The 70786-nt window shown below is 46.4% G+C and overlaps 2 protein-coding genes across 5 annotated transcripts in view; both read left to right on the top strand.

Moving 5' to 3' along the window:
* The first annotated feature begins 8247 nt into the window (after positions 1–8247).
* On the top strand, positions 8248–55580 carry OTUD5 (OTU deubiquitinase 5). Of its 4 annotated transcripts, none has more exons than XM_044443550.1 (10): positions 9415–9521; positions 20296–20386; positions 49204–49268; positions 50023–50179; positions 50311–50459; positions 50761–50811; positions 52564–52749; positions 52951–53161; positions 53878–53991; positions 55165–55580. In XM_044443550.1, the coding sequence occupies exons 1-10, from the start codon at positions 9498–9500 to the stop codon at positions 55284–55286; spliced, it is 1170 nt and encodes a 389-aa protein (XP_044299485.1). In that variant the 5' UTR covers positions 9415–9497; the 3' UTR covers positions 55287–55580. The 4 variants fall into 4 exon arrangements, with proteins under 4 accessions (XP_044299483.1, XP_044299485.1, XP_044299484.1 ...); XM_044443549.1 differs by having other exon boundaries at positions 9425–9521; positions 20293–20386; XM_044443548.1 differs by lacking the exon at positions 50761–50811 and having other exon boundaries at positions 8248–9521; positions 20293–20386.
* Positions 55581–65738: 10158 nt separating this feature from the next.
* Positions 65739–70786, top strand: part of PIM2 (Pim-2 proto-oncogene, serine/threonine kinase) — a 7204-nt gene continuing 2156 nt past the window's right edge. The window contains exons 1-4 of the mRNA XM_044443682.1: positions 65739–65993; positions 68613–68719; positions 69363–69413; positions 70084–70456. Coding sequence (XP_044299617.1) covers positions 65951–65993; positions 68613–68719; positions 69363–69413; positions 70084–70456 — 574 coding nt within the window. The 5' untranslated portion in view covers positions 65739–65950. The remainder of the gene's footprint in view (positions 65994–68612; positions 68720–69362; positions 69414–70083; positions 70457–70786) is intronic.

Here is a 70786-nt window from a genome sequence, read left to right on the forward strand (position 1 = left end):
TGTCTTGGATTCTCTGTCCTGTTGATGAGTGGAGGGTAAGCAGGGTCTGTTTGTAGAGTTAGGGTAGCCAGTGAATTAAGTTAGCACATAGAGAGAAGGATGGCCTAGCAAAGTCTTCTGCAAGTTGCAATCCGAGTTGCCTGGAAGGCACCAGGTTGAGCAGGGCTTGTCTAATGGGTTAAGAGAGAGACCTGGGAGGGTTTTCAGCAGCAGTGGCAGCAGCAGCCTAGTGAGTAAGAATGGAATGTGATGCATGGAACCGTATCCCTAGGTTCAGTCCACCATTCGGGCAAAAAAATGGCGAGTCAGATCTAAGTGGATGCTGAACTCTCATATCCTTGGACAAGATTAAACACATGAAACACAGTATCTGGGACATTCTCACCAAGGATGCAGTTAGAGCTTTCCTTATAACAACTAAAGCAACAAATCCATCTGCTGGATGGTTAATGAAATGCCAGCAAATAACTTCAGTTCACTTTAGTGTAGATCAATTAATGTTATTGCACTTTGAACAAAGTCATGAAGGATGGATGAATGTGTGGTACCAAAGGTGGTGAAAATGCCTCCTAAGGGCTACCTTAAAGGCAGTGAGGTGCAGAGAGGAAATAGAACCTAAATCAAGTCCATCCATTAGAACATTCCATTAGAAACATAGAAACGGAGCGAGTCAGAAGGGGCCTCCCGGGCCATCTCGTCTGACCTCCGGCACCCGCCGGCTCCGCTCACGACTTGCCCACCATAAAAAGAAAAAAAAGAAAGCTTTCTATCCCAAGGCCTCCATGAAATCAGTGCTATATGAGTACCCAAGCAATGACTGAGAACAAGCCCTGCTGAACAGAGTGGAACATATTTCCAAGTAAATTTGCATAGGCTGCTAGTCTAGCTTGGTTCCAGTCCCAGAACAGGGAAAGAAATACCTTCTCTGGGTAGATTCTTTCTGTGAAGAGGCAAACTGAGGATGGATTCATTTGGGCTGTTTGGTGTTGTTTTTCTTCTGGAACTACCCTGAATGGGTCCCTAAATACTGTGGCATTTACTGTTGACCTTCACTAGGTTGATGTGAAAATTTTCCAGGAGGATCTGCCCATAGTTTATTGATACTTTTGCTGCCACACAAATGGGTTGCTGGAAAAAGACAATGCAGATCATTCTAGGGGGTAGAAAATAGAGTAACTATTTTCAGTCTCCTGAATGCCACTCTATTCTCCAAGTGTAGTATTAAAAGCAACAGCCCAAAATCTAACTTCCACAAAGCCCATCAAGAGCTAACAAGAGTGAGAACCTTATAAAACAAAGCAATATTATCAGGTTTCAGTATATGCAAAGGGCAAATTGTCTGATTCTGTTTATGACATAGGTGTAAAATCTCAGTCCTGGGCCCAAATCCAGCCCTCTGGTGGTCCTAATCACCTTCCAAGCTTTTCCAGAAAGTCATGTACTGTTTCCTCTCCTCTCCTCTCCCCTCCCCACACCCACCCCAATCACAGGGTGGATTCCTGGCTTTAGTGCAGCTTTCCCTCCCCTCAGAATGGTTGACATGCTTTGCATAAGGCTAAGTTACTGGGAGTAAGAGCATTAAGCTAAAATATACTGACATTTTTGTCCCCACACTGTTTGCCTTGAGTTCTGCTCTTGACTGGGATATGTCTGCCTCCTCCCTTGAGGTTTTCAGAAATGAATTTGGTTCTTGGGCTGAAAGAGGATCTGCCCCCCTGATTTAGGGTAACCAGGGCTTTTTTTGTCATAGAACGCACTGGAACAGCGTTCCCACACCTTTTTTTCCAATGGATTTTATGTAGCAGATCAGCAGCAAACATCATTAACATAGCGCCTGCAGGCTGCTTTTGTGTCTGCTATCTGCTAGTGAGATAGTGAGGATGCTGCTCCTTGCTTGGCTTGGGATTGGGGGATTGGTGTGTGTGTGTGGTCGCGCGCTTACTGCCTGCGAGGTGAGTTCCCGGCACTTTTTTTTTTTTTTTTACAAAAAAAGCTGAGGTAACCAAGATAAAAGTAGGTTTTGGGGGGGAAAGGGGGGGGGGGCTTCTTCTTTTCCCAGTCTCTCTCCCAAACTGCTCAATGGAATACATTGTGCACCAGGATTTTTTGGGCTCTGCCCTATATAGGACTGCTGCCTCTCTCTGACAAAGGTCTGCTAAGTTTAACTGCCAGAAATTCAACAGGTGAAGTTTTGTAACATCACTAGTAGCTACATCTTCATGTTGGAAAGCTCAACTCCTGGTGGATTCTGCCCAATTTGTCCAGGACATATAACATCTGACAAGGGAAAGGGTAGCATCCCTGGACTTGGTGTGTGTTATGGGTGTGTTTTCAGGATTCTCCTGAAGTAAGCTGCCTCAAGAAAGTGCAAGTTGTTGCCATGTGACATGCAAGGATTTCACTCCATGCACCCCATTGCTGTGTGCACCCAGATTAGCCAAGGAAGGAGGTGTGGTTGCCATTCCTGATTTTGCATTTTCCAGTGTAGGATGGCCCGCAATGTGGCTCCCCATACATCAAGGCTGACCACAACATTTTCTTGTCTGAAATCTCTGAGAAACTGAACAGGTGAAAAGTAATGGGTTGAATCTAGTGTTAGTCCTAATTAGAGTAGACCCATTTAAATGAATGGTTCATAAGTTAGCCATGAGTAACTTGCTTCATTCATTTCAGCGAGTCTACAGGGCTGGCCCAAGATGTTTGCTAACTGAGGCAAAGGGCAACACACACACACACACACACGGCCTGCTGAGCTGATAAGAAATGTACAGAATCATGACCATTGCTGAGAAAGTGACCAAAAGTGGAGGTGGATGGTTTGCCTTTGCTCTTTATATGAGTTTTCTCCCACCTGGTGCTTTCCCAATATGTTGGACTGCAACTCCCATCATTCAAACACAGCCTAGCCATTGGTTAGGGATGGTGGGAGTTGGGCTTTCATATATATAAAAGGTTGACGAGTGTTGAACTTTTTGTTTCAGTTAGGGAAAAAGGATAATTCAGAGTAAGATCCTGTAGTCTGTACTCAGGTAAGTTACACTGGATTTGGTTGGGGTGTAATCTCTGTGTTATGGGTATAGAACTGCTGCTGAGGGGAAGAAGCAGTGTAATAAGAAGGTTAAGCATTATGAAAGATATGGAGAATGAAGAACAGCATGATTCTACCTTTTCCTAAAAATATTTATTCATACAATGGCTGAAGTGCATTCCCATGCATGTTTAGACAGCATGGCTGGTTGTGGCATGCTGAAAGTCAAAGGTTTTTTAATTAACTCTAACTTCTGGAATTCTCTGCCACAAGACCCACTAGCCTAAGTGGCCATTTAAAAGGACTGGACAAATTCAAGGAGAAGCAAGGTATTGGCTATACTAACAAGTGGTGCTAGACAGATGCTGAGGATAAACACTAAGCAGATAGCTGTTTTTATGCTTGGCCAAAGGATCTTGGGAGTTGTGATTTAATGCATCTGCAGGGCACCAGGTTGGAGAGGGCTAATTTAGGCCTTCGGTGTAGTCCAGCAAGCCTCTTTCGATGTATTCAACACAGGAATTGCTTGGTGAATTGTGCCTCATACTGTGTTGATGCAGTTCTGTTTGGCTTTCAGCTTTAGAAGACGAATTGACTCTGACTCAAACCACTACTTGTCTTGGAAACTTTAAAGAGGCCACCCTCCTTTTAACTTTCTTAATTCCTGGCTTTGCACTTGCAAACCAGGTAATGGTCCAGGGAACTGCCTGTGGGAGGCTGAAAAGATCCAGTGTACACAAACAAGTCAGTATGGTTGGAAGATACACCAGGTCGGTGGATTCACTGAGAGTTCAGTATGTGGTAAACAGTTTCTGCAACTGGCTCAAACACCTGCACACTACTTACATTTTCTCACATTTATGCTTCTAAGTAGTTGCTCACATAGGAAAGTTGAAATCGCCAGGTGATTAGTCCAGAAATCTCTAACAAGTTTCCTCCTCTCTTCTTAGAACACATCCAGCCAACGGATATGTATGGCTAATCTTTGTGGGCCTGTGAAAGGCTGATTTATCCTGTACTGGCTCTTTTGGCAGCTCTGTGCTGGCTAAGAAACAGGCAGTTTCCAAGCTGGGTACATGGCAAAAAAAAATTATCATGCCCGCATCACCAAAGGCTTCACCTATCCACACTATGAATTACCTCAACATACCAACTTTTTCACTATAACACAAGCCCAGTCTCAGGCTGTTGCATAATTTGTAATTTTGAGCCTTTCTTGCAGAGTCTCACCATTCTCACTGCAAATCCTTATCATACAGAAAAAGGTGCTGGTGGAGAAACTTCACCTTCTCCTGCATTGTTGTCCAGGCAGCTATATCAGCTGTTTCAGGCATAAGATCTGGCCATCATATCTTCTCATCAGCTTGCTGGCAAAATAAAATCTCAGCCTTTTCTAATGAAAATGATGCTGCCTGGAATTGCATACAGCACAATCCTGTAGATGCCTACTCTGAAGTAAGTCCTATTGTATTTAGTGGGACTTAGTTGTGGGTAAGTGTGTATATGATTGCAGCCTCAGATAAACTGAAAAGTAAGAGAAAGAAGCTACATCTGCTGCTAGAAAAGCTGTTCTTAGAGGAAAGGCAGAATTGGGGCTATATCAGGAAAAGGCGACTCACAGCCCTACAAAAGTGTTTGCCTATAAATCTCATGATCCTTGCAATGTGATGGAATGAATAAAAAGAGAGACACTGAAAATCTGAAGCCCCAGCAACCCAGACCTAGAAGTGCAGCCATACTCTTCTACAGCAAAGCACCCAGGCATTTTGGTTCTGGTCCTCCACTCTCCTAGCCTCTGCAAGTGTGTTTATATTACCCTCTTAAATTACAGTTTTTGGTTTACTCCATTGTTAAAGTACTTATACTCTATTTGTCTGCATTGCCAAATGAAGAGGAGAATCAACTATTTGTCTTCACTTTGCTATGTCAGTAACAAATACAGAGGTGGGCAGCTTGTAATCCTCCAAAAGATTTAGGCAACAAACCCCATGATTTCTCACTATTGGCTAGGGCTGTTGGAAGTTGTAGGCCAAAACATGGAGGGCCACAAATTGCCCACCTGTCTCCATTACCCTTGAATGGGCCACTATTAAAAGGGAGTGGAAGGCAGGAAGACATTCACTCACATATTGTATTGCATGAAATCTAATGTCCACAATAGGAACTTAACTCAATTACTGCTGCACTGCCCATTTCTAAATTCTGTTACAGTTGCTTGCAAGCCAACCAACAATAGATAGTCTACCTCGGATAAAGGCCCATTGTGCATGTAGGAGGATTTTTGTTCATCTGGAGATACTGCTCTAGAATGCGTGGTAAAACTTCTCCTGGACTGTATCACTTCAGGCTGCAAGTGTGATGTTCATGTCTGTCTGAATACTCCTCCAGGAGTTGTGGGGAACCTCCCTGCATGTCATAAGGTTGTATGCCAGGGAGGAGAGGTAACTGAATTCTCCCTGTCTTTTTTTTTTTTTTTTTTGCATGCAAGAAGTGCATTCCTGCTTCTTGTAAGAGTATTTAAATTTGCGAACCGAACAATCTGCAATCTGGGATGGTACAGTCCAGAAAAGCTCTAGCTCTTTCCTGTGTTTCCGTTAGACTGGACTTAGGCCCTCACCATGACAAAACTGGGAGCTATGTCCTACAGTAATAGAGACAAGTGGCAGGGCCAGAAAGGAAGGCTTGTGGGCCCCAAGCTGTCTGCAAATTAGTGTGACCTTGGTCAAGTCACTTCAACTCAGGTTCCTGTTTGTGTACAAATAGGGAGAATAAAACTGACCTGGAAAAGGTTGTGTGAAGAATGTATGCATAAAGTGGAAGAAGAATGAATGTCAAATGTATTTGGAGGGATGAGGAGTGGGCTAAGGAGGCATCATCACTGAGGTGCCCTGGGAAAGAAGGTGTTGGAGACAAGAGCTGCTTAAAGAAGGTGGACGCTGCTGTAGTTTTGTGCCAATAAACAAAATTGGATGAGAACTCAAATAAAAGGCATGTATCCTATTTTTATTGTTGATAGTGGGACAATTGGGGATAAATGTAAGAATTACAGAAGACCTTGCTTTATCATTTCCATGCATGTTAAAAATCACTTGAACATTATACTAGTAATTACTTTAACAGTTGGGTGAGATACCCAAACACTCCACATCCCCATTAAATAAAACAGTATTCAAAGCATGGTTTGCGTGAGGCCCAAGATTGGGTGATTCATAACAAACCATAGCACTCATACTCAGAAATATATTTGCATAAAATTAATGGATTGCTATTAATCAGCCCATGACTAGAGAACATTATATTACCATTTGCCCGATTACAAAAAAGAAACACCAAAGTAGCTTTTATAGTGAAAAAAATGAGTTTTTTTATGCATCAGTATAACAAATGCTTTAACCATTCTGGAAATGTAAAGATCTAGAAACCTTGCCTATATATTTTAAATGTTCTGACTCTCTGCAGCTCAGTAATAGCAGTGCACAGGACCTGGTCTTGGGACCAGAGCTGAAGCAATGGCAACTCCCAAATAGCTGACTCAAATATATATCACAGTTCCCTCGGCAAGGGATTTTGGCTGGGCTGCTCAAGATATCCTATTTCCCCAGTGTATAAATGGCACAATTTTGAGCCCAGAGAGCCCAGTTCAGATTTTATCATGCAGTGGGCTTGGAGGTGTTTGGCTTCCATTGCCCACCTATGAAATAAAAGGTAGGGTTCTTTCAACATACTACAGAGTCAACAGCTAAAATAACGGTCATGCTGACTGTATTAACATGTAAGGGTATTGCATCTCTTCTTCTTGTAGGCTACATCCTATGCTGTAGATCCACTGCTATGTGTCCCTGTTGTGGGAGAGGCTCAGTGGTGGAGGAAGGACCCTTTTAGGGCCAGCTTTGTTATTAGGCAATGAACACACTACCTCAGGCAGCCAGTGCTGGGGAGCAGCCGTGACAGCCCCCTGCTATTCCCTATCTCTGTGCTGGGGGGGCAGCACAAAGTGGCCATTTAGCCATCCTGCACCCCTTAACTAGTCTCCTGACCTCAGTGCAAGATGCTCTTCTATTGCCATTACTGAAGAAGGCTCAACTGCCAGTCTGATCAGCTTCTGTTATGTGTAAAGGTACCGTCTTATTCTTTGCTTCAGGTTCTGCCTTCCCCATGTACTGTGAATGGCTGGGCTGATACCTCCAAGAAGCAGATCAGCAAGCATGAAGAAATTGGCTCTCCTTTGAAAGCTGCTCATCTGTGATTTGCTATCTTGAACCATGCAGGCTCTATTTAGTGAAGTCCATTAAGAATCCACTTTTCCAAAGATTCCCCTTTAAAACAAGTAACACAAATAATACTACATCAAGTTATGTAATAGGGGGATATTTATTTACCGTTTCCAGCCCGCTGTACTTTATAAGCTCACATAAAGGTACAGAAGATATTTTTCCCATCCCGGGCACATTTATACCTGTTTCTAAAGGCCTGTCCCCCCGAGAGAAATAAAAGTAGCCAAAGAAACTAAGAATTTCTCTAGATCAGCATTCTTCAAACTGGCGATTTCGAGACGGGGCAAACTACAAATCCCATAATCCTTAGCCTGGAATTACAAGAGGTGTAATCCAACACATTTGGTGGGCATCAGGCTGAAGAAGGGAAATAACCTGCCAGAGATTTGTAGAGCTTCCTGAGATAAGCACATAAAACTGTTTGAACAGTTGAAGTGAGCCATAAAATGCTAGCAATTAGCAAAACTACCTGCTTCACACGCACATTAGGAAGAGTGCATCAGCCAATCAGAAAGCAAGAATTCTAGAAGCCAGTCAGCCAACCGTAAGAACTTATATCCCAACCTATGCAGTTCCACGCTTGGAAATGCTCATAGCCAATCAGAGATAACCAGTCCATCTCAGCCAATCATAAATCAAAGATGTATCTGTCTGCGAATTAAGAGACAGTAGCTACTTTCATCGCCCTATCGGAATGAGGAAAATTACACTCCCACCTCTCTCTCCTTCTATTAGTAGCAAGGAGAGGTGGTAAATGGGAAAGAGGCGGGATGCTATTTAACTGGCAGAGACATTGGCCACTCAGCAAAGGACTTCCGTCACTCTCAACCAATGAATGTGCAGTCACGTGCCCCTCGGCCATTGAAAGCGGCCCGGTTGCTATGGTTTACATAGGGACCGCCTAACTTGTTGCTAAGGGGCGTGGAAACGGAAGTTGAGCTCGCCGGGGTCAGAGGCCGGCTGTGTTGATGTTGACACTAGGCCGGGCCCGCAGACGGGCCGTGGTGGACGCTGCTGTCAGGAAACTTCGAAAGCGGTAGAGGAGAGAGGGAAGAAGCTGGTCTGGTGGATCCGGGCTGCTCTGAATAACTGCTTCCCTCTTGGGCGCCTCCTGGAGATTGATTGATGCGCTCTCTTCCGCCTTCCTGCTGAGCTGCACTGAGCTGCGGTGGGGAAAGCGATATATTGTGATTGATCCTGTCATCCGGGCACTTGTCTCCGCCTTTCCCCTTTTACCCTTTCTAAAAGAGTGTTTGCCGTCCCCTTCGGCTTTTCGTCCGCCTAGTTGCCCTTCCTCCCTTAGCCCTCTTCATCCGGGTAACCTGCCTGTTTCTTAGCCCTCTTCATCCGGGTACCCGCTTGCTCCCTGGCCCTCTTTATCCTGGTGTTTACGCTTCGTCTCCCTCTCGGATATCTTTCTGTTCCTTCCCTCTCCTTCTCCCCCCGATCCCTCACCTGACCCACATTAGCCCTCCCATACGGCTACTTTCCAAGGCCCCCCGTCCGTGTTCGTTTGGGTAGCTGCCATTACATACCCTCTCAATCCGGGTGTTTGCCCCCCTCTGCTTCCCCAGGAGTCTTTTTTTCGCCTCCTTTCCCTCCCTGCCGCCCCTCCCCTCCCCACCCGCGTTTTTGCCATGACTATTCTGCCCAAGAAGAAAGCTTGTCCAGCAGCAGGGGACGGAGACCGGGATCAGCCTGGCTCTCGAGGGGGAGGCCCAGGAGGGCCCGTGGGCCCCGGCGGCGTTGGGGGCCAAGACCCGCGAGGCTGCTCTGGCTCTGACTCCCACGCACGGGGCCCCGGCGGAGGCGTCGGAGGAGGGGGCGGCCCCGGAGACCCACATTCAGGACGTGGCGGGGCTCGTCCCCGGGCCTCGCCCCCTCCCCCACCGCCCCGTTGGGGACTGCCCCCCGCCGGCTCCCCTCCGCCGCCCAATCCTGGTGTCGGAGCCGGTGGCGACGGCCCCGGCCTTGGCCTGCTGGACCCCGGCGTGGCCGAGGCGCGGGGCGGGGTCGGCGGCGGCTGCTGCTCCGGGCCCGGCCACAGTAAGCGGCGGCGGCGGGGGGGCGCTGGCGGGGGGCTGGGGGCAGGAGGGCCCGGCGGAGGGGGCGGCAACAGTCCCGAGCAAGATGAGGCCGGCGCAGGCTACAACAGCGAGGACGAGTACGAGACGGCGGCGGCCCGCATCGAGAGCATGGACCCAGCGACCGTAGAGCAGGTACTTCGCACTTTGGGGGCGACAGGCGGCGAAGGCCGGGCTCGCGGGGGAGCGACTCGTGTGGCCTGTCAGAAGCTTGTTTGGGTGTGATCGCCCTGGGGGAGTCTTGGCTGCCTTTGGCCTGTAGGATGGCATAAAACAGGGTGGCTTATCACCCTGTCGCCAACGGTGCTGTTCAGTCAGAAAGGCGAGGCAGATTTCGGTTGGCTACCGAGTTGGGGCTTCCTACTGGGTTCACCTGCATCATACACGTATTTACCACTCAACATATTTCGGTGGACACCTAACACCTGCCTTTACTCTTAACACTCATGCTCATATCTAAGGATGTCATATGAACTGGCACTCAAGCATGCTGCTCCCAAGGTCTGGGAACACTTGATGCTTTCAGTAGACTAGGGCTCCTGGGGGAAATCACTTGTGCTGGATTTAGTAGGCTCATTTATTAGAAATTCCCACTGGGGGACCCATGAGAACAGAGTCTGAAGAGCCTATTAGTTGTAAAGAGTTAAACCATCTTCCTGATAATGTTTAATTTGGGATATTCTTGTGGAAAAAAAGATTCACTTGTTTTAGCAGAAGTGTGATTGGATTGCTTGTTAAATTGTGGGGCCTGTATTATAAGAAAACAATTCCAAATGCCTTGCCAGTTAATGAATTGTGGAATAGTTCTCCAGCTGATTGCAAAGGGAAGCAAATACTTCTTCCTGTGATTGCAGTTATTTTATTCTCTGTAGGAGAGTGGTATCATCCAGAAAGCTAGGACAGAAGTAGTAAAGGGTGGGTGTAAAGGAAAGGATTCTTTTCTGGTTTGTCTGACCAACAGAGGAAGGTTATTGTGACCTCATTTTAAGAAAATACATAATTCCTTATGGAAGATGAAATAATTATTCCCTGTCTGCTTAGCAGAGAATAAAGAGACCTCATTTAAAGTCAGCAGGTATGGTAGAAACCTTTGTCTTAGAGTAGGTGGGTGGAAATCCCTGTGGAATGAATGTCAGGTCTGGTTTTGGCATGTGATGCAGGAAAGAATGAAGGCCAGGATTTCTACTGGAGTGCATCAAGAACTTGTGTGTATACATTACCATCTTGCAGTGAAAGAGCAGTTTTTCAGGTTGAGATCGCCACCTGAGGTCCTCTTTGGGGATAAAAGATTAATGGTTCCTCTGTGCTAACTAAAATGGCATCTTCCTCTCTGTGACTCCAGTCATGGGTGTTCTTCGCCTGTGGAAAATGTGCTTTTATATGGAAAACAAAGATAATTGTTTAATGGGAAGGAGATGTTAAAGCAGAGTTTGTGTAGATCAGAACCATCTTAGAAGGTAATCAAAGGTTCACAAATACAGGCTTGTCCTGCATTTCTAGAGGGTCTCCATGTTGGAATATTAAGTTCCTTACTGAAAATGTGGAGATACCCATTGCACTGAGGGAAAGGATTTGTGTTTTGTTAATGGGCCGAGACTGAACAAATATGTGTTATAGAGGAAAGAGTGTCTCCCATAAGAGGCCCTAATCTTTATGTGATTATACAAAACTGGTTCATATTGTGTTACCAGTTAGCCAAGAATTGTTTCTTCTGAGTGGCTGCTGCTCTTCTGGGTCTCTAATTCTTTGATAGGGAAGATCCTGAGGTTCCAATTGCAAATATTGGGAATTGAATTCAGGATCTTGTGCAACTGGTGAATTGTGAGCCCTCCCCAGTGCAGGAGCAGTCTCATAACTATTCTGTGTAGGAGGTTTAACTGATCACCCCAATAGCATTTCTCATTGTGGCTCACTGCCAAGCATGATTTACATTTACCCTTTTACTCTTGTTTGTTGATGGATATGCTGTGTGTTTTCCTACTAGCTAGCTTCATCCTGCTAAACTGTGTGAAGCAAAGGTTCTGCTTAGTTCGGTCAGTGGAAACAGTATATTGTGGAATATGCTTAAAAGACTTAAGGAGATCTTCCTATATATTCTGCTGCTGTGGTCCCATGCTGTTACTACCCAAGGCTTGAAAGGAGTGAGAAAAGGAAGCATATTTCAGATGAATCAGAACAGCTAAGCACAAAGAAATCCCTTCTTAATTCCACCACACGAAAATATTTCTGGAAGATGGCTTGAGGTGATTGCTGTTAGGGTGGCTCTGAAGTAACTTTTCTGTCTGCAGGAAATACTGTCCACTTCTGCATGTCTGCCACAGTAACCCTCTGTGCTGAAAAGGACAATGGGACACATTCTAGAATGCCCATTCCGTAAGGCAGAATGGATTTCATCCTTTGCATTCTCTTAAATGTTTGTTTGACCAACCTAATAACTGAAATTCACAATTGTCTGATATTAATGTGGCAAATGACGGTTGCCAGACCTGGAAGAACTAGCATCACCATCCTAGGCTTTTTTTTTTTTTTTTTTTTTTTAGAGAAATGATGTGAAACCCAGATGTTGAATGGGTCAAACAGAATTCTTGACTTTTTGGAATCTGGCTTATGGTTCTGCCAGATACAGCAACAAGGAACTTGAAATACCAGTTTCCACTGCTAGAGAAGGGGAAAAGGACCAGGCAGCTGTTTTAAATTGCAGCACTGTGTAGATTTGTCCTGAACATTGGGAGGAAATACCTTAAATGTAAGGATTGGACAAGAATGCAAATTGCTTCGGAAAGCTGCTAAAGTTTGTGTTCATAAGAAGAAACCAACTACCCCAAAGCTTGGAGCAAGTAAATTGGTTATAACCAGATGGAAAATTTCAAATAGGAAGCTATCATTTGAAAGATACCTAAATATATTCAATTAAATTATGAGCCTGGCTAGCTTGGCAGCCCCTTCCTATCCTAATGGTGGTTGGTATGCCAGATCCTAGTTACATTTTCCTTAGATGCATGTAACTGGGAATTTGGCAACAACCGTGAACACTGGAGAAATGTGCAGTACTGGGGGGGTTGATGGGCATGCATGTGTCTATGCCTCTGGATAGCCCATGGCTACCAAAAATCAGGTTCAGAGTGGATCTGCATATGTCACCTGATGATTTGCAGCTGAGTATATGCTGTACCTCATTTGGAGTGCATTGTGCTAGAAGCTTTTTCAGGGTGGCTGGAAATCTTTGTTTTGTGGTTCTTGAGCTGGGATGATGTTTCACACAAGCAGGTCATTCTCACTTGACACTTCCATTGTTGCATAAAAGGCATGTGCAACCCCAAAAATGCTTTGTGTCTGGCCACTTGTACAGAGGAAGGAGTTCCAAATTATAGGACAGTCACAGTGAATGGCTTGGTGTTCTTTTGCCATTTTAATGTAACACCTAGAATTGGGGCCAGGGCGGGGGGGATAATCTGTTGGGCTGTGGGTGCATTTGGCAATTTCAGAAGCCATCCTGGCCATGGTGTGGGTGGCTAGTCACAAAAGATAAGTAATCTTTCTGAAAGTCCTAAGGCAAGGCAGAAGTAGAGGCTGAGCCCCAGCATACGGAACAGCTCCTTTGAACCCACAATTTTCTGCACCAATAGAAGCCCATTTCACAGTAATCCACTTTGATTTCTGCTAAGGAAATTGATTAATGTTTAAAAAATAGCAGGAGAGCTAGGGCATCCTGGGCATCAAGGATGTCTGGAGGCACTGTGTTGGCTACTTCCAGCCTAGCAGTTGCTGCCAAGATGACTTGGGTCAACCAAAGAATTGTGATGGGGTGCACAGAAGAAGGCATCCTCGGAGGTAGGCTTGCCTAATGCATTGTTCTTCAGGCTATGCACTGCAGGCCTTTAGGTACTTGACACATGCCCTGTTTTAGTATCCTGCCCATGCTTAGCAGGCCATATCATTGAGGACATGCAAATATCAAATTTATTGCAGGTGTGTGAGTATTCCGCTGTTGTCTTAAACTTCAGTGTGTTTGGGAAAGTAAATCGAAACCAGCTCCAATAGAATATAACTGTACTTATTATTCTAAACCAGTGGAATTCATAGTCTCCACACAAACATAGGGATGTTCCACACTTTTAATCCACTGAACAAAGATTCCTTGGGGCAGTGCTGGGCTTTAGATGATCTTCTGAGGAAATGCTGACTTGCCCTGACACATTCCCGTTGGTCTAGAACTAGCTTTGCCAAACTAGCTCTACAGTTACTAGTCTAATAGGACTTTTGCTAGCTATGACACCCATGTATTTCTCCTTATTTATTCACCATGGGTGATTCCTTGGGTAACTACTATTTACAGTCTAGAATTCAGTCACATTTTGACTTGTTATTGTGTAACAAGTTTCCCCCATCTCAGAATCTACTCCTCTTGCTCCATCTGTGGGGGCCTGGTTCTTCAGCTCTTGTATGCCTACCGGTTATGTGTGTGGTCTCCTTTCATGTGATTGTGCAGTTTCCCAAAGTCAAGCAGTATGTGCACACTGGTTACAAGTTGTTGAAATGAGTTTTGCATGTGTAGAGTATTCCATGTAAAAATAGAATTTTGCCCAGGAGGGAATTTACTGGACTGTTTCTGTGCAAGGCCTTGTCATGTTTTTGTTGGAAACAATGGGGATATTTATTTATGACATTGTTATACTGTTATGTATGTTTATTAGATTTATACCCCACCTTTCCCCCTTGCTGCTCTCAAACTTATCCCCACAACAACAACCCTGTGAGGAAGGTTGGGCTGAGAGTCTGTGACTGGCCAAAGTCACCCAGTTGACTCCATGGCCAAGCAGGGGCTAGAACCCAGATCACCTGAGTCCCAGTCTTGCACTCTTAACCACTATACCACACTGGCTCTCAGTTTAAAAAAAGTAAACAGTTGACATATACATGGGGAAGATAGTTTGTTTTTCCTAATTTTTGCCACCATGTGTTATCTGACAGTCCGTGGTATAAGTTTGAGTAAGGAACTCCTTGAATGTTGTAAGACTGAGGAAAAAATAGTGATGGGCAGTTAAAGTGGAAGTTTTATGGTATTTCAGCATTCATGCAGAGGAGCACCATGTCTGGGATGGCTCAGAATTTCATAGCCTCCATGAACTGTCTCAGCACATTACTGAGACAACACATGTAACAGGCCATGCTCTAGACTTGGTTTTTTCAGCCAGATCTGAGGATGCTGCTCTGAGTATGGAGGGCTTTGACTCAGCCCATTTGTCATGGTCAGTTCACTGCCTGCTGAGATTTAGACTGATAGAGGCTTTCCCCTCCACAAGGGTGGGAGATCTACGGTCTATCCTCAGAAGCTAATGGATCCATCTGGGGTTCCTGGCTGATAGGGCTGGTGCTCCTTTCAAAGCCCATAAAGAAATGAGTTGGATGGTTGAATGATCACTCCGAGCATCTTCTGTGTTGTACAGCTCCATGGTATACCCCAGAGCTGAGCCTGATGAAGCAACATAGGAGGTGGCTTGGGTGCAGATGGAGGAAACTTAGTAGATGCAGTTGAACCCTGTTGTATGCCTATAACTGGGTATATTTATAGGCAGTGAGGGTGGCAAAGAAACAACATCTCACTGCCTCCATTCAGTCTTCCATTTGACTCCAGTGGAGCATTTTAAGGTTGCCTGGGGTATATTACATGCTAGTCCCAAGGACATCTTTGAACCATATAAGGCCTGTTGAAAATTATTTGCTGGATGCTTCCGGGGGGGGGGGGGGACCTATTGCATCCAATAGGATTTGGTTGTCCAGATTTAAATATGTTAAAAAACCAAGAGCACAGCCTGGTCCAGTTTTATTGGATGAGTTTCAGTTGGTACAACTCAAGGATGTTGACAAGGTGCTTAGCCAGATTCATGTAACACCTCTGTACTGGATTCTTGCCCCTTCTGGCTTACAAAAACCAACAAGAAGGAACAACTGGCTGGGCCAAGAAACTTGTTGATCATCCTATGCCTCCTGAAAGTGGTGGCAGTGAGACCACTTCTGAAGAAAAGCCTCGGCTTGGAAGACCTTAACTGTAGGCCAGTAGCAAATATCCCTTTCCTAGGTATGGCTCTTAAGTGGGTGGTGGCCAACCAACTTCAGCTACTCTTGGATGAGATGGAAGATCTGGGTCCATTTCAGTCAGGGTTCAGACCTGGTTTTGTCATGAAAACAGCCTTGGTCACCCTGTATGATGCCCAAAGTTGGGAGAGGGACAAGAGGAGTGTGACCCCATTGATACTCCTGAACCTCTTAGTGAATGTTGATAACATTAGCCATGATATCCTTCTGAGGTGATTCTGGAGAGTAACATATACTGTGTTGCAAGTGGTTCTGTTCCTACTTGGAGGAGCATTTCCAGAAGGTGGTGCTTGGAGTTGAACCTCACAGATTTCTCCAGCATGGAGTTCCTTGGGGGTCTGCTCCATCCCCAGTGCCATTTGACTTGAAACTACTTTGTGAGATTATCCAGAGTTCTGGAGTGTATTGCATTCAGTATCTTAACACACAGCTCTATGTCTCCTTTTCATTGTCAGCAGATGAGGCTGTGGATGTACTAAAACTGGTATCTGGCTATGAAAATAGACTGGATGGGGGCTAACAAATTGAAGCTTGTTCCAGGCAAGGCTGAGATGCTATTGATGAGTAGTTCCTCTGATTAGATGGAGGGCGCTCAACCTGTTCTAGATAGGGTTGCGCTCCTTCTGAAGGAGCAGGTTTGTAGTTCGTGTGTGCTCCTTGATCCATCTTAAACACTTGAGGCTCAGGTGTCCTCAGTGGCTCAAAGTGCCTTCTATGAGCTTTGGATGGTGGGCCAGCTATGTCCCTAACTGGGCAAGTACAGCCTGATTTCAGTAATCTGTGCCCTGGTAATTCCTAACTTAGATTACTACAATGTATTTTACATGGGGCTGCTCTCAAAGCTGCAGCTCATGTGGAATATGGCAGCCAGATTAATAATTGGGACCAGCTGGTCCAGTCACATAAGACCATTCTGGCCCACTTGCACTGGTGCTCTGTATGCATCCTCACCTAATTCAAGGTGCTGGTTTTAACTGTATGGTCTTACACAGCTTGGGACCACAGTACTTGTTGGTATACCTCTCCCAACTACAGTCTACCTGGACTGAACAACTGGGCCCTTCACCTGAGTGCCAACTCTGAGGGAGGCTCAGAGGATGGCAACAAGGGGGAGGGTTTTCTGTTTATGTAACGGGCTTGAACCCTAACAAGCCAGACCTGGATGTCTAGCTCCTTAAAATGCTTGCTTGGCTTGTCATTAAAGTCTAGTTGCTAACAGTAGTACCATAGAGCTTTAGTTGGCATTTCACAGAACTAAGGAGTTTCTCCTTCTGATATTAAGAGATCACAATGACACAAGGAACATGTATATGGCACATCGTCAGCCTTGAACATTCCTTATCAGCATTTGCTTCTGCAGGTGAAAGCAGTCATGAGCCCCTGTTTTGATGTCAGACAGAGATGGAACCTTGGCCATCCAGACAGGAATACTCCTTACTAACTTGCTGACCTTCATTATCTCTTAGCACCTGTGTAAATAGGATTACTGGAATAGTTTTGGTACTATGTTTAATTATGTAGAATGTTGTATGCATGTGTTACAATGCCATAAATCTGTAATATATATAAGCTAATCATTTTCGTTGTGCTCTGGTTCAGATTGTATTCAAGGGGGGTTCTGCTTTTTCTATCTGAACTCAGCTGATTGGAATCCTACTGTGCAGGGGTCCCTGCTGTGGTGTAAGAGGCTTGCTGCAAAATGTTTTGGAAGTCTGGCTAGCTTTGGATATTATTGCAATAACAAATATCCTTAGTAAACCTAGAGTCTCTGGGAAAGTCCTTTTCTACTGCCTTTCTGATTATTGGGCCTATGTGTCAGAGGGTGGGAAGAAGAGTGTTGTGCCTGCCTAGTAAGCCATCTAGAGCAACTGCTGACTGGTTTTGTAGTGGTGCCTCACTCAGGAGTGGGAGCGGTATGAGTGGATGAGCAAGTTCTGTTGTGGAAGCAAGATGAATCTTAAAGTAGTTCCTATCCGCACAAAGGAAGCAGTCAGTAGCAAAAAAGAGTTCCTTCTTTTTCTCCCTGCACATGCAGTTTCAAGACATTGGATTTCTTTTTTGCATATCAGAGCAAGGGCTTATGCAACATCATTTGAGCCATAACCGTGTTGCCATAGGTGAGAAGAAATTGCACACAGATAAATGAGCACGTTTGGAGAAGAGAGGTGAATCTCTCCGCCCTTAGCATAGAAATGCAATGGTTTGGTGGTGTAGGAAGAGTTAGGGTTAGCATTTCATTCTGCCAGCCCTCAACATGTTTTTTTCATGCTAGCAACCTTATTTACAAGGCTGGGCTTATGGTTCTCTCATCTTGACATAATTAAAGTGGACTTTAGATGATAAAGGCAACCCCACATCTTTTGCACTTCCTTATGTTGCTAGACCATCTCCTACTTTGGTAGGCTGTATCCAGGTCACTGTGCTCCCACATTGTCCATCAGGTATAGAATGTAAGCCCTGTAACTTGCGCACAGCATCTAGCACAGTGTACAGCCATGTTTTAGTAGCAGAATCCTCCTGAAATCTCCAGGATGTATATTATACATTTTTGCAAAGTTATAAGGTCAGTTTACAACTTGCCTGATGCTCTCCAGATGTTTTGGAGTAGAATTCAGCCACAGCCAACATGAGTAGAAGCCAGAGATGACTGAGGTTGTATTAAGAAGTTTTTGGAGAAAATAAGTTGGGAAGGCTGTACATCAGCTGTTGTCTCCGCCTGTAAAACCCATTCACATCCTAAACCAGGTAGGTAGGAAGAGAAGAGATAGTGCTGTCATAATTGTGAGGCACAAAAGAGTTTCTTTGTCTCAGGTGTCATCTTCTAAGAATACCTTTTAGCTGTCATAGCAGTGAAGAGAGAGAAACATTACTTTAAACATAGGTCTTTTTCGATTTTCAGAAAGCATGTTTTAGTTCACATGGCTGAAGTTGCTAAATGTGATGGGGGTGGGAGGGAGGTGGTCAGCATGGTGACACATAACCTGTATGGAGAGTGTGCAACCTGTTGAACTTCATCCTTCTATATCCTCCCCCCGGCCCCCATGTGAGTAGACAGATTCCTTTGTAAGATAAGTGCAACTATTGTGAAAGGGCCTGTGCCAGTTTGTTTGAGCTCTAACATTGTTCTGCTTTCTGATTATATTCACTTTGTAAGGCACTAATGGATGACTTGAGTGCAATGCTGTAAACTGATCCAGAGCAGGGATGGCCTCACCAAAGAGGCAAAAGAGATGCTGCTGATGCAGGAGCAATCTGGGTCTGCTTGCCTATTTCTGCAAGGGAAGAGGTGCTATGGAGGTAGAATCTAGTTGCTAAAGTAGCAGCTAAGAGAATGAGCTTTCAATTCAGATGGAACCTTGGCTATGAAACCCCAAAGTGACCTTTTAGATGAAACACGGGCTCTAAGTTGCAGTCTTCTATCTGTAATATGGGAGTGATTGTTATTACTCTGCTTTATGCTATCTTGGTACTTTGTGCAGCAATCTAGTCTGCAGAGGACCTGGGGAAAGCCTGATCTTGGACTAGATGCCCTTATTGTTCTCCTTGCTCTTCGGTTGTCTGGATGCTCTCAAGTGATCCTAATGAACAAGGTTGCCTGGTTCACTGTATAAAACAATTGGAAGAATATGCTCAGTGGCAAAAGTTTGAAAAACATCCCACACATTTTGTAGCCCAGACTTCTCCATCCTGGTGCCCTCCTGATATTTTAAACTCCCCTTAGCCCAAGACACCATGGCCAATCATTAGGAATGCTGGGAGTTGTTCAACCATTCTGAATAGACACCAAGTTGGGGGCAGTTTCTCCAATCCATATTCATGCCCCCAAGTATGGGCCTTCACCTCTACAAACCTATGGCTTTCCTGATTATTCCAGTTGGGTATAAAAATATTGGTTTGGGTGGCACTGAAGGGTAGAAATTGTTGAGAAAGTGCACCCTGGAAGCAAAATCTTGGCAAATTTGTCTGTTCTCTTTGCTGCCAGAAGATGGCAGCACTGTCATTTGAGGCATAAACTCAAGAGCAGGGAGTCCAAAGGAAAGCTCACATAAGTTGTCCAGCAAGTTCTTAACTGACCGAGTAGGCTCCCGAAGGGGGGTGACAGTAAGCTTTCTAAGATGTCCTGATCCACGTGGGCTGCCTTCTCCCAGGCAAGTCCTTTGAAAAGAAGTTCTAATCTGGTGTTCCTGAAATAGGTGTTACTATTCATAGTTCTGGGATTTATTTCATAGATGACTAAATGAACCTGATTTCATTATTTTAATGAAGTCTGACCTGAATTGAGTCCTTGTGCACAGGGATCCCCAGACACATGCTTTTGTCTATCTGTTTCATAAAGTAAATTGCTACTCTTCATTGCTAGAGTTGCAGGATTTGATTGATATGCATTTGGTTAACAGCACTGAGAAGGGATAATTGGTTTGCAGGATTCCTACGTTCATGTGTGTGTACCCATGCATGAAAGTGCTGCTCTTAAAGTACTGGGCAAATGACCAGCTGTGTATTTCTAAGCATGAGGGCTGGAGACATACTTTGTGCCATACAAATTCTTCAGGTGGTTTTGCTTGCTTGCCTGCAGCATTCTCTGCACAATCACAGAGCCATCTTCTATTTGAGTGATGGTGATGAGCATAACCCCCACCCCCAGTGTCACCCCAAACCTAGAAAGTGCCTTTGGTGTGGATTTTCAAGCTGGGATTCCTTTTGTGGGATTGTCATGTGTGGAATTAGAGAGAAAGGATCAGTTGCCCTTCCTAGTTTGTGAGATGGGGATGCTGTCTAACTTGCTGACATCTGCCCCTCCTGTCACCAGCAGGAACACAGGTTCGAGAAGTCGCTGAGAGAGAAGAAAGGTTTCATCATAAAACAGATGAAGGAAGATGGGGCCTGCTTGTTCCGGGCTGTGGGTAAGTCCTGCCTACTGACAGGTCTTCCTTTTAGAGATTGGGCAGCAGGTAGCACTAGAGGTGGTGCCTGCCACCTCTTCTCCTTGGAAGCCATGCAAAGTTAAGACCAAAAATTTGTAGAGTATGGGGTGTTGCAATTGACACATGAAATTAGATCTCATTGTTTAAGAGGTAACTGTTGACTTGATGGCTAGTATTTAGTTTGGGTGCCAGCAGCAGGAGCGTGAGAATCCCAATGCCTAGTAAAGGCATGTGAAGACTCAGCCTGGCAACTGGCACATTGGATGCATCCTCTTCGTCCTCCAGGAAGTGTCTCTCTTTGGAGGTCTTGGGTACTGCAACCTTTTACTCACTTTTTCCTTGGTTCCTCTTCTCCCATCTTTGTTTCAGTGCATTTCAGATTACATTATGCATGGGAAAGGGAGGGCCCTCCAGATGTTGCTGGACTGCAACACCCATTATCCTTTGCCATTGGCTATGCTGGCTGGTAGAAGTTTGAGTCCAACAGCATCTGGAGTGCCACATGTTCCCCGCATGTTGACATAGGCTGAGGTAGCCTACCAGCCAGAAGTGAGGATTTGGTCATGGGCTGGAGTGGAATTTGAACACCAGAAACACCCTTGAAGTCTGTTTCTTGTTCTGGCAAGTTCAGGCCTCCATCCTGTCTGGTCCTTAGAAGACATTTGTGGCTGCTGAGTTCCCTGCACCATAAAGCTAAATCTCCTTGCATTCCAGCATAACAATATTGATAGCGGACAGCTGTTTTGATAGTTAATCTCTGCCATTATATAGCTGTCTGTGAAAGACACCTGCAGTCAGAGGGATGCATTTAGAGGGACTGGTAGGTTTCACTTTGAAGTGATTGGAAATTATGAATCTGCCACATTGGAAGATGGGGTGGGTGGGTCTGCAGAGGCTACTGGGTGAGGGCCCTGCAGGGTGAACTGGCACTGGACTGGAATGGGATGAGGTGCTGAGAGCAAGCAAAAGAATCTGGCATCTAAAACCCCAATAGTTTAGACCAGCCTTCTCCAACCTGCTGCCCTCTGGATGTGTTGGACTGCATTTCCATCATCCCCACCCACCTGCCATCCAGCACATCCAGAGGGCAGCAGATCTTGGAAGGCTGATTTAAATGGTGGTTGGGCAGAATTAAGCATCTCGTTACATGAGCAGAGCCCTGAAGAATCCAAATGAAGAAAGATCACAGAGGAAGAGTGTTCCCTTGTGGAGACACCAAGAGTGATTAGATAGGAAGAGAACCACGGGTGTAGAATTGCAGAGGCTCAGGGCACAAAATCAATCAAGCTGCTGCCTCAGACTGCAGAAAAATCGGAAAGGATGCGCACTGAGTAACGGTCTCTGGATTTAGTAGTTCCTGTAGTCCTGGAAAGTCTTTCTAAAACATCAGTGTGATTCCACTTCCTTCTTCAAAATACATCTTTCTCGTAAAGCCTTGGGCTTAACGATTTCATCTTTCCCCCCTTTAGAAAGTGCACCTAAGTTTGTACAATTCTGCTCTCATACATTCTTCTTCTGTCTGTTTCCTGCTTTCTCAGCAACTGTCTATTCAAAACCTAGGCTGTAAGTTCATCAAGGCTGATGATGGCTATGTTCCATGTACATTATCATATGCCTTGATGGTGCTTTGTCAATACTGGGGAGTTGTTTGCATCCCAAAAGGTGGGGGATTATGTGATTCTCCTACATAGCTGGAATGCTTTCTGAAGCCACCTTTGCGGAATCCTTAACCTAGCACTGATTGTTGTAGACATCTGAGGTTTGAACCTCCCCAGCTAGGGGCTACCCTTCCTTCTAGTAAGAAATGCTTTTACTAGAAAGGGTGCTGACTCAGTTGCTCTTACACGAAATAAACTGCAGTAGAAGCCTGTAGCTAGGTAGCAGTGGTTGAGGGGTTGTGACCACATCTTTGCACTATCTGAGTTTTCTCGGTAAAACCTTGGTAGCTAGAAAAAGATGGCCTGCCTTGAGCTCCATGCATAGCAAGGAGGAATGTGCTGATTAATAGAAGCCCTTGCTATATGGCCCTGTTAGTGATAATGCAAAGTGTGTGCAGGGCACCATTTGAGCAAACTTTTGCTATCTGACCTCTTTGGAAGTGGAGATGCAAGAAACTGAACCGGAAACCTTAAAGTACAAAGCATGTGCATTACTCTTGATCTATGAATTTCCCCCCAAAAGTACATGTATTACAACAACAGATTTCCAAATGAGTCATGTAAATGAGCAAAGTTGCATGTTGCAAAGGATGGGAAAGACCCTCTGCTGTTTACTAGTATGTGTAGGGTGTGTGTGTTAATTTCCTGGCTGAGTTTAAATCAGAGGGGGGCAGAGTGTGGCTCTCCAGAAGTTTTGGTAACCAGGTTCTGTAGCTAGCATAGCTAGTAGCACAGACTGACGGGAGTTCTAGGTCAAAACATGTAAAGGGCCACAAGCTAAGAAGAGAAGAGTGAGGGGGGACATGGTATCCCTCTAAGTACCTCACAGGCTGTCGCAAAGAAGGTCAAGAACTCTTCTTGCTGATGACAGAGTGTAGGACACAGAATAATCAATTCAAGTTGTGGCAACCCAGATTCAGGCTGGACATCAGGAAAAGCCTCTCCCTGTCAGAGCAATACAACAGTGGAACCAGCTGCCTAGAGGGGTGGTGGGGTCTCCCACAGTAGAGACATTCAAAAAGAAACTGGACAGCCATCTGAGTGGGATGGTGTAATGTGGTGTCCTGCAACAGCAGGGGGTTGGACCCAGTGGCTTTCATGGCCCTTTCCAACTCTACTATTTTATGAGTCTATGATTCTAAGTTGCACACCCCAGTGTAGTGATACCTACAGATCTGCTGGGTGCCTGATAGGTGTGGCAGCATTCGTGCAGATCCCCCTTTCCTCATTGGTTCATCCCACTAAAGTTCTGTAATGTTTACAGACTCACTACTGCATGGATGGACTCAAGTATGCATGTCCTTGCCATTTACTTGTTGCCCAGCTAGGACTAGAAAACACATTTGGGTAGTAAGGACTACTGTTAATGGCTTCTTCCTCCCACGTGGAAGAGGGCCTCTAAATCTTACGCGAGCTAAACCAATGGATGTGCTACTGCTGTTGCAACATCCAAACCAACCTAGAGTCATCTCTCGGTCAAAGCATTGTTTCTGTTGTGAAGGCGCAAGATGGTCCTTCCAAGAACCAAAAGAGCAATTAGGACCTCTCATCATAGGGTGAGTGTCCAGATGGGAAAGATTCTCAAGCACTTCTCACAGCTCAAAAGGACTGAGGAACAGACCACAAAGAGGATGTCATCCTATTACAAATGGCAATGCTTATGCATATACTGTCTGTCTTGTTTCTTTGTAAATTAAAATATATGGACTTAAGCAGTCGTTTCTTGTACAGTGCCTTCCTGCTCTTGGAATGGGGCTTGTGAGATCTTAGTGCAGGATGTCCCATTCTGTTGTGGGAAACCATGAAGCAGATTTTCTTCCAGAAACTTGTTCCAAGAGGGTTAGAATTCTACTTTGCAGAATCCCACCTTGGGAGTCTAGGAACCTCTATGTTCTTGTGATAGAAGTAAATTACACTAATTTAGTACAAATGGGACCCTGCAACAAAATGTTGCCATGTGGGGTGCTTCTGTTCATGGTTCCAGTCACTTGGTTTCCTTTTTATCCCCTCTCCAATTGGCATTTGACATTCCTTTCCCACTGAGCTTGCTCCATCCTTGTTTGTGTTTCCCTCTCTTTAGGTTTTATTTTAATTTGGGGGTAGTTTTTGGTGAGAGTCATGTGGGCATTCATGGGCTACATTAAAATCTTGGATTTTTTCATTGATGCCTTTTGATAGCTCTTGTGTCCATTCCTAGGGCCAGGAAGTTACCTATCCAGGCAATTAAATTATTCTGTCTACAGTTTTTATCACTTGATGCCCCCCCACCCTTTGCCTTGTTGAGTCATCCCATACTACTGTTATTTTTTCCTCTGTTTGTCAATATTCCATGTCAGTGACTTATCATGGGGCTGTTGGGGGTTCCCCCTGCCCCCCACTTAGGCTTTTTCTTTAGACTTTTTGTACCACTGCAAGCCTCATGGTTTCTTCAGGTCTTCTCATACCTCTCTCTTATGTGGGTGGTGATGGTTGTGGCTAAACTCATGTGAGTATGAGAGTGTACCACTCCATATGCTTGAATGGTTCTGGAATCTCCCATATAATTTTTTGTTTAGCTCTACAGTGGTAGAGGAGATAAAGATTTGGGCTGTGTACCTTTTCCCTTCTGATTCCCCCACACTAATGTGAGGCATTTCAAAAGCCTTCTGGTTTGGGACATGAGATGGAAAATGGTCCTGCAGAAAGGAAAAGAAGCAAGAGTTCCACTGAACTAGTCTGAGCTTAAGCAGCTCCTCAAATCTTGGCATTAATGTCCTTTCACAACATACATTTTTAAATTCTGAAATATTTGCTTTCTAAAGTTGTACTTCTCAACTGCTCTCTACAGAGGGCAGCATGAAGTTTGCAGCTCTTTGTCAACTTCAGCTGCAGCCTGGAGATAAGAAATGCCACTGAAGATGTATGGTAACCCACCCTTCTTTTATTGACTCAGCAGGCCAGAAGTTGTGGAGCAAAACATGACTCTGCAAGTTGTCCCATGACACAGCGCTTCTGAGAAAACTGCAGTGTCATAAGACAAAAAGGCAGAAATGCCTAGCTTCTAGTCAACAAACTGTGGCACTGTTGAACGGAGGAGTTGCTCCAAAACATGTGTCATGCTCATCATAATTATTTTTAAAAACCCCACCTTCAATAGGATGCACATCAATAATTTGCTAGGAAGAGCTAGGCAAGTGTGTTAGACGAACACTGCAAAATCCATTTCATGCCCAATTTGAAGGTCTCTGTGAACTCAGCACTTCAAGCTGCCAGGTTCAGTTATGCTCCATGTGCAAGGAAGCCAGTGTATGCTTGCTACAATGGGATTAGTAGTGTCCATAGAATTACAATATTGGAATGGATCTGAACATATTTTGTTCTGATGCCCTTTCCTTGCTCCTTGTTATGAATATGCACAACTCTATTTCAACTGGAGCATGCAGATCCCATACCACACACAAGCCCCATCCTGTCTGTAGGAATTGCTGAGAGAATAAGGGTTGCTTTGTTGGATCAGAGCAAAGGATGTTACAAACCATCTACCTGTTGCCATCAAGGGTGAGCCAAATATCTTAGGCAGGGTATGAGTGAGTCCGAATGTCCTTCCACTTTTTAATTGACCGTTAATAATTCTGTACTTCATTAAGCTCTTTCTCCCTTATTTAAAGCCTTCTAATGGTGGTTCTCTCATTTTGTAGAAATAAATTTACTGGTCTGCTTCATGAGACAGCCAGGAACATTGAACTCTCAAGAGAATGACTTCCCTGTATTTGTGCTTGATCTCATTCCTACTCATAAGTCCCTTGTCATTGTCTTCTGGGAAATAATACACTCTTAGAGAAGACATACCACCAACTCTCCCCTGATCATCTTGGTTGGACTAAGATAGAACTAGTTCTATGTCCACATCCTGTGGATGGGTTAACCAGAGGCCGATGGGGTGCACGATGTGGACATATTGTGGTTTTCTGCAATGAAGCTGCAACATTGCCATGTTATCTTTCTCCCTTTCTTTCCTAGCCATTCCAAAGAGTGGTTTTTCCTCTTACTGCTCCAGTACAATGATCCTGAGGGGTTTCAGTGAGCTTTTTGCCAAGACCCTAAAATTTTCCTGTGTAGTTGCAGCCAACATGCTTCTCATACACAAGGTACTGGTTTCCTGCTCTCTAGCAGATGTGAGTACAAAAACCTGCCATGACCATGGCCCTGGGCTGAAAAGATTGCTTTTCCCCGACCTTGCCATGTGAAAGAAGTTCATTCCTGTAGTGGCCCTCACTTGCATCTCTTTCACTTTTGAGGGGATTCATTTGTGAACACGAGTGTTCAAAATGGAATGCTCTTGGAAAGCTAATGTGATTTTATTGGAATCCGCTTAGAGGGCTCGTGGGCCAATATATAATATAAGTTTAAAAAATAAATCCCTTCATAAAATGTGCTTACATCTCACTGTCCTGGAAATGCCTTGCCTGCTACACCTGAGAATTACATTTGCTGCTGTTTGCAGCTACCTCACCTCCAGTTCATTCTTATGAACAATAAGGATCCTGTGGTACCTCTCCCATTTCCATCTGATGTCCCAGACAGAAACTCAGTCTGAGTCCCCTGAATGCTCCTCCCTGCCCTTTGCCCTACCAAATGTTTCCTTAACTCTAATGCCTGAGGTCATCCTGTTCATTCTACATAATTTCAAATCTGTATCTGCCTCAGTAATGCATTCCAGTTTGTTTCTCCTTCCTTCCCAAGGCCGCCAACAAATAAAGAATGAAGCCCCAGAATAATCCTTGAGGAATTTCAGTGACAGTTACCTTTCCAGAGTATAAGTTTGCCTTTCAGTGCTCCCTGGGAGACTATTCATAAGTGCTGCCTTCTTTGGACTGACAATAGTCTCATCCAAGACATTTTCCAGGGACTGCATGGGGCATACCTTGGTATTTACTCTGCATTTCCATCAGTGCAAGGAAGTGTCTTTAGGAGCAGAATTTAGCATGCAGAGAATGAGCCTCCCCCTGCCCTTTCTTGAAAGTTAACTTTTAGTCCCAGAAGATTAACCTTCTCAACCAGGTGCCTTCCAGACACTTCCCAGGGTTCCTCACCATTAGCTGTGCTAGCTGGAACTGATGGGATTTGAAGCCCAACACATCTGGGAGGCACACCTGCTTAGGGAAGGCTGCCTTAACAGTTGCAAAGGTAGGCTTTAAGAGTTTTCAAGGAATACTTGTTGAAATTTCAAGAAGGCTGCCAAGTTTGTCTTCCATAACTCCTTGTTTCATCCTCATGCCCACCAGAACGAGAGCCAGTGTGGTATAGTGGTTAAGAGCATGGGACTGGGACTCAGACGATCTGGGTTCTAGTCCCCGCTCAGCCATGGAACCAACTGGGTGACTTTGGGCCAGTCACAGACTCTCAGCCCAACCTACCTCACAGGGTTGTTGTGGGGATAAGATGGAGGAGGAGAATGATGTAAGCTGCCTTGAGCCCTTTGTGGGGAAAAGGCAGGATATAAATTGAAAAGTAAGTAAGTAAAAATATACAGCTTCATGTAATGTGCAGAAATGTAGGAGACAGAAACTTAGGAGAATGTGTCCATCTCTCAGATAACACTGAGCTGTGCTCACCTCTGTAGTGGCCTGCCCACCATTTTCTCACATGCTGCTTTGGCAACTTTGGCTGCACGGTTTCCTAGCATCCTCCTGAACTGTGTGCACGGGGAAGTCCCACAGCTCATTAAAGCATTTCTAGATACATGGCAAGCCCCAGGAAGAAAGGAACCTTGAACTGAGGCTGCATGAGAGAACTGGATGCTAAAATCCAGCTAAGTTTGTGCTAAGCATAGAACCCCTGGTACTCAGCCTCTGGGGCATCCAAGCTATTCCATTTGAGTTTCAAGTGTTTTGGGGCTTTCAAAAATAGCCAGTTAGTGTTGCAGCAGCAGGAATGCTGAATTTGCATAAGCCTGCACAGTCAGCATGATTTATTCTTAACTGATGCTTTAAAGTTTATCATGATTTGAGGCATGCATAGAGCAGTTGAGAGCAGGAAAAGAGAAATGAGCGGGGAGTATTGGGGCAAGCTAATAGGCTGCAGGGTGCCGAGCTAGAGGTTTCCCTTTGAGCACTCCATGTATGTAACGACATTTGGGAAGCATGTACTGCTTACTTTTTTTTAACCGAGGTGTGAAAATTGCTCTTCTAAAAAGCAGTGTGATCATGGATCTAGTATTTCTTTTTAACATAGATTCAGTGTAATGGGCAGCTTTTTTGCCCCACCAAAGGAGCAGTGAGTGAATGGGTAGGACATGACTCTGGCATGGAGGGACCGATAGCCATGCGAATTACAAATGCATTTCCAGAGTCAGGATGACATAGTAGTTAGACACTATGTGGCCCATCTACCTCCGGTTTGCTGCCCAGCTGGCCTGCAGGTGGGGCATCACTGTTCCTAGTAGCACCAGGACAGCAAGCCCAATAGGGCTTGCTGAGGGCTGGATTCTAGCCCTCTCTTCCAGTATTGTGGTTTTCCCACCAGCAGCAGCAAAAAAGCAGCATTGCTGGGGATTTCTGGGGGCTGAGAGAGGCATTCATCTAAGGATCCCATTTTCACCCTGGCCAGCCCCTCTGAGAAAGGCAACAACATCCTCCTGCTTCCAGTCCCTGGCCACTGATATTCAGAGGTTTGCGTCTTCTCTTTGTGGAGGTAACAGTGGGCTTTGCTGAAAAAACAGGCATGTGGACCTGTCTTTCATGAGCCAGGTTCCAGGTGCAGACTTGCAGGAAACAAAAGGTGTCATACTCCTGATGCTCTGTTCAGCTTGCCAAAGTTTCCCTTAATTTCCTAGAGGGTGGTGGGTTGGATGGTGGCTGGAGGGAGGATGGCATATGTGTTAAAATGGGTGTCCATGCCTAATCCAAGTAAGCCACTGCCCATCATTTCAGCTCTTGCATTGCAGAAGTTTTCAGGCAGAAAAAGCAGAAGCTGAAGCTGTGAGATTATATGGCCCCTTCAGCGTATGGACTTTCAAGACTGATCATATCCAGAGTCAACATTGTAGAAGGCCTCCTTTCTATTATATTCCTCACAGCCCATTTTGGTAATTGTGTGATTTGATACTCCACATGCTGAGGACTCTGTCTTCTCTTACTAACCGCTCTGTCATTCCCCATCTCTTGGCCCACCCCCTGGTTCTGCTCCTAGGCAGAACCCCTGCTTGGGTGAGCAACTTGCAGCCTACAGACTAACTGCATGCAGGCCTTGGCCACCTTCCAATGCATTCAGGCCTCCAGCAAGAGCAATTTGACCCTCCTTAGCAGTCAGATGAACAGAGAGAAAAGTGTAGTCCCATCCATTGTTGTCTCCAGTCCTGCTCACAAGCATGAAGCTCCCCCAGACAAAAACACCTCTGACCCCACCCCACTGTTGTAGAATATACAGTATGTAGTATTTTTGTCACACAGAAGGTCAGGTTTAGAGCAGTCATCTAGGGTTTATCCTGTGGGGCTTTCCCTCCAATTCTTAGTAAACCTTCACCCAACTTGCTGTTGTTCACAATCAAATGGTAGAAAGCAGCTCTCACAGAAAATAATTGCCCCGTTAAATTAAACACTGGCTGATGTGATCTCAAGAACTTGGCACTTTATATGGGATGGTTGAACAGTTTGTGCCTTTGTGTTCAGTCACTCTGTCTTCTCTTTGTGAAGACAAGGACACCCTCAAGGTATGTTCAGCATTTGTGAAACTGTTCTTGAAGCAGTGCCTTTGGCTTCATTGCAGTCCTGTAGGGACTATTCAAAAATCTCAGCAGTAACTTCAATTGTTCTCACAGTTTTGGCTTTGGGAGTGGGCAGAAGGCAGTTCTGCAGATGTTTTGGGCACCAACTCCCAGGAGCCCTGCCAGCATGGTGAATAGCTGGGAATGCTAGGAGTTGAAGTGCAAATCACCTGGGGATCTACTTTCTACTTTAAGCGGCCTGGCAACCGCTTCCTAGCCCTGTTTCATTCTCCCTTTGCTCCACCCCCCACTCCCCATTCTTGCTGCTTCTATAGACTACTATTTGTTTTGTTACAATTATATAGCCTTCTCATCTCCCTAATACTTTTGCACATGTTGTGGCATGCTGCTGGAAACCTCATTGCAGGTCTGAGTTGACCTCTTCATGGCAATAATGGTTATCGGTTGACAGCTTCCGTTGAAATAGAACTAGCAATGTTGCGGCATGTGACAAGCATAGGCCTCCTCTGGCCCCTTGGCCTCGGTCACCAGGCCTAGACCTTGATTCTGAAATGGTGGCACCACTCTGAATGCCTCTTCATTCTCTGTCCCTGCACAAAACTTGGGCCCATTACTGGCAGGCATCATAGTTCAGTGTCTCATTGGCCTTCTAGGGCACATTTATTTGGCTCTTAACCAACTCCACTATTTTGAGCAGGGAGAGCTTCTGGTTCTCATAATTTGTAGCACAAACTTTTAAAAAGCCAGTGCCTTTGCCCTTAGAAGGGGATCGGCTTTATGTGGGTAGGAGTCAAGTTATCCTTGGTAATATAGGAGAACTTATCTTGCCTTCGTTTCCCCATAAGCCCATTTCCTACCTTCCCTTAACAACTGCTGATTGATTGTTTGCAATGCCTTTTAAGTATCTCAGGCAGAGCCTTTTAACTCAGGCACATAGGAAGCTGCCTCTTCCCAAGTCCGTCTAGTTCAGTATTGCCTGCACTGATGAGCAGTCACGACTCTCGGGGGTTTTAGACAAGACCACTTCCAGCCTGTGAGGAGATGCCAAGAGTAGAACTAGGGGGCCTGCTGCCTGCAAAGCAGCTGCTCAGCCAGTGATGTGGCATGGTCACAGTGACAGTGCTGGAGTATTTCTGCTGAGTGGCATTGTGCCAAAGAAATTAGCTGGATTTTATCTTTAGAGTGAATGCATAACTGGCTTTCACAGTGCCAGTGCTGCACATGGGTTTCCAGGGCTCTGTTCACAAAGGATGCTTGTTGGTCCCTTAAATCTTTTGCTTTTTCTCCCTTAGAGCAAAGAGAAAGTGCTTCTTTTTATCTTGTAGGTTATTGTGCCCGCTTTACTGCCTTACCAGGATGCTCCTGTCCCCCACCAACCATTTAGCACTGTGGAAGAGGCTCTGAGTGCTCTAGGAGGTCCTCACATGACTTATGATTCCAGTGATTCTCCCTGGAAAGAGACTTTCCCAACCCATTTGGCCTCCAGATTGTTGGACTGCAATTACCTGGTTGTACCTCTGAAGTACATTTAAAGACTCTGTCATGACAACTCTGATGGGTGGTTTGAGTCAGTGTCTTTAGTGTCTTTCACCCTGTGAAAGTTTAGAAGGAAAAGGACTGGGAGTTATAGGCCTTTTTCCATGTCTACACTTGCATAGAAGAGCACCCTGAACTTGCTGCTTCTCTCTATCTTTCCCTCTTTATCCATCCAGGCAGGGACTGTTTCCTCCTCCTATTCTGTAGGCTGTTTGTATTCAACATTATCAGCAATGTACTCAAGCAAGCATTCTAGATTGTGATGCAGCCGTTGGCTTTTTCCAAGAACCTTCCCTTTCTTTTCTTTTGTCCTTTGGCATTCGGAGAAATGTTGAATAAGTGTGATGGTATTTGCTTGAAAGACTTGGCAACCAGGGTGGGCTAGAAACATGCTTTTCTGGTGAACTAAAGCTGCATCCCAACACAAATTAAAATAAAATGACATTAAATGTGTCTGTTTTCTCACTACTGAGTGAAGCTGTTTGGAGTAGGAATTAGATAAATCTACATACATATTTTCACTTCTCCCTATGGGGGTAGAGGGGATCTAGAGCGTAAAAATGATCCATACAGTTGACCACCTCTATATTCAGAGGATTTTCTCCTCTTCCTTGCAGTGTCTCCCCCTGCAAAAAAAAAAAAAAATGCTCTGGAGGAGTTATAGGACCCTTGATAACAGATTTGGAAAGGCTGCGGTAGAGAGGTGAGGACATGGAAATCACATTGCACCAACTCAAGTCCACTCATGTGATGTTGAATTGAACTCTCCATGGCAGTAACTTCAGTTCGTGTCCCCATGTAAACGTGACTTTTCATTGACAGTTTTGCTTGATGCCGTCAGTTCCACTCAACTCTTGCAATACTCTTTTTTCCTATTGTAACAGAACAGTTCCTTAGAGTCTTCACAGCAGGCTTGTGGTTTCTCTTGCACTTTGGAAATGAAGTTAAATAAAAAAAGAGAAGTTGAAGTATTGCTCCAAAATAAGAGTGGGGCGGAGAGGAAGGCAGAAGTAAAAGATCAGACGCCGGACACTTGCTTATAATACAGGGGTCTCAAACTCAACTTACCTGGGGGCCACTGGAAGTAGAGTCTGGGTGAGGCTGGGCCGTATCAAGTATTCCACCACCACGGTGGTGGTGGGCCGCTCATCCCACGTCACTCCCGGAGGCCGGCCCGGGCCCCTCCGGCACTTTGAAGGCCGCAGGGCCCCTCCCCCGTGCCCCACCCATCCCGGCAATTGGCCCGCGGGCCGTGAGTTTGAGACCCCTGTTCTAATACCTCCAAAGTAGATCATAAGTCACCAGGCCAAAGTAATTCACAAGAAGTGGAAGGTGCTGTACGCACCTCTCTTGCACACTTAGGTACACACCCCCCTAGGACTGGGGGAACCCTTATGCACATTAGGAATTCATGAAACTGCTGTGGGCACCCCCACAACATGTTTTGGTAGTTGGTATCCACTGTGTCATCTGCTTCTTGTGTGTATTGTTCTTAGGCTGTGACTTATTCAGCAGGACACCCTGTTTCTTGTCTCTAATAAGTGATTGACCAATTCAGCTAATTACACCTAATGCTTCTCCTAAACTTATATCGTGGCAATGTCCAGCAGCTTGATTCTTTTTGGAAAGAATTTTGTACTGAAACCATTTTTCATATTCACTGATGTGTACAACTCTTCAAAATTATTTACCTGCTTCATGGAAAGTAATAATGGAAGGCCTTGGGGATTCTCTGGCCCCTTTGGCAGCTAAAAGACAATAGAAGAATGGAGGACTTCACTACACTTTCCATATACAAAACAGGTGGCATATAGAAATCAACTTCAAGTGGATACTTATTTGGATATTTGGTCTGCTTTTTTTGAGGCCTGTAAGTGTGGTGATACACACTGGCATGCTCAGACGGTTGTAGAGAGACATAATCAGGCTTACTGTAAGGTGTTGACCTCCTCCTCACCCCTCAGTCCTCCTGCAGGTATTACTGGGGCACAGCAAGAGGGCCAGGTTGTTTCTTTCCTCCCTGCTGTGATCATGAACCATTGGAAGCTTCTTGTAGCCTCTTCTCACCCCCAGCCCCACCACCTTTTAAACCTTTTTGCTTCATATCTCAAAAACCTGGATGTGAAGCCAGCTTTTGCAATCCCCATTTTGACATCAGCAGGCCGTCCTGTCAAAGTGCCGCAGCAGCACCTTGGAAGTTGCTGCCTATTGCAGCCAAGCATTTTTTTAATTTTTTGTCCGCCATGATTTTTACAAATATTTACAAAACATATAATTTTCTGTCCTTTTTAACCCTTTCTACATGCTAGCTTTGACAACTGTCAAAGGTAATTGCCCCAGTAAGACGGGGTAGCTTGCAGTTTGTCATGTTCCTGAGGTGGTAGAATCTCTAGAACAAGTACAAAAGTAAGGACATCCTTGGGACACATGAGCTCCCACTACAAAAAATGGAGCCACAAAGACCATGGAACCACAAAGATATGTGTCTTTAGTTCTGCTTGACAGCTCACTCTCCAGCAGCTGTCAAATGTGACCAAACAGGAAAAAGCAAACTTACCTGCTGCTTCTGCAGGGCAGTGCCCAAGTTGGGTACCTGCTTGGCTTTGGTAGCAGGCACCCCTTGCTCATTGCCCATCAAAGGCACTCCATTCCCATGATAACAAACAACTGCAGTTGTGCAAGGACAGGTGTTTTTAAAAAATTGTAATTCCTTGTAAAAATTAGGAGGGATAATTTTTAAAATGTTTGGCAACCATAGGCAGCCCCTCCAAAGTGTTGCTGTGAACTTTGAAGGAACTGTCTGTAGCTGTCAAAACAAGGATCGTTATCTGAAGGAGGGAAAGTGCAAAAGAGAAAAAGAATGTGACCAACCCAGAATACCTCGTGGTCATGGCATGGAACAGGGGATGCCAATGCCAGCTGTTCCAAATCCTGCTTAGACAGTTTCAGGGAAGTTGGCACTGGGAGTCGCCTGGAAACTGGTCGGTAAGAGCAGCAAACATGTTTTCTTGCTCTTGCCCAGCAGCTCAGTAGCCGATTCCCCTTATCCATAATTGAATGGTCTCTAAGATTCAGACCACACAGCAGCCCATGGGTTGTTGGGGTGGTGGTTGCCTTTGAAGAAGCTGCACTGGGGAAATTGGTCCAGGTTTGCATGATAAAACAACCCATCATTTCATGTGGACCTTGTCTGATAGTTGCTAGAAAGTTGTATACATTTCCTATTAATCCATGCCCATATACTTTTGGGAAAAAAATTAAGGCAGCTTTCTCCTGCCTGGTGATTTTCAGAGACATTTGGACTGCAGTTCCCAAAAATCCCATCTAGCAGAGCCATTGACTAGGAATTCTGGGTGTTGCAGTCCAAACATGTCTGGAAAGCACAAGGTTGGGGAGGGCTGTTTTTAAGATACCCATAGGCACTGCATTGTGGGCCCCTGCTGAAGGAAATCCAGAAACAGATCTTGGATTTGAGCATTGTATTTGGCTGTGGTATTCACAGGAATTACCATTTTCTAATGGGTTAGTAGGTTGCCTTGCATAAAATTTTCATGCTGCACACCTTTTGAACAGAACCTTTTTCTCAAAATACTAATTCTGCGAGCAAGCAAGAGAAGAGATTTCATATAAGGTTTTTTTTCAATATTCCTTGAAACTTCTTTTTTTAATTATTCTGATGAGAAACTGGATAGGAAAAGGGGCAAATACCCATCCCCCCAGACATTCCTCTTTTTGATCCCACCCTTAAGCATTCACATCTCTATTCCCATCCCTCCGTACAGTTCATTTAAAAGCATTGAGCACAACTTGTTGCATGTGAAGTAGACATCTGTATGCCAACAGTAAGAAAAGAAGAGTTAATTTGGCAAGGGGGCTGTAAGAGTTTAACAGTCCCATTTTTCCCCAATTTTTGTTAAGTTTGAGAAGGAAGGAATATTATTTCTACCTTTTTACTAAAAAAGATTCTCAAGCTGTTGATTCATAGAATCCATATTGAAAACAAAATCTTGACTAAAGTATAGTTTTAAAAACAAATTCAAAACATGTTAAAGCACAGCAAGGAAAGGAAGGAGCAGCATCAATCAATTTAAAACCCCTGTAGCAACAGCAGCAGTCCAGCTTACTTGCCAAAAGCCCTGCTTGAATGAAAACATCCTTACTGGGCAGCAGGGGGACAACAGAGTGGGTGGTCAACCTAGGCTTGGCCAGCAGGCTTTCCACATCCAGGGAGCAGCTTCCGACAAGGCCCCCTCTCATAACCACATCAAACATGCCTCTGGTGGTGCTGGTACTGAGAGAAGGGCTGCTTGTGAAGACTGAAAAGTATTAAGGTTAGCTTCTGGTCTTGTTTTGGCAGCAAGAATACAGTCTCTCCACCTTCTGCTTCCAATTATATAATCTATTTTATTTCTCTGTTGGCCTTTTGGTGATGTCCATGTAGACAATCTTCTGAGTAGTTACTTCAAGTTTGTATTCATAATAAGCATGTTCATTTCACACCATTCTACAAGTTCTCCTTCATTTTTTTACCTATAGACCAAATTTTCCTGCGACATTTGATTCTGCTTTGTTTCATACAGTTGCCTTCCAGTCACCTAGATTAGCACCTTGCCTTGTTTTGGTGTGTTATCAGTTTCCTCTTGAACACCTGCATAAATATTTTCAATTTCTTCTTCAGCATCTGTTGTTGAGCATAGACTTCAATATAACGATTACGTTGATAGGTTTCCCACTAATTGTGATATTATTTGTTCAGATTTTGCAGTACAACCTCTTACTTCCTGTATTATATTTTGCTTCAATATTAGAGCCATTGAATCTCTTCAAACATGTTGTGTTTGTTTGATTGGAAATGCTCCATTCCAATCCACTTTCATAATTTGCTCACACCAAGTACTGCTTTCATTCTTTAGTCATTCTTACCATTTCTTGCTTTATGATTTCCACTTTGCCTTGATTCATATTTCTCATGTTCCATGTACCAATTGTATGTGTTGCACAGCATCGGAATTTCAACTCTGCATGTCAGCTACTAGACTTCCTTTCCATCTTGATCTAGTGACATCATTAGCAATAGCACTAACGGTATTAGTCCTTTGCCCTTCCCCAGTAGCTTGTAAAGTGCCTTCCAACCTGGAGGGTAGGGGTCTCATCTTCTGGCTCCATCTCTTGTTTCAGTATGGATTCTTTCATCGTGGGATTTTTGAGGTAAGAAGATTCAGAAGTGGATTTCCACATTCTCCTCCTCTGCAGTGCTAACCAGAGTTGGCTTATGCATTGCTGCCACTGGCTGTAAAAGACGCTCCGTGCCTTCTACTACTGCTGCTGCCCTGTAGCTGCTTTTTGGAAGTTTTTCTGTCCCCATCACCATTAATGAGAGCCACTCTCTTTTTGCTGCTGTGACTGTTACTCCCATGGTAGTCTGGTGTCTCAGCCTAGACCATTCCACCTTGGGTGACCCTACCAGGAGACCAGCCTAGTGAGACCATTTTTCCCCCTGATGGCATTGCTCTTGGCTTCTTTGACACTCTCAAACCCCCTCACCACATTAAGGTGTGCATCCAAGCCAGGATCAATAGGACTACTCATGTGTAAATTACAGAATGTGGCCCTAGGGTACTAAAGTTGCCCTGGATGAGGTTAAACTGAAACATTATTCACCACACACAGCTTCTTTCATATTGGTCCCTATTCATTATGCATACATTGGCTAAGACCTGAAAAGCTCCTTTTGGTAATGCCAATACCTTGGTCATACCCAGTAGACTTCTCTTTAAAAGACAGTAATTCTTTGGCTTATTAACTCACATTAATAACTCACGCTCTGTTCACTTTCAAAAGCAGTGTGCCCTATGGCACTGGGGGTGAGGCCAATGGTGAGGAGCTCTGTGATCCTGGCCATTAGAGTCAGTGGCTCTAGAATTCTATGCTAAAACCCTCAAGTTGGAAAAATACAGGTTGTTTCTAACTTAAGTCCACTTCATTTCACTGGGTCTGCTCTAAGTAGGCCCAGCATTAGATGCAGCCTCTCTTTCCCATACTGATAATTTGACAGAAGTTTCAGTTGTACAAGAACCTTGCTGCTTAAACATATACAGAGGCTTCTTGAAAGGGCCAGATTTCTCAAGTGGAATTGTTAACACACAATCCACAGTCAATGATATTTTAGATGACAGTGGATCCAGGACCTTGCGCAAATTTTGATAACCAGGAAAATGACAGCTTGCTTTCTCATGCTTTCCTGTTTTTGACAAAATGCCACTGATTTTTTAAAAAGATACCAATCATGCTTTCCATTTACCCTGCCCCACCCACTAGTTTTTTGTGGTCCCAGTGTCATTTTTTCCTGCCTGATTTTGTATTCTTAAACACAGCCGTGTTTCTCTTCCTCTTGCGGTTGAAGAGAAAGATCCAGCCCAGAGAAGGAAAGGAAACTGATTGACTAACAGGGAAACTGAGAAGGCTGAGGAGCTGTCCCAGGACCAGGCTTTGAATAGAAATAGTAGGTGAAGGTTAGGAAAGTTATGGCCCCAAGGATTCGCCTGCTGCTGTAAAGTTGCCTCTATAACAGAACTCTTCAAGGCTGTCAGGGAAAAATCACATAGGTGCCAAATTTTAGTGCTAACTCTTAGTACTTTAGCTATTCAAGAAGATCTGGGATGCTCTTTTTCCCATTCTGAGGCACCTGGCTGCCTTCCATCCCTGTTTGTAATGGTTTATTATTCTTTAAACAATATGGCTGAAATAGACTTCTTAGTCAGCAAGTTTGAAAGCAGCAAATGTTCTGCGAAGTTTTCAGCCCGTATTCTGCTTTCACACCACCTCCTTTTGCAGCGGATAGTTTCCTGTCACAGATGTGGACAATTTGCCATCCTTCAGATATTGTTGACCTACAACACCCATCAGCCATAGTTGTAAGAGATGATAGGAGTTGCAGACCAACAACATTTGAAGGGCAACAAGTTGCCCATCCCTGCCTTCTTGATTTTCACAAGTGCATACTTCTTTCAGATGAGCTTTTTCTGAAAACTAAAGGACAGCATGCATTGACATTAAGAAGATGTCAAAATGCCAGTAAGCTATTGGAGCTGTCATGCAACACTTCAGAAATGAGGCATGGGAGATAAAAGCAGCAAAAGTAGAGAGCTGGAAAGCCCAGGAGAAGAATGATCCCACGCTGAAGGAACAGTTAGGGGAAATCTATGTGTATTTTGAGAGAAAGTGAAAGGGTTGGTCACAGGTAGCTCTTTATGAATGGAGTTTCCAGGGCTTCTTCACACTCTCAGCTGCCACTAGTGGAGGGTGGGGTGAAAGAGGAAGAAAGAAGTGGAATCAAGGTGGGCAGTGGGCATCTCAGTGGCAGCTTATGGCCTCCAGCTGTATTAGATAACAGCTCGCATCAGCTCTGGGCAACATGGCTAATGATTGGAGTGATGGAAGTTGTAGTCCCAGGCAGCTGCTGTATTGGAAGTGGTCATTCTTGGTTGTGCTTTGTAACATGTGCAACTTTGAAATCAAATCATCAAGGTACAATGGGGGAAAGTGGCAAACAGCAGCCGGTAAAGGCTGCAGGAAGGAGGAAGGTTACTGCAGCGGAGCCTTGCAGTTTTATTGCGTGGAATTAAAAAAAAAAAAAAACACAGTGCAAAATGTGGTTAACCCTGAACTGTGCTTCTAACCTGCTTCATAGAAAAGGCCAGTGTATTTTCAGGTTTTTGCACAACAGCTGCAGTCACCACTGGCTGTCCTCACTCTCTTATCTCACTGCAATATCATTGTTACCCTGCATCCTAAGAAACTGCTAGGGAAATGCTAACAAAGGAGCAGCAGGTTTTCCTGGGGGTGGGAGGGGGGCTATAGGGGAGCGCCACCTTAAGAAGACCTGCTAGAGATGGGTGTTGTCATTTTGTTGTTAGTCGCAAAGTCGTGTCGGACACATTGCGACCCCATGGAGAACATTTCTCCAGGCCTTCCTGTCCTACACCATCCCCTAGAGTCCACTTAAGCTCACACTGACTGCTTCAGTGACTCCATCTATCCACCTCATCCTCTGCCGTCCCCTTCTTCCTTTGCCATCTATTGTTCCCAGCATTAAGCTCTTCTCCGGGGAGTCCTTCCTTCTCATTAGGTGGCCAAAGTATTTGAGTTTCATCTTCACTATCTGGCCTTCTAAAGAGCAGTCTGGGTTGATCTCCTCTAGGACTGAACGGTTTGATCGCCTTGCGGTCCAAGGGACTCTCAGGAGTCTCCTCCAGCACCACAATTCAAAGGCCTTAATCCTTTTGTGCTCAGCCTTCCTTATGGTCCAGCTTTCACAGCCATACATTGCAACTGGGAAAACCATAGCCTTGACTATACGCACTTTTGTTGGCTGGGTGATTTCTCTGCTTTTTAGTATGTTGTCTAGATTTGCCATAGCATTCCTCCGCAGGAGCAAGTGTCTTTTAATTTCTTGGCTGCAGTCCCCATCTGCGGTGATCTTGGAGCCCAGGAAAATAAAATCTGTCACTACCTCCATTTCTTCCCCATCTATTTGCCAGGAAGTGAGAGGACTGGATGCCATGATCTTAGCTTTCTTAAGGTTGAGTTTCAAGCCAACTTTTGCACTCCTCCTTCACCTGCATCAAGAGGCTCTTTAGTTCCTCTTCACTTTCTGCCATGAGAGTGGTATCATCTGTATATCTGAGGTTGTTGATATTTCTCCCAGCAGTCTTAATTCCAACTGGTGATTCATCTAGGCCCACCTTTCTCATGATGTGCTCTGCATATAAGTTAAATAGGCAGGGCGACAGTACACAGCCTTGCCGAACACTTTCTCAATTTTGAACCAACCAGTGGTTTCGTGTCCAGTTCTCACTGTTGCTTCTTGACCCACATATAGGTTTCTCAAGAGACAAATAAGATGGTCAGGTACTCCCATCTCTTTAAGAACTTGCCACAATTTGCTGTGATCCACACAATCAAAGGCTTTAGCATATTCAGTGAAGCAGAAGTAGATGTTCTTCTGGAACTCCCTAGCTTTCTCCATGATCCAACGTATGTTGGTGATTTGATCTCTAGTTCCTCTCCCTCTTCGAAATCCTGCCTGTACTTCTGGTAGTTCTCGGTCCACATACCACTGGAGCCTAGCTTGTAGGATTTTGAGCATAACTTTGCTAGCATGTGAAATGTGTGCAATGGTGCGGTAGTTTGAACATTCTTTGTCATTGCCCTTCTTTGGGATCGGAAAGTAAACTGACCTTTTCCAATCCTGTGGCCACTGCTGAGTTTTCCAAATTTGCTGACATATTGAGTGTAGCACTTTTACTGCATTGTCTTTTGAGATTTTGAACAGCTCAGCTGGAATGCTGTCACCTCCACTAGCTTTGTTGTTGCTCAGACTTCCTAAGGCCCATTTGACTTCACATTCCAGGATGTCTGCCTCAAGGTCAGTGACCACCCCATCGTGGTTATCAGGGATGTTAAGGTCTTTCTTGTATAGTTCTTCTGTGTAATCTTGCCACCTCTTCTTAATCTCTTCTGCCTCTGTTAGGTCCCTGCCATTTTGGTCCTTTATCATGCCCATCTTTGCATAAAACGTTCTCTTCATATCTCCAATTTTCTTGAAGAGATCTCTGGTCCTCCCTATTCTATTGTTTTCTTCTATTTCTTTGCACTGTTCATTTAAGAAGGCATTCTTATCTCTTCTAGCTGTTCTCTGGAATTTTGCATTCAGTTGGGTGTATCTTTCTCTTTCTCCCTTGCCTTTCACTTCCCTTCTTTCCTCAGCTTCCTCAGACAGCCATTTTGCTTTCTTGCATTTCTTTTTCTTTGGGATGGTTTTAGTTGCTACCTCTTCTACAATGTTGCGAACCTCTGTCCATAGTTCTTCAGGCACTCTGTCATTTTGGGATTAATGCAAATTGTAGGGCAGAGGGTTGTTCTCCTTTAGCCATTGAATGTGTGTGGCAGGGTGGGAAGTATCTTCTGGGGACTTATAAGACCATAGTGCTCTAGAAATGGGCCTCTTCCTCCAGTGTTGCCATGTCCCCAGCTAAGCAACTGACCCCCAGGGGAGAGCTTGTATAGTTTTGGGTTGTGCAGAGAGCAATGATGAAGGAAGGGGCTAGTACACCAAGGGAAGGAGAACCGATGGAGAGCATTACAGGTATGGGGCTATGAGAGGAGGCTTCATCAAGGCCTGCAGTACTGATCCATGCATGCAGGTGTGGTTTGTCTTGGATACCCTCAGTTGATACACTCTCGAAGCTGCCTTTCTTTGGAGTCTGACCAGTAGCCTGGAGCTGCCCGTGCTGGCAGTTCTCAGTGGTTTTTGCCCAAGTCCACTACTTGAAAAGCTTTGATGGGCAATGTGAAGGGCTGATCCCAGACTGTCTGCGCATCAAGCCCTGTGTGATCAGCTGCTGAGCTTCTGGCCCCTGCTTTTAAAAGAGAATTACACTGACCTCTTAAGACAGCTTGACATGGGGGTAGGGGGTGCATGCGTGCAGGAGGAAGGCTGGATAAACTGAGGACTCCAGACAACACTGAGTGAACTGTGCAACATGGTCTGTGAGGTGGTTTTGGAAATATTTCTGGAGTGGAGATAGCTTTTCAGGAAAGACATTATTGTTACCTGATGCTGCTGTTTTCTGCCTGAAATTTATCCACAAGCCCATCTAACTGCTAACCTGCTGACATACAGCCATCATGCCTGCCTGCCTGCCTGCCTTCCATTCATTTCCTCCTTCGGTTTGTTCTTTCCTTCCATTCCTCTCTCCCTTCTTCCTTCCATCCATCCATTCTTTCTCCCCCTGCCCCTCCCTCCAGAAGCAGAGCTCTCTTTTTGTTGGTCTTCATCTTGTTGACCCAGTAACTCTTCATTCCTGGTTTGTGTGGCCAAGATACCCTGCCTTGTGTTGCCCTTTGCCCTTGCCTGACTACCCCAGCCCAGTTCTTCTTGTCTAATTCTAACTGGTTTTCCCCAGGGCATTTTGTTTTGCATTTTTGACACACTGAATTCTGGAAGCAGGGAGAACCTTTGTTTTTTTGCATCATGTATTATCCACCCTTTCAGTCATTTGTAACTACCCGTCTGCCAGTGGAGTTCAGCTACTACAGTAAACTCTTCCTACTTTGATAATAGGGGGGTCTGCAAGAAATGTGAAAGTGCTCTTGTTCAGAACATACTTTCACCCCCTCTTTGTTGTCCATCAAGCCCCTCACCAAAAAATGGCCTGCATTCCATTATTGTTTGGTCTTTGTGGTGGCATCCTCATTTTTTTTCAATTTCTGAAAATTGTACAAACTTTTATCTCAAGCCTGCTGATTCCCCCCCTCACCTCTGCTTTATGTGCAAGTTTTGGGTGCATAAGCTGTACTGTTCACCTGTGGACATCAGAAAAAGAAGGAGTGTCTGTACTGATATCTCAACAGCAAAAGTACTGCTGATCAGTGTAAGGGTTCACAATCTTTCTTGACATAAATATGAACTTCTGCTAAGCAAGGAAGCAAAATTGCCCTGACGGTTACCCTAATTATGACAGGGGCCCCCAACCTTTTTGGACCCATGGACACATTTGGGAATTTGAGGAACTGCTATTAATACCACCACAAAGTGCCTCATCGGTGAATCATTACTTCGTTGTCTGTCAGTCACAACTATGGATCTTAGAGTGCATCTAAGCCAACAAAAAAAATTTGTGACTGCTGGGCACTGCAACGTCTTGTCAAAAAAAAGGGGGGGGGGATTGTCCGATTCTACTCATGGCTGGTGGTGCAGTGTAGCTTTTGCTGTTTTAAAATACATATTTTGATAATGTCCAATAGTTGCCTCTTTTGGCAGGAGTCTGTTAGCAGATAAACTCTATCTGGTATGGTATGTCTTTAATATCTGTTGAGGTGCATGCTCTTTTAAATTACTTGCCTGGTTCATTGGAATTAAGAAATGATCAGCACACAGGGATTTTTGTGTCCTTTTCATAGCTAAAAGACTAATATTACAACATCAGAGGGATTACAGCTAACCTAGACTGCAATGGATCTTTCAGTGTTTTTGATATAGACCATAATTTCACATGAATATTTGGTCCACTTTTATTGAAGCCTGTCTATAATTGCTGGGAGGTTATATGTATTTTATACAAATCCATGTACTTGTATTAAAAATGAAGAAAAACTTTAAAAAAAAACAGGTGTACATGAGCACAGAATTCCTGTAGGTGCCATGGCCTGGAATCTGGCTCTCGCATGCTCTCTGGACTTCTGTCCTGTGCGTGGCCCTGGACTCAGAAGCACACTCAGCTGAGATCAAGTCTGTGAAGGCTCAGGAAGGCCGCCTCCTTCTTTGCACTGAGTTTCAAGCCAATTCTCCCACTAAGTGAATAATTAAATCAGTTTGTACTGTATGTGCAAGGTCCTGGCACTATGATCTTTTGGACAGAAGGGTTAAGGATAATTGTTGACAGCTCTGTGGAAGTGATTAATCAGCAGTGACACTTCTGAAATTCTGTGAATTTCAACAGTTTTGAGATTGAAGATAATAGAGGCCAAGTCCTCCAGGAGGTTCAAGGCACACAGAGCCTGCTTTACTGGTAGTCCTTAGCTGGTAAAAATATACCCAGACATGTTCTTGACAAACACAGCTAGGAGATCTTGAGTGGGGCAGGTACCTAGGTGAACCTTGTGGGGTGTTTTTCACTTACGCCTGATGTATGCACATCCAGAAACTTTGTCCTCAAAACACACAAGCTTGTGTTTCTGAAGGATTTCAGTTGGGATTCCTCTTTTCAAATGTAATTGTGAGACCCTGAAGCAAAGTTAAGTTTCTATTTTCTCTGCCTCCCCTCCCAGGATTGCAAACAGGCTGCCATAAAGCACGATCTGTTGCTTGCCTCTGTTCCAAGATGAGCTGAGGATACAGAATGGGGATCCTACTTCCTGATAGGATCTCCAGTCCCAAGTTTAAATGACAGCTCCAGTCCTGCCTGGAGTCTGTTTTAGAGGGGCATTCAGTACAGGCTAGGATTCCTGTTTGTGCCTTCCGTGTGCATGTCACCTGCATGGAGCTCACTAGCATGAAGTGTCTGGAGCAGTATCATAATGCATATAGAGTGATAACCACAACCTAGGTTTCAGTAAAAAGCGTATACCCCACGTGACTTGCTGGAATGGTCTTCTCAAGTTCCCCATACCAGAAACCACATCCTTGTTTACATAGAAGTTTAGAAATGAGTCATCTGCTCCCATGATACACTGCAGAGCCCGCCAAAAGGGTTGTTGAGCCACATCGCCTCCTCTTGCCTCACTTTGTTGCCACCACTTTGGGCATGGAATTAGCACAGGGGCACTTTGCGGGAGACTCCTGTAGTGACCTACTGAGACCAGGTGTCTCATGAGTAAAGCTATGGGGCTGCTATCAGGGCTTGCGATTGGGAAGGGTCAAGTTATGGCTGTCTACTCATTCCTTGACTATTGGAGGGAAGTCGCATCCAATTGCTACACTAAACATTTAAAAGAGAAATGGCATCAAGACTGGCTGGTCAACATGAAAAGGGTTTCTGGAGTAAGATTGTCCTGGGAGACATCAAACAGCAGCGTGTTGGTTCCTGCCTGACTACCCCAGGCAGGGAATCCCAAGGAAATGGGATTGCCAACACACTGAAGCTGCTCGCCTGGTGGGCTCTGGTCAGAAGATAGGCCCCTATGGAGCCCACCAGGAGAATGACCACAGTGACCAGGTGGGTTGGTAAGGGAGAAGGCCTTCTCAGGTATCCTGGTCCCAAGTTGTTTAGGGCTTTGTACGCTAGTACCAAAACCTCAAGCCCTGGCCCCTTTGTGAATTGGTAGCCAGTGTGGTTCCTTTAGCAAAGGGGTTGCATACTGAAAAGAAGCAGCTCCTGAGAACAGCCAATTACTCTGGTTTGCGGAACAGCCTTAAGGATAGTCCCACGTACAGTGCAGTGCGGTAACCCAGTCTTGAGGCTGCCAGTCCCAGTCCAGTGCAGGCTGTAGCTGACAATCCAATCAGAAATGGTTTGTGGATTGAGTAGCACAGTAACATCCCTGTGCTGATGTCACCTTTATTCTTATTTCATCATTCTGCTTCCTCTCACCTGGGCATGCACAGACTGCCAAGGCAAGCAGCCTTTCCTCTCTGTCCTGCTGATTTCATGTCTAGACTGGCCTGAGGGAGGCACAGCCCTTCTTTTGGCACTGTGCAAGGTTTTGTCATTATGCATATTCCTCTGAGCTAGGAAGATGCAGTACAGATCAAGAGAGGTACTGGTACTGCTCTATAAGACTCCGGTGCTCCCACAACTGGAGTACTGTGTTGGGTACACATTATAAGAGAGACCTAGCTAGGTCAGAATCAGTTCAGTGCAGGGTCACAAGAATGGTAGTCAGATTGGGAGGGATGATCTATGAGATGAGATTGAGGGAGCTGGGTCTTTTCATCAGAGAGAAGAGACTCAGAGGGAATCTTATAGCACCATGTAGGTATGTGAAGGGTTGTCACATGGTTGAGGATCATGACCTGTTTTTCCCTGTGGTGGAGGAAAGGACACAGTCCAATGGGGCAAAGCTCAAAGAACTGGATTTCAGGTTAGATGCCAGGAAGTACTTCCTGACGGTTAGGACCCCCTAGAATATGGAATGGGCTTCCATGGGAGGTGGGGGACCATCAATGAGGGTGTTAAGGAAAGACTGGACAAGCACATGCTGGGTATTACATGAATGGAGCTGGCTGGAGCCAGGGGTCAGATTAGATGGCCTGGGAGGTCCCTTTTGAATTGCTTTGTTTCCATCCTAGTTTCTGAAATGGCCCACTTAACGAGGTAAGGTAAAGCAGCCTTTGCAGCAGGTTACAAATTTGGGGAGGGTTTAACCTTCTGGGTGCATGTGTGTAGACACTCCTTTGATCCATTGGTGAGCTCTCCTGGCTGCGCCTCTGCCTTCCCCAACCCAGTAGTCTTATATATCTGCCAGGCACCAAGGCTGCCCTGAGGCAGTGGTGGGTGGTTGTCTCTGGCACCAAAATATTTTGGGCTGGTCCCTCCAGTGAGACAAATAGGAGCCTCTCATCAGTAGCATCCCTTCGGCCCAGTCGCTAGGCCAGAGTGCTGCTCTGCATTTCCAGTGGCTTCTTGTGAACCCTTTGTGGCTCCTGGGTGGCCCAGCAGGGAGCAGTCCTGCTGTCCGTGTGCAGGGGATCCCTTCTGGCTCTTAAGGCCCAAGTGGCGGTGCTTGTAGTCAAGCTACGGAGGGACAGAGAAGGTGCAACGAAGGGAATGGGAGAGGTCCAGCTTGAAATGGGACGGGGAAACAGGCCTGGGAGGTAGCCCAAGAGAAAAGATGGAATAAGTACCCCTGCAAAGGTTTGGGCAGAGAAGAGAAACAGGAGCCTGAGGGAGTTGCTTACGTTTGAGAAGCAGGAGGAAGCCAGTTCTGAGGCTCTTGATTGTACAAAGCTTTTGTTACTTTTCAGCACAGGAACTTTGCTCCCCTCACCCTGCCCTGCTATCTGTGCCCTGGTTTGCAGCTTTTATCAGCAGGCCCCACTGAACAGAGAGTTGTAATAAGCCAAGCTCTCCCTCTTGCCACCCCTCCACTAACCAAATGTTTGCTCTAGGTGCCCTTCCTCCCTTCCCTGCTACTACTACACATTTGAGGAAAGGGTTGACAGGAGTTTGGCTCCAGCACCTTTCCTGACCTGTCGTCTTCCAAAAGTGTTGGGGCACCATTCCCATCAATGCCACATCTGGAAGGCTGGGCGCTCTTGGTTCACTTGCTTCCATGCCTGTCCATAGTGCACCTTGCCTGGCCACCTTTCCCCTTACATGACAGTGAACCCGCATGACTGTCACAGGCCTGCATTCTCCTTTCCTATCAGGCATTCCTCCGCTGCTCCAGTTACTTTCAGGAAGCAGCGCTCTTGGGCTTCATTCCTCATTCCCTGCAGCCACTGCCCGAAATACCAGCTCAGGGTGGGGGCTGCTGACAAGCACCCCTGGGTGGCCCATATTAGTTTGGATGGACCTTAAGCCTGTAGTGTTGGCAGTTGCAGGAGAAGAGGTCAGTGGAGTCATTTGAACACCCTTGTCAGTGAGCTCCATGCACCGATTCCCTGGATGTAATCAGAATCTGCTGAACAAGAAACTGCTTCAGTTGTACACTGGCTTTCTCATTAACTTTGTCACCTCTTGCACAACTGTCTCTTCAGCTGCTTCCGAAACTTTAACTCGTCCCAGCCCTTTCCCAGCACAGAAGGCCCTTCTCTTTCCTGTCCATATCTCACCCCACCCCATAACTACCTTGTGAGTTGTAGCTACCAAGGTAACACCTTGGCCCTGGAATGCCTCCTCCCTGTTAACCCCCTTCCCTGTTTCTTTTTATCTGATTTCCCCAAGTCATAAATAAGCTTGGGCCAAGCTGTACATATGCATTAACCAATTTCAGCTTGTGGCACCTTAATGAGAACTGTCACTCAACTCAAGGAATCTGAATGAATGTGGTAAAAGCAGCCTTCCCTCAGCCTGGGGTCCTCCAAATAGTTTAGGCTGCAGCTCCCAGCATTCCTGACCATTTGCTATGCTGGTTGAGGCTGACAGGAGCTGAAGTTTAAACCATCTAGAAGGCGCCTCACTAGGAAAGACCACAGGATTAGATTACTGTAGATTAAATCCTACTCCTCCTGAGTTGGCTACAGCAGGATTTAGGAGAAGAAATCCTTTAAGTGGGCTGGGCTAGGAAGGACTTCTGGTGCTCTTCTGTAATTTATGCTAGGCTGTGACCATCCTTGGTCAGTTTGCCTTCCAGGTGATCTGCTCCCCAGTAATGCTTGGGGCTGCTCCAACATGTTGCACTTCTCCCCAAACTGGCATCAAGTTGCTTTTCCCCTACTTTGTCCTGTAAATAGTTGCACAGCTGCAAAGTCTCAAAATCCTGCTTTTCAGCCCATCTGTCTGTTTCACTGCAGCTCTGGTCGGTTTCATTTACTGCCTTGTTGTGGCTGAGCTGACATATAACAGAAGGACAACTCTCAAGTTTTGATGGTTAGATTACTCAACTAAAAGTTGTTGACCAGTTTGTGAAAAGCTGACAGAAATATGTGGGTTAAGAGGGCAGCTCTAGATGCAGAAACGGCACCAAATACGAAAGCAAGAAAGCAAAAAAGCCTGTGAACTCCAAACTGACCAACTTCGTTTCTAGCCTTTAAGCTGCTTTGGGTGAATTAGTGTTAAAAGGTATTTTGGATGGAATACATGCATTTTGCGGCAAACTATCTGATGCCTGTAGTTCAGGCAACAGTACATTGCTAGCAAGAAAGTAGATGTGTTGGAGAAGACTGACAGAGCAAATCTGCACAGTGTATTGGCAAGCCCTCTGCCCAGCTGCTAAGCAGTCTGTCCTGGGAGGAACATTTCCTTTCCTCACCCCAAATACCTGACCAATGAGCTTGTTCAGGGTGACACATGGGACAAGTGTTACTTGTTTCCAAGTCAGTATTTGAGGCTTGGAAACCAAACATTGAATGGTGGTGTTCGGTTTGGGGCTGGAGGTGTGGTGTGGGGGAAGACTGGGATCTTCTACGTCATCCTCATGACTTCTGCTCATTCCATTGTACTGTGGCGGAAACTCACCCGAGTGCATCTTGCACAGAATAGGAAAGGTAAGCCAGCTTGCCTGCCTGCCTGCCTTGGAGGTTCATGGGAAACAATGGGACTAAGATGACCATCTTAGTTTTATTGGGATCATTACGAAGCTGATCTGAGGCCTAACTTGGCTGCAGATACTATTTTCATTTGATCACTTTACTTCTCTCCCGGGATGGAGAGAGTGCTTCTGCCTCCATCTTTTCTTTCCCCCAAGCAATCATTATGCTGCACTGATGATGATCTTCTGGTTCCTCTTTTTAGCTGACCAGGTATATGGCGACCAAGATATGCATGAAGTGGTCAGGAAACACTGTATGGACTACCTGGTGAGTGAGGCTGGGCTCCCAGCCCTGCCTGGCATTCAGGATGGCCATTTCCAGGGATTCCATGTTCTGGTAATAGAGGCAGCCCATAAAGAGCCGGGTCTCATCTGACAAATTCGTGGCCACTGCCATTCTCCAGCAGTTTCTGCTGAGCAACAGGCATGTCCTCCCTGCCTAGGAATCACCTAATCTTTTGTGCTCCTGCTTGAAGTCCCGCTACTTCCACTCTGCCCTGCTCACGTGTGCACACATGCACCAGCTCTCTCCTGCCCTTGTCTCCCCTCCTAATGCCCAGATCTGAGATGGAAAGAAAACATTAGAAATCATGGGTGAATCCCCCTCATAAAGAATCACTTTTCAGAAGTGCAGATTGGGGACACATCTGGAAAGGGCTTGAGAGCAATTTGGCCAACTCTGACCTAAGGTCACATTAGCACTGAGGGAATGTTTCTGCATTATACCAGCTATTTGAGGGTGGCCTTTTTCCCTGAGCGGCTCTCTTTTGGCTGGGCTACTGTTGGGTGGCCCAGTTACGTGGCTGTGGCCATTTAACTGTTGCCCCAAATTACCCCATGCAGTTGAATAATGTCACTCCAGGTTTACAGAAGCTGCCCAAAGCAAAATGCCTCTAAGCAAAGCTCAGGGTGCTTTTTCATGGGTTCTCTGAAATCACTCTTCCATTTTGCCATGCTGCTCTTTAGCTCCGTACAGGGAGCCTTCCTTTGCCCTCTAATCTTGAGGCCCATCCACTTTGCAGATGAAGAATGCTGATTATTTCTCCAATTACGTGACAGAAGATTTCACCACGTACATCAACCGGAAGCGGAAAAGCAACTGTCATGGCAACCACATTGAGATGCAGGCCATGGCAGAGATGTACAATCGACCTGTGGAGGTTTACCAATATGGCACAGGTATATACAGCTTCTGCCCGTGGTGCTTGCAGGTATCAGCATCTCATCTGCCCCAGCCTCAGAATGCTTGGGCCGGAGGGGAGTTGAGTTTCTGCCATGCATCTTTCTGAGCTGCCCCCCATTCCTTCCAGAGCCCATCAACACTTTCCACGGCATCCATCAGAATGAGGATGAACCCATCCGGGTGAGCTATCATCGCAACATCCATTACAACTCGGTGGTGAACCCTAACAAGGCGACCATTGGAGTGGGACTGGGGCTGCCCTCCTTCAAGCCAGGGGTGAGTCTTTCCTGGGCAGGGTCTGGGGACTGGGGGAGCTTTTTAACCCGAGCAGGAGGTCAGGGGACCAGTAGCCCTTCCCAGCCTGACTCCTTGCAGAAGCCCTTCCAACAGGAGTGGAGAAGTAGTTTGGGGTGGAGGGTCGGGTGGCCCCCTCACCCAGCCCTCTATGGACCAAAGGACACCGGGGCATCTGCGTGTACAGGAGGGCACCCCACAGTGTAATCTGGCCCCCAGGCAAGGGTTGGGGTGGATCATCTATTCAGCGCTTTGGCTAAGGACCTTGCTTTGCTGTGTCCAGGCTTCCCTCACCGAGAAAGATTTGCATGTAACAAGGCCGCCCCAGCTGAAGGTATGCCTGCCCTATGCCTTCTCCCCCTGGGGGAAATGTGGGGTGGGTGAAACTGAGCCAGCTTAGCTTCACATCACATGGGCTTTCCCACCAAGAGAACCATGTGCATGCCAAAGCCTTCCTGGCAGAAGGCATATTGGCCATTGTTGCCTCATGGCTTGAGAGAGACCATGGGAAGTCCCCTCCCCACCTCCTCCCTAGGCCTCTGGAAACCTCCCAGGGTGGGGCTTGGTGAAGCAGAGTGGCAAGGGGCACAGCGGGAGACTCAGGCTCTGCAGACCGGATGAAGAGCCTCCGTGGGCTAGAGCAGCGTCCGCTTGCCGCCTCATGGGTAAAAGTGGAAAGGACAGCAGAGGTGAGGAGTGTGCTGGGAGCTGGCAGGTTGATAGATGGCGCGGGAAGTCTGATGGTGAAGACAGAGTGGAGAGAGAAGGGACTTACTCAGGAGCATGCCTGATGATGTGGCCTACTGTGTATGCACAGAGGGGTGCAGAACCACAGGCCCGGGGGCTAAATCCAGCCCTGCCTCCTTTCCCCACCACCACCAATCCTTGGGTGGCTTCCTGGGTTTGTGGGTACATGTTTCTCCCATTCTAAAAAATTGGGAATGCCTCTCCTCGGACCTGGTTCTTGTGCTTTAAGCTACAAGACGTCAGTATTTTGGCCACCCCGGACTTCTCTGAAATGGCATTCAGCCCTCTGGCACAAAGGAAATCTGCAGCCCTGTGCTAGAGGAAGGGCATCGTTGACCAGTTCAGTCTTATTTAATTCATTTCTATTCTGCTCATAAACTCCAAACAGCTCTCTGAGCAGCTCAGAGTCAATAATCAACAGCAAAAAATAAAATACCAGATAGCAGAATCAGTAATATTAAATTCAAATATATGTAATATACAAACAGCAATAGGCCTACAGCAACTGCATTCAAGCTAGTCCAAAGTTACAACAGCAGAACATTAAATACAGCATAAACAGAGTAAAAATTGGGTTAAAAATTGAAATTTATATAACTATTAATGTTGGGTAAATGAAAAGATTTTTGCCTGGCACTGAAAAGAACACAGAGTACGTACAGGTGCACCTCTTTGAGAAGCTGATTTGACAGTTGGTATGCCACAGCTGAAAAGGCCCTTCCCCGAATTGCTACCCCTTTTATTTCCTTAAGAGGGAGTTCTCTGAGAAGGACCTCAGACAATGACCTCAGGTTGTGATAGACACACATGGGAGGAGGAGTTCCTTTAGATATTTATGACATCAGAAAGTTGCCCCTCCAGGCAGCTGCAAGCTTGTGGTCTGTCCGGACCACTGGTCTGCTGTCTAGCAGTCCTGGCAGAACAGGGCAAGGAAGCTTGTGGAGAAGAGCAGCTGCGGGGAGGGGGGCCCACTGCTTCCAAGCCATTCTGAAGAGGCCAGAGTCACACATCCACTGGCCGCGAGGAAACCATCACCTGGTTTCTCCCTGGAGGAAGCAAACATGCCATTTGTCCAGAGCTGCCACAGCAACATTTATGACAAATTCATCTCCTTCCTTCCTCAATGCTTGGGGAAAAGTGAATGTAGGCGCAGGCAGTTCTCATTCTACCCCAGCTTCTACATCACAATTGTGTCATGCTCAAGAATGGCAGGCCATGCCAGCCAGCCAGCCAGCCAGCCAGCCTCTCCCTTTGCTACTGGAGCAACAGGAAGTGGACTGCAGGGCTCGGCTGGACCTGGGGTCCCGTGGGCATTCTGAGCCTCCCCTGCTCTTTGCAGTATGCAGAGCAGTCTTTGATGAAGAATGCCATCAAGACGTCAGAGGAGTCGTGGATCGAGCAGCAGATGCTGGAGGATAAGAAGCGAGCAACTGACTGGGAAGCCACCAACGAGGCCATTGAGGAGCAGGTTGCCAGGGAGTCTTATCTGCAGTGGCTGCGCGATCAGGAAAAGCAGGCCCGGCAGGTTTGGCTGGCTTCTTTGCATGTCTCCGGGGAATGCGGGCCATCAGGATGTCTGTGGGGGGGTGGTCCCTAGGGGCTGGTGTGGTAGGCCTCACCCACCCCCACAGCCGGAAGGGGCCCCAGCTTTGGACTGGCTCAGAGGAAGCAGGAAGCTCAGCCAGAGGCCCAAAGCCACAGCATCCCCACTTCCTTCTCCCCACAGCCCCGCAAAGCCAGTGCTACCTGCAGCTCGGCCACAGCGGCTGCCGCAAGTGGATTGGAAGAATGGAGTGGCCGCTCTCCCCGTCAGCGCAGCTCAGCGTCTTCCCCGGAGCACCCGGACCTGCACAATGAGCTGAATGTGGCCAAGCCGCCTTCCCCTGGCAACACCGCAGCCCTGGCCCTCACAAAGCCCCCCTCGCCATGTGCTCCTGGTGAGTGATGAGCGGGGAAGAACACCACATGTGGTGGGGGGGGGTGGCTGGGCAGGCCCAACATGCACCTCCTTTCAGGATAGCAAACGCAAGCAGCCTGGGAGTCTCTGTGACCCTTCTGGTAGCCCACGTGAACTGCCTAGGCCAGACCCTAGGCCACGGTCACAGCCTAGGCATTCCCCAGATGGCCACACCCCCTTCTCCAAATTACCAAGCAATTCCTGCTTTTTCTCTGGCCATCTAGTGTGTGGTGGTGTCGCTTCGGCACCAATCCTCTTGCCTTTGGCCCAGCCGAGCACTGGAATGCAGCCCAGGAGCTGCTCCAAAATCCCAAATTCAGCTGTGGGCTGGAAGAGGCTCAGCACCACTGAACTAGGGTGACTCCTCACATTGTTTATTGCAGAGATTCACAGGAGGTTGAATTCATGCCAGAACTTCCAAGGGTTGCACCCTGGCAGACTCTGCACTTTATCTGTCTTTAGTTCCTACCAAGGGACATTCTGAAAATTGCATTTGAGAGGGAGGCAGCTCTCCCAAGGGTCAGTTCCCAGTATCGTTCAGCTACCAAAACAACCCAAAAAGCATTTTTCGCTGAGGCAACTTAAGCTCATGAGCCTCCTGGGATGGATTCCAGGTCCTGAGCCCTGCAGTGTGAATCCGCCTGAACAGATCCTGACATAACAAACCTTTCCCTTTCCATTTCCACCTCTGCACAGGTACAAGCAGCCAGCTTTCTGCAAGTGGTGGCCAAGCAACCCCTCCCTTAGTGTCGTTGTATCCAGCCCTGGAGTGCCGGGCAATAATGCAACAGATGTCACCCACAGCATTTGGTAAATGCCGTCCTTTGTGCCAAGAGCCAGGACATGAGAAGAGCCGTGCAGAGCTGCTTCTGGCCTGCCAGCCAGTCAAATGCCAGAGCCAGCTTTTCAGGCACTTCTGTACTAAAACCAGAGTCCTGGATTCAGTATCTAGTCTCCAATAAGCCACTTGTTGCCTGTCATTGTTTTCATCTAGTGAGGTGGACTAGAAACTTGCTTTTTAAATTTGAAGCTGGAGTTCTTGAGATTCTGCTCAAGCACCTGGGTTCTACCCTTGATGGCATGCTTTTATGTAATGTGGCATGATTGCAGCAGATTTCCACCATAGTTTGCATGATCTCTTGAGCGGGGGTCAATTTCTTTATTTGAAAGAGACTAATTATAACCCCTTGTAGCCTAATATACATCACCAGTTGGTGCCATACATATGTTTTGGACAATTCACATCAGGCCCAGGGGGCATGGCCAATAATCAGGGATAATGGGGGCTGTAGTCTAGAACATCTGGTTGGAGAAGCCTGGCCTAATTCATCTTTTGCTCAGGCTATGGATATGAGGAGGAGGCGGAAATGAAAGGAAGCATTGTAAGCACCAATCATGAATAATAGGGCCCTGTAGCAGAACAGAGAGGAGTTTTCATTCTAAATTTGCTCCTTAAATTATGTGGAATTCTGACACCGAATTCCCAACTGCATGCTTCAAATTCCCGACTGTGAAGGCTGGTGGAGAGATTGGATTTTTCTCTGAACTGGGTTGGGTGCCAGATTCCAAAACCTGCACATTCCGGCATACACCGAATGCTTGGTGCTTTCCACTGGGAAGTCTACCTCTGAATAATCCCTTGTCTCAGCCTTTTTCATGGGGGTCTAGTAGCAGGTGAGCCTCGCAGCCCAGTTGGAGCACAGGGCACCGTGGCGGGGCAGGCTGGGCAGGGCAGGGGCCTGCCGTGCCAGGGGAACCAAGCACAGTGGGCTGGAGTTCAGGAAGGGCTTGTAGAGTAGAGAGGAAGGGGAGTGGCTGATGGGAGCGTGCAGAGCAAGCTGTGACCCTCCAGCTGTCTGTGGACTCCAACTCCCATCAGCCTGATGCTGGGCGTGGGTCTGGCCACCTTGGCAGAGCTGCGGCTTTCGAGAGAAGCCCACAGCTGCATCAGTGACAGCTTCGGCCTCTTATCTCCTCTGCCAGGCTTGAGTGACTGGGATGACGACGAGATTTTGGCCTCGGTGCTGGCAGTATCGCAACAGGAGTACTTGGAGAGCATGAAGAAGAGTGCGCTGCACAGAGACTGTGGTTCCGACAAGAGTTGATAACTCGCCTGCAGCTCCTGTGCTCACCTGACACCCCTTAGGTGCATGTTTTGGCAGGTCGGATGAAGATATCTGGGACCCCTCCCCTCCTCCACTGCTGCTGATCAACGCTCCTTCAGCTGCCCTTCTGCTCCCCATCTTTGGCCCTCTGCCTCTGACAACCAGCGAGCTGGGGGAGAAGCGCAAGAGGGACGGGGCCGCCTCTGCAAGGAGCTGGGACACGCACAAGTGGGACATGCTGGGCTTCCCCTTATCAGCCGTTCTTTCATTATTAAAAGAAGTCATTGATCTGGTCCTAAGTGAGCCCTCCCCACTTTGGGATAGGGTGGGGGCAGAGCTTGCATACGGGGAATGTGGGGCGTGAACCGAGGTTGGATTAAGGGGACTGGAGGGGAGCCCTGCAGCTTCTGCCGAAGGAGCATGCAGCTGGAGAGCCTGCCCGTTTCCCCCACCCCGGCCTGGATGCTGGGCAGAGCCACTTGCAGGCGTGGAGAGAGGGCGTGACAGCAGCCCCTGGTTTTCCTGCCCTCTTCACCCTGGATTCTGCCTTCTAACCAAAGGGACTTCAGTGGCGTGGTCCCTAATCCTGCAGCCATTTACATTGCTTCACTTTCATTTCCGAGGAACCACTCTGCCTTTTGTCCATGCATAGAACCACCTGAATTGCCATTTCGCCTTTGCCTGTGTGATCGCCTTTCTCTCTTTCCACTCGTGTGCAGTTCCTGGTCTGTTCACACACGGCTCTTCTGATGCCCCAGCAGGTGCCACCTCTCCCTTGGTCCCAGCAGTCTGTCCACTTGCGACCTCCCCAGGAGGGAGCCCACTGGCCCTGCCCTTGTTTCTCTGCCACTGCCTCTTCTACGCTCCCTGTGCCCGGCCATCTGGGGAGGTGATGGCATCACTCACCATTCGGGGTCAGGATTTCCCTGGGAAAGAGCTTGGCCTGAGTAGCATGGTGCTGAGGCAGTGTGGGTAACAAAGTGAGCTCTTGATGGGTGGAGGCAGCAGCTACAGTGGTGGGAAAGTTCCAGGCTCTCTCAGGAGAAAGAGAGACTTCAAATCACAGAGAAAGGGCCATCTGAAACAGTATTGCCTGTCCTACCTGCTCCCGGGCTGTTGGCAGGCTGATTTGAAGGTCCACTATTTCAAGAAGCGGAGGCTCCCTGGCAGCCCCTCCCCTCTTCCAGGTGTGGCATCTTCCTCACTACCACTGTAGTCATAAGCTGCCCTTTCTGGCCATTTTCTTCTTAAGCTTGGGGTTTGAATAACTTTGTGTCACCTTCATGTAGGAGCATAGCATACTCAGCCATGCTCACAGCTTCATGCTGAGTCCAAAATTCATGGGAAGGTAAGATTTGCTGAAACACCTACTTTTTGGAGGTTCCAAAGTGGCAGGTTTGAAATATGGGGAGGGCAGGGGAAAGTCTGCTACTCTTGAAAACAGATCCAGGTGATTCCACAGGCAACTGATTTAAAAGTGGTATTCCATGCCTGAAATAAAGTATGTGGCAAGACTGACCACCTACACCTACTCTTCCTCACTCTTCCTCCACGTTTCCCCTGGGGGACGGAAGTTCAGCTCCCCTGTATAGCTGGGAAAACAAAAGTTGGAGCAGGTGAAGATGCATCCTGAGAACAAACCATCCAAGCTGGGTTCTTTGAAGTTCTGTTGCGCTTCCTGGTTTCAAGGGAAGCCATAATGCAGATAGCTGGAGGCTGATCATACAGCTCCTCATTGGTTTCTCACAAATCCTTTGTTATCAAGTCCCTGGATCACTCCAGAGCATGAAAGCAGAATACCATCTGTTTGGAACTGAATGCTGCATGGGGCCATCTTGGAATCACCCCATGTCCCACCCAGGTGCTAGTTTACTGCCAGTCCATAATTAAAATTCCTTGGCCAGAAATACCAAATTCTGCAAGATAGGTAAAAGCAGAGTAAATCATGTAAATATTACGTTGTTTGATCTAGTAAAGCAGTCAATTAGATTTGAGATACATTAAATGGAGGATATGCACACTCGGCCTCGCTGGTAACTGTTATTTGTCCATACCTTGCAGAGAGGGTTGCATGAGCAGCTGGGAACAGCAGAAGTGATAGTTGGGGCTTCTTAGCAAAGTGGGAGCATGAAACATTTCTCGATTGCAGACATTTTAAAAGGAAATCAGATGTTCTTGGCAGTCTTCTGTACTTGAAATCAGGTTCAGGCAACCTGTGGCAAGCCCCTGTCCCTGCTGCACACAGGATGTAGGTTTATGTCTAGTGGAGGGAAGAGAAAAGGCAAGCATACATTATCTCTGCTTGATCTGTCTTTCAATCTGGACCTCATTCCTCACTTGTCACCTTATCTCTCCTGACCACTGCTTTTATCCTGGTGAAATTCTGAAGGTTTTACAACCCCCAGTGGGACGGCTAGCTTACAACCTCCCTGAGAAAGCAGGATTCTGACATGTGGCTGTCAGGAACTAGTCCTGGCACAAGGCATTGCATAAGTGTGTGTTCAACTGTCACCCTGGCTAATAGGTAGCACGGACTGCTCTTTGTAGAAAGCAGCCACACATCTTCATTTCCAAGGTTGCGTCCTCTGGAGAAGAACCTCGTCCTGCATCTATTTCAGTGCTGGACCAGTCCAGCAATGGTCTATCCTACAACCCACAGTCCAGCTTTCAAGAAGGATGGAGGAGACTTCACAGCAGCCAAGCCACAGGCATCAATTTCTAGAGCCAGTTGATCTATTGTGTGGGTCTTCAATATAATTCCCATGAGTACCCTGAATGTGCCCATCAAGATATTTACCTCTCCTGATTTATGTTTTTTTATCTTAAGATTTAACTTTCAGAAAGGTAACAGAGGCTGACATGTTGCAAACCAAAAGGGCTGCTCTCCAGGGCCATCTCCATTTGGGGTCAATGGAATGCATTTGGTTTGGAGCTCAGGCCCTAACAGCCTTGTACCTGGGTTCTTGGGGCGTTTGCTTTAGCTTTACCACTTTGCCTTCTGGGAAATGAGTCTTTTCCCACTGCCCCCCACTGGCAGCCATTTTATGAAGAAGCCCCCCAGTTTGTGAGGATGCCAATGCCTTAAAATTCAATACGTGCCCATTGACCCGCTCCTCAAAATGGTGGATCCCTGATGGATTTGCCAAATGCGTTTGGCTCCACTACTGGGGCAGCACCCCGAGCATGACTAGAAGGAGCTAATGCTAACATCTACAGAGTCTCCTAGAGTAGCGGTTCCCAAGCTGCTCTGCAAAACCCTAGTGTTCTGCAAAAACCTCCTAGGGGTTCCACAAAAAAATCTCAAAAATCAAATTTAAAATGTATTTTAAAATTAAACCACATGAAACCAACTATTTGATTGTCCAAGCAGCAAACAAATGCTTCACATCATTTAGTTCCTAGGATTCTATTGCATAGTTTTGGGATTGCTGAAAGAATTCATTTGGGATATTATCACATAATCACTTTATGCATTTGTTGTATTTTAAATGTTTTCTCTTTATTTCCACACCTCCATTATGCAAAGCACTCAGGCAATAGGAGCAGATGCAAGAAGGAAGAAGGTTGCGGGTTCATAATGCTTAGTAAAAATCAGGGACAGAGTTAGGTTTCCACAGGAAAAAATGCCTTCAGAAAGGTTCCAGGACCGGAAAAGTTTCAAATCGCTGCCCTAGTGTCACTAGATTCCAGATTTTATGGTCTTGACTGTACCACTGCATCTGCCACACCACAGCAGTTTCTGTGCCAGCCTCATCCTCCCGGACATACTGGAAAATGAGGAAGCGTGTGCTTGCTCAGCACCCACTGCCTGGTTCTCTGTGCTACTTGGGGCAGCAGCTGGGTTTGGGGCAGTGGCAGTGGGGTCAAAATAGCTGCATGTAAAAGGAAAATGAGCCGACTGAGAGTAGGTCAGGAGAGCATGCTAGAGCATCTGATGTTGGCCCTGTTTAGAGTAGACCCACTGAACTGAATGGAACTTGAGAAGACTATCCTTGGATACCACCCTATACCTTCAGATGGAGCAAATCCTATGGTTGAGAAGAAAGGCTCTGCTGTGATTCAGGCCTGGTTTAGCCAGGGAGGAGAAAGATCCTAATGTGGCAGAAAGGACTGCTTTATTTCAGGAGGATACAGAGGCATACTTCCCTGTGTTTAAAAACATGCAGTCTGCAAATAGCAGACTAGCACTCAAGGAAACAGAAGACTGTCCTAATGTGCTAGATTTTTATTTGCATGTTGCACAGTGCATAGAAAAAGAAAAATGGCTCCAAGCCCCTCAAAACCATCAGCCCCAAACCTATTTAACTGACCTTCCATGAATTTTGGATTAAGGAAGGATGTTTCTCTCCTTCATGGATCATTGCCTTGTCGTGGCGAAGGGCCTTGCGTAGCTCAATGAAGCTATGAGCTATGCTGTGCAGGGCCACCCAAGCCGGGAAGGTCATAGCAAAGAGCTCTGACAAAACGTGATCCATTGGAGAAGGAAATGGCAACCCACTCCAGTATCTCTGCCATGAAAACCCCATGGACAGTACCAAAAGGCAAAAAGATAGGACGCCGGAAGATGAGCCCCTCAGGTCGGAAGGTGTCCAATATGCTACTGGGGAAGAGCGGAGGGCTACTACTAGTTGCGCCAGAAAGAATGAAGCGACTGGGTCAAAGCCGAAAGGACACTCAGTTGCAGGTGTATCTGGTGGTGAAAGGAAAGTCCGATGCTGTAAAGATCTATACTCTAGCAACTAAAGCCGTCCCCCAAAAAAAAGAAATGCAAGAAAGCAAAATGGCTGTCTAAGGAAGCTTCACAAATAGCTGAGGAAAGAAGGGAAGTGAAAGGCAAGGGAGAAAAGGAAAGATACACCCAATTGAATGCAAAATTCCAGAGAATAGCTAGAAGAGATAAGAATGCCTTCTTAAATGAACAGTGCAAAGAAATAGAAGAAAACAATAGAATAGGGAGGACCAGAGATCTCTTCAAGAAAATTGGAGATATAAAGGGAACGTTTCATGCAAAGATGGGCACGATAAAGGACCAAAATGGCAGGGACCTAACAGAGGCAGAAGAGATTAAGAAGAGGTGGCAAGATTACACAGAAGAACTATACAAGAAAGAGCTTAATGCCCCTGATAACCACGATGGGGTGGTCACTGACCTTGAGGCAGACATCCTGGAATGTGAAGTCAAATGGGCCTTAGGAAGTCTGAGCAACAACAAAGCTAGTGGAGGTGACAGCATTCCAGCTGAGCTATCCAAAATCTTAAAAGACAATGCAGTAAAAGTGCTACACTCAATATGCCAGCAAACTTGGAAAACTCAACAGTGGCCACAGGATTGGAAAATGACAGTTCACATTCCGATCCCAAAGAAGGGCAATGACAAAGAATGTTCAAACTACCGCACCATTGCACTCATTTCACATGCTAGCAAAGTTATGCTCAAAATCCTACAAGCTAGGCTCCAGTGGTATGTGGACCGAAAACTACCAGAAGTACAAGCAGGATTTCGAAGAGGGAGAGGAACTAGAGATCAAATCGCCAACATACGCTGGATCATGGAGAAAGCTAGGGAGTTCCAGAAGAACATCTACTTCTGCTTCACTGAATATGCTAAAGCCTTTGATTGTGTGGATCACAGCAAATTGTGGCAAGTTCTTAAAGAGATGGGAGTACCTGACAATCTTATTTGTCTCTTGAGAAACCTATATGCAGGTCAAGAAGCAACAGTGAGAACTGGACACGAAACCACTGGTTGGTTCAAAATTGAGAAAGGAGTTCGGCAAGGCTGTGTACTGTCGCCCTGCCTATTTAACTTATATGCAGAGCACATCATGAGAAAGGTGGGCCTAGATGAATCACCAGTTGGAATTAAGATCGCTGGGAGAAATATCAACAACCTCAGATATACAGATGATACCACTGTCATGGCAGAAAGTGAAGAGAAACTAAAGAGCCTCTTGATGCGGGTGAAGGAGGAGTGCAAAAGTTGGCTTGAAACTCAACCTTAAGAAAGCTAAGATCATGGCATCCAGTCCTCTCACTTCCTGGCAAATAGATGGGGAAGAAATGGAGGTAGTGACAGATTTTATTTTCCTAGGCTCCAAGATCACCGCAGATGGGGACTGCAGCCAAGAAATTAAAAGACGCTTGCTCCTGTGGAAGAAAGCTATGACACATCTAGATAGCATACTAAAGAGCAGAGACATCACCCTGCCAACAAAAGTGTATATAGACAAGGCTATGGTTTTCCCAGTTGCAATGTATGGCTGTGAAAGTTGGACCATAAGGAAGGCTGAGCGCCAAAGGATTGAGGCCTTTGAATTATGGTGCTGGAGGAGACTCCTGCGAGTCCCTTGGACCACAAGGCTATCAAACTGGTCAGTCCTAGAGGAGATCAACCCTGACTGCTCTTTAGAAGGCCAGATCCTGAAGTTGAAACTCAAATATTTTGGCCACCTAATGAGAAGGAAGGACTCCCTGGAGAAGAGCCTAATGCTGGGAACAATAGATGGCAAAAGAAGAGGGGGACGGCAGAGAATGAGGTGGTTAGATGTCACTGAAACAGTTGGTATGAGCTTGAGTGGACTCCAGGGGATGGTGGAGGCCTGGAGGAATATTGTCCATGGGGTCGCGATGGGTCAGACATGACTTCACAACTAACAACATCAAAGGATGTTTTGGGACACAGGAAACTGCCTTATTTATACGGAGCCAGAGCTGGTGCTCCCCCCTAGCCCAGTTTGTCATGCTGGCTGGGAACCACTCTCAGGGTTTCAGGTTAGGGTGCTTTTCTTGCCGTACTTATAGATGTCATGAATTTCCCTGGACCTGCCACACACGAAGCAGGTGCTGTGTCTGAGCTAGGGCTCCTCGGTTTGCTAGTGCAATTAGTGAATTTTTGTTCTCTGCATGTTTCTGCTAGGACACATGCAGGCAGGAAGTCAAGTGGAATTTCCTGGTAGATCTTTACATGATTTGCAGTAGGTTAGCGTTGGCATCTGTTCCCCACATTTTGACACTAGCAGCAACATGACTTTTCTTCCTAAATTAGGCCTGCCAGAATGAAATAAGCATGGGATAACTGGAACCTGACTTTTGTGTCAAAGGACTGGGACTGCACTTCAGTTCTGCTACTGGAAACAAATGTCTTGGCTCAGAATGTTCCTTTCATTTTGCTCTATTTGGCAGATGTAGTAAAAACAAACTAGATTCAACACACCTTAAGTCTGCCTACCCAGATCAACTACACCCAGGTAGCTGAACTGGTTTTCTAGTGCCTCTTGGTGATTTTTAAACCTGCACAGAAAAAGTCCTGCACTCTGAGGCTCTTTCTTGTCCATTGTGGAATTCTTTGCAGATTGTGCGCTGCCCTGGGACATACTCTCGATGGCAGGCACTCCCAGTCCACAAAAAGCATGGGCTATGTTGGGTTTATGCCTCACTGTTGCCTCCCGTTAATCTAGCTGGCACTTGGAAACACCCCCCCACCCGGTATCCTCAGGCTGTGGAGAGCAAATAGAGAAGTGCTAAGAGTTCAGTCTTCCAGGATCTTGGCCTGCAGTTTATGTTCTGTCATCATTCCTTTCCCATTCACGATCCCGACAGATTTCCAAGAAGCTGCAGGCTTTGTCCAAACATGATTGAGGAATTGTGCTATCAAACCAGTCAGCCTACTCATTTGGGGGGCTAAGGCTGAAACTGCAACAGTAGTTCCAGGTGGTAAATACTGAATGATTCACTGATTCTAGCTGTTATTCATTGCCCTTTAAACTTACTCTCTGAGCTCCAACCACCTCCCCTTGGCTTGGGTAATCCTGCATGTCATGCTGGGGTCTCCAATGGTTCTCCAATGGTACTTTCCCTGGTGCCCTGGGGTTTTTATTATATTACTTTTATTATTACATCATCATAATCAGGAGACTAGCATGCTGCAATGCAAAGGGCTATCCTCCAGAGCCATGCTCAAAAGAGTCATTTTGTACTTTAGAACTCAGATTCCCACCACTTCCTTGTACTTGGGTTCTTGGGAAACTTACTTTTTGCTTAGTCTCCCCCATTTCCCTTCTGGGAAATGAGTGTTATGTGCTTGCCTGTGCAGCCATTTTAGGAGGGCAGGTCCCATCCCACAGCAGCATTTTGTGACAACCCATGAAACACTCTCAGAATTCCAGTTGTGCCTACAAACTGCAAAATGCTGGTGAGCTCTGTTCTAATGCATCATATTGTTGCTCTGTCACAGATACGTTGTGGTAGGAATCTGGTTGGTGTCCTGCTGCTATTTGCAGATCCATATCCTTCTGCCAGTTTGTACAGATCCAGCACTTCTTAGTGCTGCATTAAACACTTCATACTTTTTCAAAGTGTCCGGCAGCCCTGGTATATTGAACCATCTCTTAGGGTCCGTGTCTCTAAGACATGAGTGCCACTGGCTTTCATGGGCAACCTGCATCCCTCCAGATGCTGCTGGACTTGAGGCCCCATCGCCTGAACCATTGACCAGGCTGGCTGGATCTGAGGGGAGATGGAAGCCAGCAACAAAGACCACAGGTTGCCCACCCCTGGTCTAGTGGCCACAGGCAAATCTTGTACCTTGTTCCTGTAAAAGGGTCCCAATTTGAGATGATAAACAGTAAGGAAGATCAAAAGTTTGCTCTACAAGTTGATTCAATAAATACATTGAAAAAGCATGATCAAATGACTGGAAGTGCAACCTGCAAATTTATGCCAAATTACAAATGCCCATTCTTAAGTCTTCCAGCTAGAGCCTCAAGGGCCTGTGTCAGGCCTGTGAATTGCCATTCCTTTCGGTATCACCAGCAAGAGGAAGATGGAGAGCTGTTTGTCACAAGTGCCTCAAGCTCTGACATTTTCTGGGCAAGCAATTCCCACAGTACTGAGTCCCAAAGGTCAACAATATCCTTTCCAACTGCTTTTTCCTGGGGTGGAGACACAAGGCATGAGGAAAGGGCTGGAAAGGAATCTACCACGTCTTCGCGTTGGTCCTGACGCAGGGCCAGTTGGACTAGATCTTTGGGACTGAGTCACTCATCTGCACAGCAGGGGCATGCCAGTGGCCAAACCTGAAGGACAAGCTTGAAGCACTTTGCAAACCCACATCCTTAGCACAGCTCAGCATTTGCTGCTGAAATTGTTGGCCTTGCTCAGAGCGGTGCATCTGCCCCTTCATGGAGCACTGCCCTTAACATGCCATTTTTGCCTCATCCATCAAGTTCCCCACAAGGCCTTACTAAATCCCAATCTTTCCTTCCTGGGGCAGCCATTCCTTGAACTATAACTACTTTGGCTCTCATGGTGAGCAGCAGGTCCTTCCACCTGCGCATCTGGTGCTCAGCCTCCCCCAGCCTGGTGTCCTCCAACCATTTGGACCAACTCCCAGCCAACATGGCCAATAATCAGGAGCACTGGAGTTGTAGACCAAAATTTCTGGAGGGCATCAGGTTGGGGAAAATTGCAGTAGACCATAGTCTATTAAATTTTAATGTTGCACTGGATCTTGTTCCACAAGATGGTTTTGTCAGTGGTATCCTCCTACTTTTTCCAAGTAAAATTAGTGACACTCTGTACATGGTCAGAGCCATTCTTGCCCTCTGCAACAAACATGGCTGTAGGTTTATCTGGGTTTGGTCCAGTGAACATTAAGGTCCCTTTGATTTCAGTGGAAACCAAGTCATGACATCAGTTATCACGTAGATGTTAGTGATTTCCTTCTTTAATATCTAACATTCAGAAGAGCATTTCATCTTAAAACAGATCTGACTTATTCTTGAATTGCTTCAATTCAGCACATTCAGTAATATTTATGACCCAGATAATTATGGCAGCAGAGTGCCATAAAGGAGGAAGGGACCAGTGCTTCAATGGCCAAGAAAGAACCCACGACATAAGCACCTGCGCCTGGCCAGATGATTCAAAAGCCCAGACTTATTTGTTCTTTCGGTTGAATACCCACTAAATAAGTAAATCAAATTCTTCTAGAGCAGTGTTCCCCCAGTCTTGCAACATTGTAGCCCTCAATTTAATGAGCGAGAGTCGGAATACAACTCCCATTATCCCCAGCCAGTGGCACTCCCCCCTCGGGGACGATGAGAGTCCTCGCCCACCACGTAGGGAGGGCGCCAGACTTGGGGAAGGCTTGCTCCAGGGCCACTCCACGGAGCTCCTTGGAAGCAACTCCCGCCGAATTCCATCGGGCGAAAGAGGCCCACGGCCACCCTTGGAAGCGGCGCGAGCTTCCTCTGGATCGGAGCCAAATGGGTGCGCGCGCCTGACGCAGCTCGCCTTCCGCAACGTCACCACAACAACAACGACGTTGCTCATGCTCTTTCCACGGCGATGCGGGGCGGGGCGAGGGGGGAATCTCCCCAAGCTTTCATTTCCTCCTGCTTATTTGCGGAGTGGTGGGCGGAGCGATGCAAATTGCCCGCGACACCTGATAGGCTAGGAGCTGGCGGAGAAAGAAGTGTGTAGCGCGGACGGCTAAAGCGCTAAGGAGACAAGTGGCCGATCGGGGACCGCGATGTTCTGACCGAGGGTGGCGCGGAGCAGCGATGCCGCGGCGAGGCGTGCCCGCAGCCAGCCGGCTTTGAGGAGCTCTTGCGCCTGCTCCCGATCGGAACCGAGGACGCGTTCTGTATAGTCTTGGGAGGAGGATGATGATCCCGGAACGGAAAGAAGTGGCTTGGAGTCCGGCAGGTAAGCCGGCGAGGTCGACTCCCGCCTCGCATACACGCACACGAACTGCTGGGGGGGTTTTATCAATTGCACGGCAACCATCAAGGAAGGAGTGCCGCTAATCCCGGCTTCCCTGGTACGAGGCAGGTGATTCAAACGGCCGGTTGTTGTACTTAAGCGGTCTTTTTAAAAATCGAAAATACCGTATCTCCCTAACCCAAGTTTAAACTATAGATATATATACATTTATTGTAATTTCCTTGTTATTTGAAAGTCGCCTGGGTAGGAGTTATAGCCTGAAATAAGTGTAATAGAAACATTTTTAAAAAGCGGATCTATTTCGGTGGGCTCTCTAAATTCATCGAACAAGTACAGCACATAGAATCGCGCTCTGGAATGCAACGCCTTTTTAAAGAGATTCTGCCGGATGCTTTTAAACACCAGAGTTTTAGCCGTGCAAGGAATTTCTCTTTGCTTTCCCTTCGCACCCTGGGCTAAATATTTTGGGTGCTTTTAAAGGCACAGGAAGCACGGCCAGAGTAAAAACAAATCAGTAGACACCCGAGTCACGTTTAGGGTGACCAAATGCAAAGGAATCACCCTGCTTTCCGCCCAGTTTTGAAGTAGGCGGCGCAACTGCTAAGGTGACTTATGAATTTTGGCATGTGTGCAGCGGTGATATAAAATGTGTTGTAGAGATGGTGGGAGGGATGGCTTAATTATATGAATTTCTCTTCTGAAAAACGATGAAAGATCTTTATTTTGTTAAAGAAGCAATTAAAATTTAAAGAAGCAACAGGGCTTCTTGAGCAAAACGGATTTTCCAGAGATGCACCTTTATCTATTTTTTTTTCACTTGCAACATTGACCCGAGGAGCTGCACCTGTTGAAAATCCCTTTTGAACAGTTTTAAGGCCCAAGATACCTGTGTCTTGATTGCATCTACTCACTTTGGGCGTCGATACTTTGTGAGGCAGAAATCAGAGCAATCTCGCTGGCGGGCGACGGGAGGTGAGAGTCCAAAGGGTTGATAAGCAGCGCCGTGAATGCTTAGGAGTGGCGTGTGTGACTCTCTGCTGCCCCCTCCTGATCAAAGCGTGCATTCCTGTCCGCAAGGAGTGAGACATCGAGAGAAGAAATTGCTCTGCAACTGGAGTTCGTTTCCTTTACGATGACAAAGCAGGGACTTAAAGCACCTTTCCAGTATTTGTTTAATGTACAAACGCATGCCCTCTTTGTATGTATGGAGGCAAATAGGCGCTGCTAAGAGGCAAGGTCCTCAGCTCCCCTTTCGATCTTTAAGGAGAAACTTTCAGATCTCCCTCTAAACCTCCAATTAGTTTTTCTCCTTCGCCTACGTACAGCGCATATACACATACATACTTTGGAGGAAAATCACCTTTTCCAAGCCCTGATGGGATGGACATCTCATTCAAAAACAGAAAGATCCACAGGCATCAGGAGACCAGCTTCCTTTAGCAGAGTGAAACATTAACCATTAGTCTTGGACCAGTATGAACAGTCTATCTGCCTAATAAATGGATGCTGACTTAACAAAAACACTTGTGCCTTTGATGGGGGAAAGTTCAGCAGGTGCTGTTTCCTCTTTCCTGAACTAGGAAACCAAAGCTCACAAATTACATTCCTGTCTATCATAAGCTATGAAAGTGAGCATTGTGGGGAGATGATAGTCCTTTCTGGTTGTTGTTTTTTTAGCTTTCAATGTATGTACAGATCTGTAAATCCTGGTCAGATGAGGAAATCTGTTGGTTCTCTGCTGCTGCAGAGAGAGCCTTACATTTGCCCTTCACTATTTATAATGGACAGAGAACCTGCACTTCTGATGGATGCAAGCCTTCCTCCTCTCCTGCATCTAATTTCTGGAAAAAGCTTCACCTGTTGACTTCTGCCTCTTATGCAGTCGTTAAAAGCAGGCAGGGCAGCTCCCATTCATAAAAACAATGCAGGAAGTCTAGGCTCTGGTGAAGTTGGTTTCTGCAGGGAGGGAGAACAGATGTCCTTTCTGTGAGTCATGGCAAGGATCTGGGTGGCTTTGCCATTGACTCATATTTCCTGTGTACCAAGCCATAAAAACTGCTGCTGCTAACAACAACAACAACAACAACAACAACAACAACAACCCTAAATGACTTGGCTTTTTCTTCTCAATATTGCTAGCTTTTCCCACTTGCCCAATGCCTCTAGGACAACAGCAGGCTATTTGTGGCCCTCCAAATATTTTGGGCTACAGCCCCTATCAGCCCCAGCCAGGATGGCTCATGAAGAGGGAACACAGGAGTTGTGTTCTTCCAAATATTATTTTTGGCCTATAAATTGCCCATGCAGGGGGAGAATGAATGAAGTGCAGCTAAGCTCAGTGTGATGCAAACTATATCTTGATAGGTAGAACCCAGTTGGACAAGCAGTTTGTGTGTGGGATCCATGCAATTTAGACACACACACACACAACTTATTCCCAGGTGATAAAATACCAGTGGCTTGTAATGGGCAATTACATTTTACCACCTTGGATAGAATTCTTATGTGCGTGCATTGAAAATATGCACAAAGTTACAGTTGCTGTACTGTGGACATGCCTTACTCAATGTAACATGGTCGCTACTGTTCTGCTTGTTCTAGGCAAAGACAAAGACTCATTTGAAGCTCTGTATAAGCGAGGTGGCTTGCTGGGAAAGGGTGGCTTTGGTACAGTGTATGCTGGGCACCGGATTGCTGATGGGCTACAGGTGAGTCATGGGGTGTGGCTGCCATAGGATGCATAGCAGCAAGAATGCATTCTGGGGTGGGGTGGGAGCATAAAGCCAAGAAGAGCAGAGCTCCAGTATCTGTCCTGTGATACACCTGGGGATAGGTGTGATGCTGATGCTGGCAATGAAACCTCTGGCTGGGATTGACTGGATTGCCTCTAGAGGCTGGGCGAGGGCCTCTCCCTGCTATTGGCTGAGCTTCTGTGATACTAAGGAAGGGCAGTGAGATGAACAGGGAAGGGTCTAAAATAAGGAGCAGAGCCATGGAAGGAGGAGCCCTAGGACAGGAAAGTTTGGACAACTCTCCAGAGTGGAGGTGGGCAGAAGGTGCATTGGGACCCACATGTAGGTCTCTGGATCAGCAGGGATGCAAGATTTCCAGTTGTCTGGCAACGACAAAATGACTCACTCCATTATCTTGCTGAAATGAGGACAGTTAGTTGGGTGGGTGGGTCAGAGATCAGGCTTGGATTTTTGCCTGGAAGGAATGGATCCTGTTCTTCTGGATGTGGATACATGTCTAAACACATGTAAATAAATAAATGCAGTGTGGAAAAGCTGGCCCTAATCTTGCCTCAGTAATGTAATTTAGGTACTTACTTATCTCTATTTTGCTCCACAGGTTGCAATCAAACATGTGGCCAAGAACAAGGTTGCTCAATGGGTAAAGCAGGTGAGTCTAAAGGGTATCTATCCTTCTTTATGCCAGTAATATATTTTTTTCACCTAGTAACAGGGCTGGTCCAAGACATTTTGCTTGGTCCAAGAAGTGCCAGCCCCCCAAACTGAGGGCATAATGCCCAAGGGTACTTCTCTACTTCTTCCCTGGCTGTAAAAAGATGACAATTAATTAAATACAACAAATGCATCTCAGACCTTTCATGACCCACCAAATTGGCTGCCTGAAATGGTTGCCTCACTCTGCCTCATGGCAGAGCCAGGCCTTGAACAAGATAACCATAAGGAGGAATCGAGGAAATGCAGTGAGATGGCTGATGAGTGGAGGTAGATGGAACAAGGTAGATCCTTTGGGCTGTAACTCTTCCACACATTGGAGCTATGCAGGGGAATAGTGAATGCCCCTAATGACCATGGTGTTTGGTGCTGATGGGAACTGGAGTCCAGTTGCCCCTCCCCACTCTAGAGGAAGCTACAAAGCTTTCTTATCAGTCTGAGATGGTCATTCCAATGTGCTGTTCATTGCAGCCTGATTCTAGGAGGGGAATGGCCCAGGCATTGGGACAACACCTTTCATTCCCTCCTCAGCTTCCTCTCTTTGCTCCTTACCAGTGTGGGCACCACCCTGCACTGCTAGAAGTAAGCTTCTCTATCTTCCTTTGCAGCCCAATGGGAAGTCAACACCCCTGGAGGTGGTGCTGATGAAGCTGGTGTGCTCGGGAGCTGGGCATCGCAATGTGATTCGCCTCTTGGATTGGTATGAAACTCCTGAGGGCTTTTTCCTGGTCCTGGAGAGGCCAGAGCACTGCCAGGATCTCTTTGACTACATAACTGAGCAAGGACCCCTGCCCGAGAAGCTCTCTCAGCGATTTTTCCACCAGGTGGTGGAGGGAGTGTGCCACTGCCATGCCCAAGGAGTGGTCCACCGGGATATCAAGGATGAGAACATCTTGGTTGACTTGCGCACCGGCAACGTCAAGCTGATTGACTTTGGTTCTGGGGCCCTGCTGACAGATTCTGTTTACACAGAGTTTGATGGTGAGTGTCAAGATGGGAAGAGTTTCCTCTGAGGGAAGAGAGGGCTGCTGGTTCCAGGGGCAGAATGCCAAGAGCCGGAACTGCTGTAAAGTCTGAAAACGTGTCTCTGTGTGTGTGCGTGATGGGGGGACCAGGTTCAAATGCCCATTGAGGCTGCCTCACCTCCACTTTCCCTGGTGTTCAGGTACTCCTGAGAATGGATAGGGGCCCTACTCTAGAAGAAGGAGGTCAGTTCCACATTGCCCAAATGGAGCCGCATCATCCAGAAAGGAGGCAAAAGAAACTGGAGATGTCCATGGAATCCACAGCCCCATTTTCCATCTGTAGATG

This window comes from Varanus komodoensis, unplaced genomic scaffold (genome assembly GCF_004798865.1).
Source record: "Varanus komodoensis strain SLA01 unplaced genomic scaffold, ASM479886v1 scaffold42, whole genome shotgun sequence".
NCBI lineage: Eukaryota > Metazoa > Chordata > Lepidosauria > Squamata > Varanidae > Varanus > Varanus komodoensis.

Coding starts and splice junctions, on each gene's coding strand:
- OTUD5 (XM_044443548.1), top strand. CDS start 8,940: ATGACTATTCTGCCCAAGAAGAAAGCTTGTCCAGCAGCAGGGGACGGA. Junction 50,460..52,563: donor TGCCCTCCTTCAAGCCAGGG/GTGAGTCTTTCC, acceptor TGCTCTTTGCAG/TATGCAGAGCAGTCTTTGAT. Junction 53,162..53,877: donor CCCCTCGCCATGTGCTCCTG/GTGAGTGATGAG, acceptor ACCTCTGCACAG/GTACAAGCAGCCAGCTTTCT.